This window comes from Haliotis cracherodii, unplaced genomic scaffold (genome assembly GCF_022045235.1).
Source record: "Haliotis cracherodii isolate W230 unplaced genomic scaffold, xgHalCrac1.p SCAF_2, whole genome shotgun sequence".
In the NCBI taxonomy this organism is placed as follows: domain Eukaryota; kingdom Metazoa; phylum Mollusca; class Gastropoda; order Lepetellida; family Haliotidae; genus Haliotis; species Haliotis cracherodii.
The window spans coordinates 68,019,391-68,091,479 of NW_027266275.1; the positions used below are offsets into that span (position 1 = coordinate 68,019,391).

Consider the following 72,089-nt stretch of genomic DNA (forward strand, 5'->3'; position numbering starts at 1 on the left):
CTACAACGTATAGCAGCAACGTATGGCCACGTATGAGAATGTTTGCCAAAACGCCGGCAACGCTGAAACGCGCTATGGATAAGTTAGGTGTAAGTTGTATACGTTAAAGGCACGCTGGTATACGTTGACTACGCCAGACATACGCTGGCAGTACGCTTTTATACGCTGTCATAAGTTATGTAAAAGTCAGTGATACGCTACTAATACGTTAGACATGCATTACATATACGATAAACTCTCGTTATGTATACGCTATTGATACGCCAAAATCATGTTTTTTCTATGAAAGCGCGACGTATGACAGCGTGCACACGCTAGATACAAGTTACTCTGAAACGTTGACGTATTGCAGGGCATTACCGCTCTGGATTTCTTTCGTCAAGTCTGCCATTGTATCGTTCTGTGTATTTGATAGTGACCTCACTCGTGATCACTCGTGTCATTCCGGGACAAGCCGAATACGGAAAGGGGCGAGTGATGACGAAATAAGTGGATAGTTCATCTCCGAGAGGCCTCTGAAGTCTAGTTATAGGTCCCGAGTTCCGATCGCACGGCCCCACGAAAATAGGATTCGTGTCGTCGGATTCAGAGGCCTTTGGTGTTGCTCATGCTATCGACCATTGTTTTTTTCTGACCGGGGCTGCTATGATTTATTGTAAAATGGTTGACAACAGCGTTGAACGTCATTCACGCCCTTTGAATGTCACACAATTTGCAAAACTGTACATGTTGATAAATGATCATCCTGTGATTGTCAGATGACGGACATCAGATAGCAGATGACAGACATAAGCTATGTCATGACTAGTGCATATGAATCCGTGTATGACGTGTTATCTATCAGCGTGGTCACGTGGTCAGTATGAGGAAAAAACACTGCGAGAAAGGTCAGGGATGGGTGAGGTGAAATGAAGTTTAATGTCGCGTTCACGATTATTATGGCGACGTGCATGTAAGAGTTTGTGTGCATTGTGTACCAGTCCGTACTAATGCCGGTTTAAAGGCATTAGCCGATTGAGAAACAGTGCCGCAGTTTATCCCCTTAATGCCGAGCGCCAGTCAGGGTAACAACACATACAGTAAACTATGGTTATAACGAACTCAAAGAGACTACTAATTTTAGTTCGATATAACCGTAGTTCGTTATAAGCATATATACAGCATAACAACAGCAAATAGTCGGGACCGAAAAAGTAAGTTCGTTATATCCGTCAGTTCGTTATAAGCGTGTTCGTTATAACCGTAGTTTACTGTACTATCATTTAACTTCTTTTGGTATGGAGTTGGTCAGGTACCCTAATGGTTAAAGCGTTCGCTCGTCACGCTGAAGACCCGGGTTTGTGATTCACATGGGTACAATGTGTGAAGCCCATTTCTGGTGTCCCCCGTCGTGATATTGCTGTAATATTGCTTAAAGCGGCGTAAACCATACTCACTCACTCTTTAGGTATGACGCGGCACAGGATCGAACCACCGACCATCCGCTCTCTGAGCACTATGAGAAGAGCCAGTCACACAAGTGGCGAAAACTACGTTAACTTAGCAACAGTCGACTAGTGAGTAAATAAGTTACAATGTGTTACCTGGCTGATGACGTAACACTGTACCCAGTCGGCGAGGATATGTGTTCATGCTATCAACCACCGGTGTTGCTGGTCCAGTTCGATCACACACACACACACACACACACACACACACACACACACACACACACACACACACACACACACACACACACACACACACACACACACACACACACACACACACACACACACACACACACACACACATATATATATATATATATATATATATATATATATATATATATATATATACATACATACATACATACATACATGTGTGTGTATATTATGCTGAATAAAATGCAGCATTTACTGCGGCAGGATAATCTAGCATACAATTCAGAAATCAACACTTGGTATTAGAGGATGTATCCATTTCCCTCAAATCGATGTCAATTTGTGATTGACGAACTGCACCGAGCAGGGACAGCCAGGCATACATACATACATACATACATACATACATACATACATACATACATACATACATACATACATACATACATACATACATACATACATACATACATACATACATACATACATACATACATACATACATATTGCTGATATTGCTGATATTGCTGGAATATTGCTAAAAGCGACGTAAAACAATACTCACTCAATGCATACATTTTCAAGGGGGGGGGGGTCGAATCCCATGACAGCCTCACCCCACCTACTACCACTACCACTACCACTTAACCACTGTAAATCGACATGAGAAATGGGTTAGTTTGGGTGTAAGGTCAATTTGAACAACACTTCATGTGGGAGTACAGCTCCAAATGACGCAGGTGGAAGTAGTTTTTACCATTTTGATGAAAGCCAGGAGCATTGGCACTGTGCTGACACCTGAGCGCTAGCTAGCTTGTATCAGGGAGATTTACGTCATCATTAACTGCTGGTGGTTGTGGACAATACTTGCCAATATTACAAAATTGCTAAGAAACCCTGAGAGGTAAAATATGGTTTATAAGCACGTGGGTTATGATTGGCTATCACGTGTGTGACGGGAAACCCCTGGACAATGCCTTCTTCAGATAAGAGTGCACGATGTGGAATTAACGCTACTTTGAACAATATCTCAGTTGTATCACAGCCTGGTATCACAAAACAAGAGGAAATGTCACAGTTGGATAGATCAAGTACTGGTACAGAACTGACAAACCAACTGTTACCATGGGATGATCTTGGTATTCCCATAAAACGCAACTCCTGTGAAAGTAAGCAACGCTGTAGTTTGTGTACGTCATAAATACAAGACACACAACGTAACTAATCTTCTAAACTTGCTTTCCCATTCGTGACCAACTCGTATTATTCCGGGACAAGTCGAATAGCAAGTTACGGAGAGGGGGCGAGTGGGGACAAATGTTGCGGAGTTTATCGTGTTGCCTCTCTCTCTCTCTCTCTCTCTCTCTCTCTCTCTCTCTCTCTCTCTCTCTCTCTCTCTCTCTCTCTCTCTTCTCTCTCTCTCTCTCTCCTTGCCCCCCCTCTCTCTTAATACCTCCCTCCCTCTCGCTCTTTTTCCTCTCCTACCGCCCTCTCCATCCATCCATCTCTCTCTCTCTCTCTCTCTCTCTCTCTCTCTCTCTCTCTCTCTCTCTCTCCTCTCTCTCTCTCTCTCTCTCTCTCTCTCTCTTCCTTCCCCTCCCCACCCACCCCCACCCGTATCTCTCTTTCCGGGTCGGGTTCAGTATGCTGTGTATAGTGGACGTGGTATGTCAGTGGGCTAGCACTTTAAAACCAGCTTTAGTCCGAACACACACAACACACACGCACATACATACATGAATGTATGAGCAAGCATCCACGCCGTGGGGCCACGATGACATCCAATCAACAAAGTCACCAAATCTGACCAACCGATACACTTTCGTCGTCGTCTGTGATGTGATAAAAATAGTTCACTGTGGATCTACTCTACGCCGGCAGTCCAGCATGACCCACCAACAACCTCCAAACACATATAAATACAAATCTTTACAAAATAACACTTTACACACACGCCAGAACACATATCTTCAAAAACACACTTAAACACGGCTCCCACACACTTATTACATTTTACATACACACAAGTCCACAAAAATAACCATTACTTATTTGTAAATATTCTTCCCTAAAGCAAAATCTATTTTCGAAAAAACCTGATAACACACAACAAAAATTACGTCATTTACCAGCGGTATATAATCAAATCATTACCCTGAAGAGAAACACGAAGTGGGTTTTCTAGATTGACTTCACCTAATTCAAAAATAGATAGACATACTCGTCAAATTTATGTATTTCCCAGCCTGTTTAATTAAAGTTTGAAATTCTCGTTTAAATTTCCATCGACAAATCTCTACCTTGACATTCAGCTAATCTTAAAAATATTTAATTTTAATCCCCATAATAAAGTCATTTCCGTGACTGGCATGCAGGGTGTAAATAGAGGAAAGCGAGAGTTAAACAAGTTCTCGGGATTTTATTTCCGGAAACAAAAGCCTGCGGTTTGTGGTCTAAACAATGCGCGTCATATTTAGCCGTCGGGGATTTCCCTGTTGGTCGGGGCAGTTCGAGACGTACAGCCCCGCGTGATGTCATCAAGTTAAGAAAACAAAACAGGTTAAATTAACTGTCTATAACTACCGTCATCGAAGATAAACGACTAATTAGCCAACTGACTCTGAAATTGAGCACCGCTTATACACGGTTTGTCCCACGACAGTACACAACCTGGAAAAAAGTTATCGGGATAGGTGGCCTATGACGCATGCGCAGCCCAGGGCAAAGTAACGGTTCACCTAAGGATTCCCCGGTTTGCTGGATTGAGTGACACAGCGTGTGGTTTTGCGAACAGTGACACACAGGGCCTTATAGCTGTCTGTCAAGATCCTCGCCTTGGAATTTGCGGATTTAACACATGTTCAATTGGACGTCGAAATCGGACCTTCATATAGTAAGTAGTCTCTTACACCGATTATTCTCGTATATTTGTTTCTGTTGTTACATTTCTCTCCTTTCGTCCAACCTGATTAATGTGGTCAGCCTGACTTCACGACAGTGATTTTAACACTGTCACGATTTTCTAAAATCGTGCGAGAATCTCAAACAGCGTTTGGTATGTAATTACAAGAACGTTAACTTGATGATGAAGTGTTTTCGTTTGACCTTATTTCGATGTCAAAGCTGAACATTGTGTTCGTTTACATACATTATAGCCGTCGCTGAGAAAAACAGTGTATATCAACACTAACTTCTCAGCTGATTATTAAAAACATGTCAATTGCCTTTGAAATGTACAACGTTTGCGTGGTGTGTACTGTGAAGGGAGGGATTTATATTTATAGGTAGAAGTTAATCTCGTTTGCGATGGATTGTTCTTAAACAAACCATGTTTAAATATTTTAATCGGCTTCACGGGGTAAGATAACGCCGGGACAGTAGTCACATGTAAACACAACACAGGTGTTTGCTCATCCCAATACCTCTTCATAGATGTAGATTTCACTGGAACGGATTTCACTTAATGTGTACACATCGCGGCTTACTGTCTATTTCAGCTGTGATGGACGGCTTAATGCGACAAGGGGTATCAACATTAGACAACAGTGCTTACAACTTCGTTAATATCCAAGGAAACATGGTCTGATTAAGGGACAGTGGTGATTGTGTGTGAATTTAAAAGCTATTCTTGTCAATTTCTTCATCTGACATGTATACCTGACTTGCCGGCTGTAGATGTGTTCCGAATTACATAGGTTTTCGTTACGAAAATAACATGTGATATGAATCAAACGCTGTCAACAGTTTGTCATTATAATGGATTATATGATCTTCTCTGAAATACATCGATGTGGAGACATTGTTTACATATTTGTAATATGGATTATTTCTTCCTGAGGTTGTAATCTGCACAATATATCTGCAATAAGTATTTAATATGTTCTTCCCTGGATATTTACCTTGTATTTACCCATGATATTACTCGGGAGATTATTCATAATCTTGTCGGCGCGAGGTTTAGGAGCTCACACTAGCATGAGCCACCGCAGACAAAACTGACACTGATTGATAGCTGTATCGTCATAGACAATGGCCGTACGTCGAATATGAAATCTACAACTCATCCTCACCAGGAGCATCCGTGTCCATGCCATACGTTATAAAGCCCTCGGTGATGAAATCATATAGAGACGAATCTCCTTGAAACACGATGGTGTGGGAATGTATATACCACAGACACATGCGGCTACTCGCAACGTACAGTTATGTCTATAGTAATTTACTGAAGAGAGCGAGGTGAATTGTCCGACAAAGGGTGTCTAAGAACTTAAGGAGATTGAAGTAGGGTAGATCCATTGAATACCCCGAGAAGAGGCTTGCTAAGGGCATTTCCGTGCTGTTGTAAGTCGACTGCGTTGTAGTTCCTGTCGTAATGGTGGGACTATATATAGCTTAATATGATGCCTGTAATGTAAACATGTCCCATTTCGTGATGTCACTGGTTTAAATATAGAAGATAAACAACTAAACTCGGGTATGGGCTGAAATCCCATCTCAGGTGTGTTTGACTTCGTGTCTTGGATTTTCACTGTAATGACAGAGGTTATCAAGTGTACACCACCTAGTTTTGAAATACAGATGTAACCAATTTGTAATTGTTAACAAAGCCTAACATCCCGTTTCGCCATGTAGAAATTGATTAGGTCACTGAAATAGACACTAAGACGTGCCGAGAACCCGTGCATCCTGGATAAAGTGTAAACTGTTTGTTTTCGTAAACACCGTGCGCTCTGTACCTACAATAGCGGAGGCCCACAACGCAACACACTGAGTCAAAGTCATAAGAATGTATTCAATTTGTATGAAAGCAAGTCTTTCACAATCCCGGATATTCTCAACAAATAGACCTATTCTCCACCCAATCGAGAAATTTCATGAAATTCAATCGAGTATGTCACATATCTCAATATCAAAGTGAACTTCAATCGTTGTTGATTGCTCTGAAATGTAGTACAAGATTACACCGCAGATGTACATTTCAAGGTCTCTGCGTGTGTCACAACAAGTCAATCTCTGTCGAGATGCACGTTGAGATACCTGCGGTTACCGGTAAGGGTAACACCTGCATGTTAGAAGCAACCTCATTGCAATTTAAGAAATGCCCTGACTCCTGAAGAATTTGACTCCCTTAATTTTCTTTTTAAAAAAGGTATATCATCTCCAGTCACATTGGCAAGTTACCTCAGTACAGCGCAGATTTATATATGTTTTACACGCTGGGTAAAGAAACACTAAAGCAAAACATTTAATTGGAAGCATGGGGTGAACTGGATTTTTATGCATGTAATGTAACCTGTCTGTTCAAATAAGATCATTACTCAGAGTTTGTCAATGTTACCAGAACACGTGTTCAATAATATGGGTACCCTCTAACACTACATGTACTCGATTGGAACGGCATATATAGACAACATATTTGCTTGTTATAATAGCATATATGAGCCGTGAATATACACTAACTATTTATATTATATCCTGTTGTATAAGCCTATGTAATTTGAAGTATATGTAAATACGGTCGTATACAATTCTAAATATCTCCCCTTGCTATTCGAGCATATAGGTAATATACATTCATGTTAAGGGCTGAAGTATTCAGTTTCTTGAAAACCTACTTGAACTGTATATGGTTTATAGTATATATACACCTCCCGGTAATATAACGTGTGAAATAGACATTTAATTGACAGCCATGTACAACGGTAGCAACCATGGCGTGTGAACCACTTTTAACATTGTATTGCACACGAGATAAAGTAGGTCATGTTGTTTTTATGTGTATCGGTCAAATTGCACGTGCATGTGTTATATTCGGTAGTCTCTCCCTGACCCCCCGACCTGACAATTGTTGGAATGATTGTTTAATCTTGTCGTTTCGTCTAAATTCCGTGTTAACTGTCATCCCGAAACAGCTCATTCCATCACGAACGCACAACACACGTATCTGATTGTTACGCCTAAGACGCTAATTTGTAAACACTATCGCTCGTGGTTATTTTTGTTCAGACTTGGACTAGCGGCTGATTCATTTCAAAGATGTGTCAATTTCGTGTAGTGAAATGTTTGTTTATTGCACGAGCAATGTGATTTAATTTCATGAAATAAACAAATGTTCATGACGTTTCACAGGAAATGTGAAAAATACCTTTGTGATCCTCTGAAATGTTTACATCACCGGTCGATTTACAGTAGAAGTAGGAAAAAACCCAAAGCGATGTTATTAGAACATGTAGACACATACGAAATAAATCACAACACTAAAACCCCCGAAATGCATTAATTCAGACTTGGGCAGTCATATTTATTCCCATTTAATCAAAATCCTGAAAAATAAAACGAATTCCTAATTCCATCTTGTCACTGCGTCAGTTCTATACGGCGTTAGGTAAAGTGCTAATCCCGTGCCCCTTAAATAAACACTGAAGCATTACTCACCCCTCTATGAGGTATATATATTCCCTTAAAACAAACTTAGCATCAGTCTATTAGGATAACTACCAGTTTCAAAGTTTATTACATGTTGTAAATCTTGCCCATCAAAGCGGGTGTGTACTTAGTTTCGGCAGTTTTACAATAACAATTAGTAAACAGCCTAATCGCTTTAATGGATTAACCTACTAAAGATTATCTAACAACAAAGAAATTTAGCCTATAACCATGATACTTAATCATAGCATCTCGTGCGTCAATTTCACACCAACAGACCAGACAATAAAGGAAGTACAGCTAAGCTGAGCCAGAATTTCTAATCTCGACAATTTCTGTGTCTTTTTTTCTCAAATATTTCTCAGCATCCCATTTGGAATTTCAGCACTTCGTGTCACTGTCATCACGTGATTCCCTATCACGTGACTAGATCTCCATGTACATGTTTATTTCCGACAACTTAAATTTTTCTTTGGTAGTTTACGCTCACAGGCAGATTGCCCAAACCTGCCCCGCGGTTGACTTAATTACTCTGGGTAAATGCACGGGCAACTCAGCTTATATCTGCTGTAGTTCACTGATATGTACGTTGGAATTGATGAGGCGAAACGCATCTCTGTTCTCCTCAAAGCAATAAACATATAAATATGTCAGAGGATAGCTTCGCAGGTAACCACCCAGCGACCGTAGGTCATACAGTGTGCATGGGTAGTGGAAGTTAGGGCTACATTGACCTGGGGCTATATAGGGGAAGTTCTCAGGAGACGCCGGTTTTACAGTCTATGTGTTTTTCTGAACATTTGCCTAACGGTAACGATGTATTTCGTAATATATCAGGAACATTATTCAAAGTTTGCTGTCATTATGATGTTATAAGGATAATGCCACGTGTTGGAATCAAATATTTCTGTCTAAAGTAGTCATAAACTGCTAACGTGCTTGAATGTGCCTTTGAAATATTTAGATTGTGATATGTAATATACCACTCGAAGAAAGTTAAAGAACACCTGTTTTTTTCATATGACGATAGTTAATCTGACATAACCTTAGATAACGCCCGATTTGTTCATATGATTATTGTTAATCTTCCATTGGTTTGACAGAATAACTATAGCCATAGGACAAAATAGGATGTTCTTTATCTTGTTTTGGAGTAGTTTATTTTGTATATTTGCGTTCAGATGCGCATTGTCACCTAACGACGCTAGCTGGTACACAGATAGGTATATATGATCAGTGTATGTCTCACACGTGGGTTAGTGAGTATGGTTTTAAGCCGCTTTTAGCAATATTCCTGCAATATCACGTCGGGGGACACCAGAAATGGGCTTCACACACTGTACCCATGTGGGCAAACGAACCCGGGTCTTCGGCGTTACGAGCGAACGCTGTAACCACTAGGCTACCCCACCATCCCCCGTCTCAGACGGGTAGGATGGATCTACGTTAAACGATGCTCGGATCAGATGGTTACATGGCTGAAAATGTCTCACCTTGTCCCGAATCGGTGTTCATGCTGACGACCACTGGTTTGGCTCGTCCTGTCTTGATTATTAACAGGCGGTATAGCGTGAACAGTGCTGTCTCAGTTGTGACACTACATTCAATCACACTTACATATACAGTTAGCACTGGTGATCCAGTACTGTTTGTTTGTTTGTTGTTTAACGCCGCACTCAGCAGTATTCCAGCTACATGACGGCGGTCTGTAAATAATCGAGTCTGGACCAGACAATCCAGTGATTGACATCATAAGCGTCGACCCACGCAATTGGGATACGGTGACATGCATCAACCAAGTCAGCGAGCCTTACCACCCGATCCCGTTAGTCTGATCCAGTACTGATGTACTTGTATTCCATTTATGGAATAATCGCGACTTCAGTGCCAAATTTAATTTTTTGGGGTTCCGATTTGAATTTTTCAAAGTTATTCATTTGCACATTTATCTACCCCGGTCATTACAAGGTTGTATGGGATATTTAACACGTCACTTTCAACAATGAGTTAACATGCCAGCACAACGGATGTGTGTAATTATATTTGAAGAGATTACTGTGCTAACGACTTCTGTGAACATCGATTTAATAACACACACCCAGGCTTAATAGTCACTGCAGCACCTTTTTAATTTTTGTTGTTGTTGTTAAGGTTGATTATTCCTATGTGTGACATTATCTAATCTTGTAAAGTAAACAGACAGGATGTTCGCAGATACATAAACACATTTTATTGGTCCCAACGTCGAAAACACCCAATGTTAAAACGAACATACAACCAACGAAATATACCATACGGGAACTGCATCTGTGATCTAGTGGATAGAGCGGGTGCCCAGAGAGCGGAAGGTCGGTGGTTCGATCCCCGACCGCGTCCCACCAAAAGACGTACTTGTTGTTACCCTGCCTGGCTCTCGGCATGATGGGGATGAATCAAAGACTGGTGGGCTCGGTATCTATGTGGGCTAGCACAATAAAACCGTCTTTTGTCCGGACAAGTGTAGATTTACACCCACGTGCATGCACGTCGGCATATTAAAGTGCAATACTCACCTCACCAACCTCAGAAATTATGTACCATGACATGTACCCCTAGCATGGGTTGCTGAACGCCTGTTCTACCCCGGATTGCTTGAATATTCCTAAAAGTGTCGTAAAACCACACTCACTCATGACCCGTCCAAATCCACTTCAACACCCATAAGATCATGGAGCAGAACACGCGTACCCTTCTCGATAACACCTGGTGTCATTGCTAATTTTCAGTTATCCATTCATATACTTTTCTTAACTATTTTGCCTTTTACGGCCTATGGAATTTCGGCACATAATGGAGATTCATTATTCTTTGCCGTTGAAACACCCACAGCCTTCTAAGGCAACATTCATCAACCCAACCCAATCCAAGCGCCCATGAGTTTGCAAAGTCATTTACGTGTTTACATATGTGTAAGGCACAGAGTACAGAAATATACCTAATCAATCATAGTAATTTCACTGAACACCCCTGAGAGATAGATACGAGTCAGGTCCCCAGCTCACGACTCGTCAGATCGGATGTCCGGTGTCATGGTTTTCTGCTTGTCACCAAAACAGTGTATATTTCACCCATGAAAACAAGCATGTATATTTCATGCTGCCGTGTATATTTCACGAATGAAAGATCAAGCACGTTCATGTATATTTCATGTTAGAAGTTAGAAGTTAGATAATATCTGTATGTGAACAGAATTTGTGTTCTCCATTACAAAATGGTTCGCGGCTTCGAAATTCGATTATAGGTATTCGCTGTTGTTTAGCTTGAAGTTTCTGTTCGACATTGCATTGCTGACTGAGAAAATATACCCAAGTACATGTCTTCAAGAAAGTAATTGATGTACTGTAGATTTCAGAATAAAAACGTCCGTTACTAATCAATGTTAAACCGGTACACATCATTGTCTCCGTGGTCAGTGGATAGAGCGTCTGCCCGGAGAGGGAAGGCCTGTGGTTCGATCCTCGGGCGCGTCAATGGTTCTTGTTGTTACCCTGCCTGGCGCTCAGGATAAAACAAGAACTGGTCGTCTCTGAGTCAGTGTACTGTCTGAGTGGGGTATTCGTGTTGAACTGCGGCGTGGTATCTCAGTCGGCTGGCACAAAGAAATCAGCCGAGCCGATCTTGTTTCTAGCCCTTCAATGCCGAGCGCCAGACAGAGTAACAAATACAATCTTTTAATGTCACGGGGATCGAACCCGCACCTTCCGCTCTCCCGGCAGACGCTCTACCACAAGACCACGGAGGCGTACGATGTATATTTGAATACCATAGTGAACGTGTTGATGCCAACACCGAATAAAATGTCAAATTAACAAAGGTATACCAACTTGTTTCAGAAGAGAATTTACCCCATCGTGTCAAACTTCCAAAACTATTTCAATTAATGCACACTATACCGGTAATTTGGTAAAGATTATCATGCCAGCTATATAATTATACCACAGTGTAGGTTTCAGGGTGCAACAATTTGACATGGGCAACTACAGTGTGACGTAAGACGTGGTTTAATTATTGACACAACCAATGAAATCTTCCCGAGTTTATTGCAAGCGGTGGTATTTGCGGAAAACCCACTCCTCACCTCGCATATCCCCAGGTCGGTGTTGGCCCGGGGCGTGTGCAGTTGTCATGCTATGTGTGTCGCTCGCGATGAAGTGTACACGTTTCCAATTCATAAAATACACGACCGTCTCGCTTATCTCGGGGACCTGGTCAAGAAAATGCACTGGAATTATGTTGAAAGAACCTCATGTGCCATGTTATTGGCGATCATTATCATATCTAAATGATTAATTATTTTAGGAAGGACAATGATCAATTCGTCAACTGCATGCTTAATTCTGCAGAGGGGAGTATATTTGTAAGTTAAAAGAGGGTTTACAGGCAAGACATTCCTCAGTTTTAAGGTATTGGCGACGAAACTAATATTTGGTAATGACCAATTAAATTTGACAAAGGATCATACGGGCAGCGGGTCAATTTACAGGATTGTTAAGCTGGTATTGTGGAAAGTTTCAATTAAGGCATTTGCTGTCGTGACGATGGTGAGGATTTTTATCAAATTTCTATAGAAAAAAACCATTACGTTTGTGCTACTCTGTGTGGCGTGCATGCCAAACCCATATGTACGTTGGCGAAGAACTCCGTCTTTCGTGAAATAGAGTGTAAGGTTCTCGATGATAAAATGTGGAAATTGTTTGGTTTCTCGGCTTCGAAGGTGGTTTTACCCCCCACCCTATTGTTCAACTTGGCGTCCACCTTCGCCGGTTTGTGGCTAATATGTCTTGCGGAGTTTGTTGATATATCCGGAACTTAAGTTACATGTTCAGAGGCTTCAGACATATATTGTTACTTGACTTTATTTGGCCATATATATCTAACTACTATATATACACTATGTACATGATTGCTTGGCGTGTACGTTATAAATACAAACAACAAAATAACTACGATGTTATGAATAATCTTCTTTACGAGCGAGGTACTTTAATCAGGGTTGATATAGATTAGGCCTCTCCCCAGGTAATTCTCTCTCAGCTACTCACCTCCTCCATTCTTCTAACCCCCCCCCCCCCCCCAGACACACCCTCAACCGTCGCTCCCCACTCTCCTGAATCCATCCCTCTATCTTTCTATCCCTCCCCCACCCTACCCCTCTTTCTATTCCTCCTTCCCCCACCCACCACTTTCTCTCCCTCCTTCCCGCACCCCCAACCTTTCTCCCTCAATCGTTCCCTCTCTCTCGCTCTCTCCCTCTCGTCTGTCTCCCACCCTCCCTCCCTCCCCCTCGCTCTCTCTCTCATCGCTCCTTCCCGCTCCCTCTCTCCCGCTCTCTCTCTCCTCCTTCTGTCTCCCTCTATCCCTCCCCTCTCTCTATTCCTCCCTCTCCCTCACTCCCTCCCTACTCTCACTCTCCTTGCCACCCCCTCTCTCTCTTAATCCCCTCTCCCTTTCTCTTCCTCCCCTCCTTCCTCCCTCTACACCCCCCCTCCCTCTCCCCCCCCCCCCCCCCCCCCCCCCCTCTCTCGTACAGGTAACTTATCACCACCAGGTTTGTTTGTTGGGCTGTCCCAGGCGCTGACGTTAGCCACAGCTCCATGACATTTTCTGTAGTATACAACAAACAGAACAAAAGTCAATAACCTTAAAAAAATAATTGTCTGTGTAATTATAAATGGCAAAAAAGCAGATATTTGATTTGGGTTTAGTCCACCAGTTATGTAAATAGCATTTTGACATTTCCGCGTTTAGACATTTTTTTACATCTCCGACCGACCAGCACGCCGGGAATACGTAGGACATACCCCTCGGTATGCTCTGAAAGTCGTCATATCATATAGGCCCACAGCGGGCTATCGGATTTAAGAAGTCGTAGGAATGAAAACCCCCACCTTTCCTGGTGTGGACACTCTTCCTGGAGACTGTTTGCTACATTCTGACAGCGTTTGAGCAGATTAGAGCCATGCTTCGTGTTAACTTCGTATTTCACGGCAAATTGACATTGTGCAGTCGCCCTGTTTGTTCAATGAGTGCTGAAAGAGGTAGTCGAAGGTTTTGTCCCGGCTTAGCCAATCTAATGATGGTTTTGGCGTCATTGGCATACAGTGACGTCACCCGCGACGTTCCTGTGTCAACAACAGTGGTTTTTGTACAATATCTTAGTTGTATCAGGTATAATATTGTCATTATATACTGAAAACGAGTTTATTCGATCTGTCGCCTAGTTTTAGGTCATAACAAAATACACTTTTACCTTATTGACGGATTGGTTAATATTGACCGCAGCCTCACATTAGAATCACAATCAAAGCAATTCCCGTTAAAATACATACATGTTCTCCCATCATTTGTGTTATTCGAACAATAATATTGTCATTATATAGAGAAAACGAATTTATTCGATCTGTCGCCTACTTTTAGGTCATTATGAAAAAAGATTAAACATTTACCTTATTGACGTATTGGTAATATTGACAGTAGCCTCACATGAGAATCACAATCAAAACAATTCCCGTTAAAATGCATACATGTTCTCCCATCATTTGTGTTATTCGAATTCGTAGATCACGTTGATCTATCAATACCACGGTCATAAGCACGACATATTGTTATAGTCTTCATTCCTGTCCCGGTGTGACTGACCGTATTCTACCACGATTTAATCTCTAAAGGTACCCCCTTGTTTGTAAAATACATTTGTTCATCTTTTCTCTAACACCTGGTATCATCACTATTTGATACTGATTCACAGACACATGATTGTTATATAGGAATCGCACAATAGACTTTGTTTTTAATAAAACATATTATGATAATGGAAATGTTTTTGTCACCGTTTCTTACATCAATATATAATTACATTTAGTCTGTCATACAGACCCTGAAACAAATATATCCAATACAGCCCATGCGAGTCTATAATGTTTGGCAAGTCTAGATTACAGCAGTATCTGAAAATGTAGAAAGTCTCTGGGATCCTTTTTATTATATTTTATAACTACAATTTAACAACTGTTTTTTGGGGTAAAATATGTTCATTTCAGAGACTAGATGTTAGTCAAGGTTAATGTTATGTGTCTATATTTATTAGCGTGTTCAGGGCTCATATCAGTTAGTTTATAGCGTGGACCATGCATAGCTAACACGGCAACTGATTGATGAGCCCGGTAAATCTTCATTCACAGCCCGGCACAGCGGATGTCTGCCGACGGGAGATACGTGGGAAGACATGAGTACGATATCTGTCGTGCTTGATACGCAGTGCTTAGGTTGCTCAACACTTCCACTAAGAAATCTGATGTTTAGATGCGTGGGTGCGTATTCACAGCCCTTTAGCAACGTTGTAAAGCGGTACATGTATTTCAGACTATGCCAATACAGGCGATACACCTGTCGGTGTCAGTTTTACAGCTAACCCCCCAAACGCGAATAGTTAAATATGAATTTATTCTTTGAAATTCTATTAATAGTGTCACAGATGTTATAAACACTTTAGATATTTGTAAGACAAAGATAATATGAATAAATATAACCCTTTCCATAATCATGAGAAATCTGTGCTAAAAGCAGATTCCGCTGTCCGATTCCGACTATATCACTGTCACTCCGATTGCACCCGTCACAAACACATGCAAAGGCAAATCAAATGTTTACATGGAAAACAACCCATGTGGTCAAAATAGGGAATTGCATCTGACATAATTTTTAATTTGAAGCGTCACATTTGGAAATGCCTATCACATGTCTCCCAACTTTATTAAAGATTTTCTGTGGCACTGAATGTTGTATAAGCAACGCCCTTTAGTTTTGTTTCGGATCAGTTCTTAAGATGCTGATCCATGAAGCCATACTCATAATTTCAAGAAGCCGAATTTGACAAATGCAACGTGATCAGTGTAGACATTGATGTGTTACGTGGGCTTTTATACTGAGTGAGTGAGTTGGGCCCAACGCCGCTTTTAACAATATTCCAGTTATATCACGGCGAGTCAGCTTAATGTGGGAGGAAAGCCCGAAGTGATGCAGGTCTCAGACGTTTACCACTTCGGTGAAACCCACGAGCACCTAGACAAACCTAGAAGCATAATCGGGGCGAACCGGGATTCGAACCCACAATCATAGGTTTCTGGTGTGCCTAAGGGACGCAACTCTGCACAGCGAATCGCGGCGCCTTAGACGACTGGGCCACCCGTCCCCCCTCTTTTATACTGACAAAAAATAGTTAGGGATCATGAATGTTGAATGTTGTAGTGAAGACTCAACCGACAATTTCATAAAAAATATTCATATTCCCTAACTTATTTTGTTCGGTATTGTTCAGTCCCTCCGTTACAACATAAACTGTAATAAATGGTAACGTCAAACGGGAAAATCCCGGCAATGAGGAAAGAGCCTGGTAATATTCCCCGGACACACTAAACCAGCCCTCTCACCATGTTTACAGTAAATCCTATCAAATGTAGAATAATACAGTAGTCATATTTCCTCAAGTTGAGCCATTACCGCGGCAGCCATTGTCCCGGTACAAACCGGTCGCCTCGGGAGACCAGTAGATTGACACCACGTGACAAGGTGTCTTCTTTCAGGTCCGCTCGACCGTAGCCACGGGGAACATTTCCGCTTCCGGTTGCTCTTCGTGATCCCAATCGATACTGAATTGATGCATAAATTCATTCAGCTTTTATGTTGATAACAATTGACGTAAAACCTCCAACATCAACCTTTATTTGGCTCAAAATGACTTTTTATCGAACTTTGTTTCTTAAAGTGAAGATTCACTCTATCGTGATGAGTGTCTTTTATGATCGCATCCTGAATGGGCAGTTCACAATGGAGGCGAGAATGCTGCAATATCTATAGTGGGGAAATTTGTAACATCACATAAACATATCGGTTTGCAATACGTGAAAAACAACCAGTCTGAAAGGGCGCACTCAGTCGTGAACTCCATCACATCAATGTGAGCCACAGGACATTGGTGGGGCAATGAAATAAACAGAGGTAATAGGTCCTGGTGGCTGCATGAAGTCAACGAGTCGAACCACATTTAATATGTATGCAACTCAAAAGAAGTTTAGGAACATCCGATGCTTTCACATTGCTATAGACTTGCACACGTCTCTGAGGCAATATTTATTAGTTTAAATTAGTTAAATTAGTTAAAGTTCAATATTATGTAAATTATAAGAACAATTTGTCCCTTTAAGAGAATGGAATACTGTCCACATATCAAGACTTGCCTATTAGGAGGGTAGAATTACTACACTTCAATTGATTGTTCTTTCAGTAAAGCCTTGGAGCAAGGCTTACATAATACAGATATTCTGGCATTGCAAGCATGGCAGATTAACTACAGTTATATGAAAGAAACGGATGTTCTTTAACTTCTTTTGACGGGTGTTCTTTAACTTCTTTTGAGTAGTATGCACCTTTTTTCCGAGAAACTTATAAAGTCTTTCTTCCTTTTTGCTCTCAAAATAACTAGTTGATGAAACAGGTGACATACAGTAAGAAACAAAACAAACACCCTCTCAACTGCGACTGTGACACGAACAAGGCTGTACGACCCAGATTGATTATATATGCCTTCCCTGATCTCGAATTATTGCACATTTCGAAGTATCACATATCTCGAAGTATTAAATATCTGGAAGACTTTCATGTCTATAAATAAGCACATCACGAAGTTTTCCGATCTGGTTGCCAAATGTAGAGCTCTATATTTTTCATTTTGCCATGCAACGTCTATGAAACCGAATGCGTTATTCTCATGTGACACATCTTGATCGAGGGGAAGATTATTTTGAGCACTAATGCAGCAGTACTATACATTATCTCGAAAATGTCTGTGTGAGTAAATACGGTAGCTGAAAAAAGATACCGCTGTGTTTTTCATTTGAAATGTCATTGGAAACGCGTCAACGAGGATTCAAAGAAGATAGGCATTATCGACATTCCATTATCCTTAGGTAATTCATATGAAATTCCGTCTAAAGATTTGGCATGTGGGTGTCATATTGCATTTGACAGGTCTTGTCACAGCTAGCGCTTCGTTAATAGCGTTCAATTCCAAATCCAATTTTTTTCAATAAAATAATTCGCTTTTGTTCCGAAAGGAAAAATGCATCCGTTCGATATCAGACTGAATGCCTCTGGAATGTATTTTTTATTTAACTCAACGTCTTGTATAATATAATCCTTTGAAAACAGCTGACTAACCAAAATAATCAGGTTTATGAGCAGCCATAAACGATTTCATAAAGGTCTTTTCTGACATCAATGTGGACTTTTAAAGCAAGTGTAAAGGGGCAGTATTAAATTCAGATATCACGATATACTATAATGATACCTCGTTGTATTCTCCTTTGCATGGCTACAATCTACAATTAACCGTTACCGGTCCACAGGCGTTATATAACGACTTTTATGCTCTCGTTAAGCTTCGTTCAATTATCGCGTTATTGCGGACAATCATCCCCAAAATAGACGAGGCACTCCGTGGGGTCACGGTATAACTCACAATCTTTCAATTCTCGCGAGACTCCAAGGGTGTGACGTCGCGTAGTGCAAAGGCGAGAGTTGAATTCCGTTGCGGATTCGATATTTTTGTAATTCATTTCGCTCAGTAACTTGCGTTGTCTCAGTGGGTATCAGTTTCATGCCGCGAGACCAGCACTGATCACGCTCAGCTGGAGGAAGTGATGAGATGATCGTCCACCAGCCTTCACAAATGAAATTAATACATATCTACTCGCTGGTCCTCGTGCAACAGATGTCCAATCAATTTCAATAAAGGGATACATTTCTTTCGAATACAATTCTTTTGCAAACATGTGACCAATTAGATACATTTGCAGTAAATAAGACGCATGGATTTGACTTCTTTAAGTTATATTTCTTTCTAATCAATTTAAACTTCGATGCAATAATGATGTGGCAATTTGTTTAGCACACCACACAATTTAGACCAATAATCATCACAGTGCCAGCATAAACGAATATAGAACACTCGGTTACCACATAAACTTGTTTGAACGTATCTGTGACTGATCTAATATGTCAGAGTGAGTGAGTGATTTGGGTTTAACGCCGCTTTTAACAGTATCCCAGTCATATCACGGCGTGTCAGCTTAATGTGGGAGGAAACCCCGGAGTGATGCAGGTCTTAGGCGTTTACCACTTCGGTGAAACCCACGAGCACGGCTATGGTGCTGACAAACCTAGAAACATAATCGGGGCAAACCGGGATTCGAACCCGCAATCATAGGTTTCTGGCGTGCCCAAGGGACGCAACTCTGAACAGCGAACCGCGGCGTCTTAGACGACTGGGCCACCCGGGATAAATGTCACTCCCGGCAGATTTGATTCATATCAGTCAGGGCCGACATTGTTTGTCTGGGAACTAAGGTTGATCACAAAATCAATAGTCAACATCTACCCTAATAGACCCAGATACATTTGAACATATAGACTGGAACCAGGTGTCTCATAGTAAAACAGTTCGTAAAACACAGTTCATCTTACAACCTTGAAAAACACATGAATACAATGATAATTTATTTATTAAAAGTGTATGTACTAATTAAACTGAAACAAGTAACAGTCATGGGTCGTGTTTAAGCGTATTTGCACCGCAGTCCGCCATGACATGACAGTAGAAGACCTAGGAGATTACCTTGTTTAATTCCATACGGAAGTCAAGTGCATTGACCCCTGTAAGGTCACCGAGAACAAGTTCTCTTGTCCCTGTAACGGTATATAAAGACATTGCTTCGCGTCGCCAGGTGATCCCGGGTTCTGTTTCCGAGTGACCCTGTGACCCAAGGATTGGTATATTTTTCCATTTGCTAATTGAAACTGATGATAACAAGTCAAGGTACCCCTCTCGTCTCATTCCGCCACCTGCGGATATACGCGACACCCAAACATCAAACATATTCTTCCGCGAAATCAAATACATTTCATCATCTGAGTGGATGGTGGCTTAATTCGTCTGTTTATTCTTCTCCTATTCCCCTCACCGGACAAACTGAGATAGGCACAGGGAGACATTTACTTCTAAAACTTGGTGTACATATTTGAAATTGACTCTGAATTCTAAAGAAAACCTTTGTAATTAAACAGTTTAATAATATATTTATGTAAGCACCACACACAGGTGGCCTCACAAGATTGTTCTGTCTCCCCGTCAGGTGTCAGCTGAGGCATGTTATTTGTCAATGGCTTGTTAATTTCTTGAATCTGACCCTGTCATTTGCGAGGGCAACTTGATTGACATGAGAGTTCGTCATACCTCGGTCCTGTTGAACTACGGTACTGTTTTACATAGCTGAACAGCTTTGCCTCGCACTGTGACAGTTTTCATGAGACAAATATAATATTTATGTCTACCCTCTGGCTAGTTGCACCACGTGAAATGTAAACCGATCAACGTTGTGATGTCAATTTCAATCAATTGCACTAATCCCGACGCTTATTTCACGAAGTCTGGTGCCTCCTCGTCAGTCCTTCTGAAGATCGATAGCTTATTATTTGTCAGTTGTATTTAAATATTGTCATTAGTTTAAAGTTTTAATGCGTCAATATTCTCGGAACTAAACTATCGGGCAAAATAAAGTATCACTTAAAAATTGGATTTAACCCAAAACATTTATACGTTATGAAACGGTACTAGGCTTAAAACAATCGCCGAAACGCTACAAATATAACATCCATTACAAACTATGATACCTATATCAAATACATGACCATCGAATAACCATTTTTTGTTTGTTTCATTGTTGACCACCATCAACCATAGGTGTGTACGTTCGTTTGCCAGGCAGTTTATGAATGTGCTTTATGTGCACAGTGCACGTGGGTCCTATTGCATTATATGTGATTTTTATTCGACAACATTTTGCGTCAACAATCCGTCATGTCTACATTTGTCTTTAGTGTGTACTGTGTGGTGAAAATGAAGCACAAACGCCTACGTGCATGTCAATGATGTAATTATTATTGGGGGCACGGGTGGCCCAGTCGTCTAAGGCGCCGCGATTCGCTGTGCAGAGTTGCGTCCCTTGGGCACGCCAGAAACCTATGATTGTGGTTTCGAATCCCGTTACGCCCCGATTATGTTTCTAGGTTTGTCAGCACCATACCCGTGCTCTTGGGTTTCACCGAAGTGGTAAACGTCTGAGACCTGCATCACTTTGGGCTTTCCTCCCACATTAAGCTTACACGCAGTGATATAACTGGAATACTGTTAAAAGCGGCGTTAAACCAAACTCACACACTCACTCACAGTTATTATTATTAGGGTCAAAATCGGCGTCGAAACAGGTCGTATTTTGTTCTGCAGAGTTATCCCTTAGCTGTGCTGGCCGTGGGATCGACTCCCACGTTGCGGAAACCCATGGGTAAGGGTAATTTCTATCAAATCAAGGGTCATAATTAGAACATACCTGGGATTCGAACACAAGACAAATGGATCCGACCCACCAAAGATCACAACGCTGCACATGGATTGCCACCCGTGGCCGCTTACTTAAGTCGAGAAAGGACACAGGTGGCCAAGGCCTATAAGGCTGCAGTTTGCTGTGCAGAGTTGTGTCCCTTTGGCACGCCAGAAACCTTGACTGAGGGTTCGAATCCCAGTTCGCCACGATCACGATAATGTTCTAGGTTTGTCAGCATCATACCTGTGGGTTTCACCAAAGTGGTAAACGTCTGAGACCTGCATCACTTCGGGCTTTCCTCCCACATTAAGCTGACACGCCGTGATAGAACTGAAATACTGTTAAAAGCGACGTTAAACCCAACTCTCCTACTTCAGCTTGGAATATCGAAACAATGGCCTAGAAGTCCAATTATTTGTTCAAACGGGGGCAGCGCGCATAACACCGCATCATAAACTCTTAAATATTCAGTGACAGTCGCCCATGCCATAAATACAACATTTAACGTCATATTTTATAACTTACAATTATCATATAAAACGACATTTTATTCCATAAACAGCTTGGCTTATCAAGCAACACTCGCCACAGACTAGCGATAAACACTCCACAAGTAGAATATGCCATGCGACGCAGGTTATGTTTATTGTAAATAAGTATAATGTCATCTCTAATAGCCTTTGCGCAAATCAAAGGTTCTTCACTCGTTTCATGAGCTTCATGTAATATGCACCCCGTAAGCTCGGAGACTGTATTTAAGAAATCTCTTTGCTATGGATCCAGATTTATCTGGTGTCGGATTCCAGTCGTCGTGAATATCTGTTATGATGTTTCTACTTTCTGAATCAATTAGCGTCTTACTGTTGTTCCTAAAATATCGCATTCCCAGACTAATGAAAGGTTTTTGCTTCTGTCAAGAGTGAATTGTCTTTTATCGCCGCTGTGAACGGTATTCCAGTTATATCACGGCGTGTTAGCTTAATGTCTCAGACTTTATCACATTGGTGAAACCCACGAGCACAGGTATGGTGCTGACAAACCTAGAAACATAATCTGGGCTAACCGGGATTAAAACCAATAATAATAGGTTTCTGGCATACACAAGGGACGAAACCCTGCACAGTTTGTTTGTTTGTTTGTTTGTTTGTTGTTTAACGCCGCACTCAGCAATATTCCAGCTATATGACGGCGGTCTGTAAAATAATCGAGTCTGGACCAGACAATCCAGTGATTGACATCATGAGCATCGATCCACGCAATTGGGATCGATGACATGTATCAACCAAGTCAGCGAGCCTGACCACCCGATCCCGTTAGTCGCCTTTTACGACAAGCATAGTCGCCTTTTACGGCAAGTATGGGTTGCTGAAGTCCTATTCTACCCCGGAATCTTCACGGGTCCAACCCTGCACAGCGACTTGCTGCCCCGGAGCTCTTGCTTCAATACAGTTGATGCTGAGGGTGACCTCGTGTAATCGTCCTCATCGCTGCATTTTCTATGTCAACATGTGTTTTAAATCACAATGAGTCTTCATAGGTATTTAGAAGGTTGCATTTCATAATGACAAGGCGTATTATGGATAACATTGAGAGTTTAATTGAGTGAGTGAGTATGGTTTTACGCCGCTTTTAGCAATATTCCAGCAATATCACGGCGGGGAACACCAGAAATGGGCTTCACACATTGTACCCTTGTCGGGATTCGAACCCGGGTCTTGGGCGTGACGAGCGAACGCTTTAACCACTTGGCTACCCGACCGCCCATATGGATAACAACCTCTTTATCGTGCATACACGTCTCAGGACTACTTTTTACCCCTACTTCAGATAACGATATCGTAAGGTGAACAAATTATCTGTTCATTTTCACAATATGGTGGTTATTGTGCTTAAAACAAAATACTCGTATTTATTTAACGGCTTTTTGTTTTATTTATGTCTTACGTCATAAACACATTTCTATTAATATGGTTGTGTTTTTGATATTCATTCTTTTAACAAAGGCCGTGAACCGTTATTGTCATACGTGTTTAAGCAAAGGTAAACTTATTAAGCGGTCAATCACTTGGCGATCATGTCGTAATTTCAATGTGCATCTAGCGTGACGGATTATGGTGCTAGGTTAACGTCTCGCCTCCTAGGCCGGGAGATTTAGCAAGTGGGTGTAATTTGTAAACTCAACTAAGCAGTTATAAACATCACGGTTAGTAGACAACTGATCTTTCTTTTACGACACTGCCCGCTGTTTGCGACATCCCGGCACCTCGCGCCACTTTACGACGTCATGTGGATTGTAATTCAACGTTGGGTCAGCGTGACCTGCCTGACTGCCAATAATTTCGTGTCTCTGTTTTATGGTCCCTGCTTGGTGATGAGCTGGACCATTGCTGATCTCCTGCTGGCAAAATAAGACACAATGGGAAATAGCTGTTACACTTGCAAATTAAGACGTCTTTAATCCTCTCCCGTAACGGTTAAAGTGTGAAATTTGGACAATTACGACATCTTCAAAGCAAACTTTCCGTCGTCAATATTTCATGGCTTTAATGCACCGACCAAGTCTTTGAATGACGTGGGTATACATTGCAGTGTATCAATGATTTCAATCTCAGTAAATTGATAGTGCATTTATGTACGACGCAATCTTTGTTCCTTTAGTGTGGGACGCTGCGCCTCTTTTAAAAAGCACTCCATGGGAAGTTAATGATCATTAAGTGAGATGCCCTTGGATGTTGATGTATCATTTAATCCAGTCATGCTTGAATTGAGTATACAATTACGCACTGTTGCTAAAAGTAAAGAACTCGCGCCCTGGGTAATTCTGGCTATACACCCCCACTTTGCAGAACCAATCAGTGCCATTCTCTGACAGAGCTTTGATGAACACGTTCACGGCTGATAATCTCATAGTCCCCACCACGCTAAATTTCAAAAGATTGTATCGAAGTTTTTTCTAAAGTTTTCTGTAGACCAAGGAATTAAAAGAGATTAGGCGTCAGTAAAAGATACGGCGATTGCTTGTACGACAAACACTGGAAATTGTGTAAATCTTTTTCTCGAGAACTTCGTTAACGTTTGAGCGGGGTTCGAGTCTTATCCCTGCTACCTGTCTCAAATCCCGTGTGTCAATGCGTGAAGAGGGACTCAAATCTCGGCAAATACACCATATTTATTTTTGGGTCGCACTAACGATATGAAAGGGAGGTAATCAGATCGTATTTGGCAAAATACATCATGTCACGATAGAAAGCATCGAATGGATTATCAAATACACTACACCTCATTTTTACGCCCTGGTGTTACAAATACTAGTTCAATTGCATTTGCTTTTTTCGAGAGAGCGTTATTTCGGGGCACGAGGGGATCGTGTCATTATGGAGTTTATGAACATGTCTAGACACGAGCGATATCCAAACTTGGGTTAATGTATAATTTAAAGAGCGCTATGTGCAGTTATTATCTGCATATTAACAGCGGGACAATAATTAAACTTTACGGTAATTTGTGATCCTATTATACGTACTATTCTCAGAAGTCGAATAATGGTCTTATTATGTGGACTTTTAAATCCCATTATGTGATTTAACAGATTATTGATATCAAATGTGCACTTCATGTACCTACTGACATAGAAACGTTCGTTGATTTATGCCACAGTAAATATTATTTCATATAGGATGAAATCCTAGTGGGTGTAAACTATACCGTCGCAAAATACTTCTTTCCCAGGGATAAGAAAATATCGATAAATGTATTACACATTTACTCTTTATCCAAGAAATATATATATAATATATACTACTCAAAAGAACTTAAACTACACCCGATTCATTTACCGTCCCAAAGTTAACCCATTCACTGTCTGACCAATTAACTATAGTATGAAAGAATCGGATGCTCTCTCTCTCTCTCTCTCTCTCTCTCTCTCTCTCTCTCTCTCTCTCTCTCTCTCTCTCTCTCTCTCTCTCTCTCTCTCTCTCTCTCTCTCTCTCTCTCTCTCTCTCTCTCTCTCTCCCTTACAGTGCGGGATCAATATTCCTTTCAATGCATCACTGCCAATGTCTCTATCAGTTTGACAGACAGCAGTGATATATATTGACAGGGCAGTTTAAATTTATTGTCGATGTTTGCAGAGGATACTTTACACACGCGTACACTGAGCCTGGTAATTAAACAGTGAGTGTACATCTACAATAATGAACGCATTTCTATCACTCCCTACACCACATCTGCTGATTTTAATGCATACACTGCATACTGGCTATACATTATAAAATTGCCAACGCACCTCGTGAAAACTAAACAGCAAACATAATTTATTGGAATAGTTACATAGCTGACAATAACCAAGATGCGCTGGCTCAATCAGTAAACAAGGCCCGGGATTTATGGGAGCATGACAGTTGTTAATTTCAAATAAGCTTCTCTTATAACCGACACACGAAGCGTGCGACGTTGCTCATCAGTTCCAAATCAGAGTGACCTCCCTTGAGTTGTCACATTTCTTGCAAAGCTCGTGCGTTGTCCACTAACTTGGCTGCAGGTGATATCGATAATGGCTTGTCGTGTATGTCTAGCACATGCGAAGGATGTATTCTGTAACAGTTGTTTGCAGTGTTAAGTTCACAAATCGTATTTGGAAATGTGTGAGAAGCACAACCTGTTTTCAGCTTGTTTCAAGGACAATGGGTGTTATTTACAAACCTAATGGTGAAAGGAGTAGGATTGATGACATTTGTATAGCTCTCGCTAACATTACAGTTAATTGAAGACATTGTTGAGAAAGCATGATATCCTAATCAGTTTTAATTTTAATGTAATGCTTATTATGATTTTCTCACTAAACACTTATTATTTATCATTCCATGTCAATTCATTATCGCTTATTACACGAATTTGAATGTGAATTTCGCTTGGTAAAAATGAATTTGTTTTCAATCAAACATCGTTCGAATCGATTAGAACGGACATGCTGAACAGGGTCAAGAGAGATAGGGAATATTCACAGCGTTGTCAATTTCGGTGTCGGTCGCTGTCACAAATCTGCCGGTCAGCAGAACAGATGATTATTTCATGAGATCGGTCTCTCTGAATTACACCCGTCGAGCTCCTTAGCTTCGACTGGTGTAAATGGAAAAAATATTCCCCTCAGCTAATAGGGAAATTGGATTGATGGCTTCGACTTAAGCCTGATCGGGCTTACTCTAAGTGGGTTGGAGCAGGCAACACGTGTCATGTCCATTTAGATATGGAGCACGGCGGTGAAGCTATTGACATTGGGGTGAATTACAACCCCATTGTCATTGGGGATTACGGAAAGTGTTGATATTTTGTGGATATGATAGCTAAGAGAGAATGACATTGCTGTCTTCCTATCGATATGGTAGGTAAGTATAATCATATAAAAGCTATTATTTGGAATACGAACTATTTGAAATGGATGACACTGAGAGCTATATATCAATTTTCAAATACGATGTGGTTTTTTATTCGGCGGAATACGATTAATCTGTATTGTCCTTAATGAGATTCGCATCATTGTTTGATGGTTCAAGGAGGGCAGAGTGAGTAGTTAGCATCCCCACACACCATCACCATTGCAAAGAATAAACGTTCCATCCACAACTACCCCACCCCTACCCACACAACCACAACAACCAACCTTCCACCCACAACCAAACCCCACAACTACCCTACCCCTACCCACACAACCATAACAACCAACCTTCCATCCACAACCGTACCCCATCCACCATCAACAACCAACGTTCCATCCACAACCAAACCCCACAACTACCCCACCCCTACCCACACAACCATAACAACCAACCTTCCATCCACAACCGTACCCCATCCACCATCAACAACCAACGTTCCATCCACAACCAAACCCCACAACTACCCCACCCCTACCCACACAACCATAACAACCAACCTTCCATCCACAACCGTACCCCATCCACCATCAACAACCAACGTTCCATCCACAACCAAACCCCACAACTACCCCACCCCTACCCACACAACCATAACAACCAACCTTCCATCCACAACCGTACCCCATCCACCATCAACAACCAACGTTCCATCCACAACCAAACCCCACAACTACCCCACCCCTACCCACACAACCATAACAACCAACCTTCCATCCACAACCGTACCCCATCCACCATCAACAACCAACGTTCCATCCACAACCAAACCCCACAACTACCCCACCCCTACCCACACAACCATAACAACCAACCTTCCACCCACAACCGTACCCCATCCACCATCAACAACCAACGTTCCATCCACAACCAAACCCCACAACTACCCCACCCCTACCCACACAACCATAACAACTAACCTTCTATCCACAACCGGACCCCATCCACCCACAACTATCAATTTCCAACCATTACCCCAACCGTACGGAAGCCTTTTAGGGCCATTTGCTTTTTAGTATCTTGAAATTTCAAGATGCATACTAAGTTGAAATTTCAAGATAATCATTTTGAAATTTCAATTCATTATCTTGAAACATAAACTTGGCATCTTGAAATTTCAACTTAGTATCTTGAAATTTCAAGATACTTAGTTGAAATTTCAAGTTGTTAGCTTGAAATTTCAAGATGATTATTTTGAAATTTCAACTTAGTATGTATCTCGAAATTTCAACTTAGTATCTTGAAGTTTCACCATAACATTTTAACTTGTTTGATAGGCATTACTTAGAAGTTGACGGATGACAAGATAGAAACAGTTTTTATGGATAACAGCTTCTTTAATACTATAAAAACACCTTGAAATGTCAAGTTAGTATCTTGGAATTTCAAGAAAAAAAACCCCCAAAACACAAAACAAATGGCTTCCGTAACCATAACCTCAGCTTCTTTTCTTTTCTTCCTTCACTCATGACCAGCACGTGCAAATGCACGTGTCTGTACCTGCTCAGAACGTGTTGTAACTGAGCAACTTCAGACGAATGCGTTTAAGAGAAGCCTAGATTCACACTGTCAGGTTTAATGCACCACTGGTGAATTGACGATAGCGCCATCTATCGTCATTTTCAAAATGAAATGAGGTTTTGTATCAACTTACTTTAACTTTGTCACTCATCATATGGGAAGCATCATCTCAGAAGTCATTATGAAATCGACGGGATACACCGATATTGTTTTTGTATCATGAATTACCTTTCAAGCAGAGAAAGGATGACGCAAAAATTAGGTTTACGGTATGTTGAAATGTTTAAATTCTGAGAAAAGTGTTTCCAAACAACGAATTACCTCGACAACAAAAACTGAGAAATACGTCAACACGGATGTGATTTTAAATAACATCCACTCGGAATAACAATTGATAAGTTTAGAAAAAAGGCCAGTCTTTCCACAATAGAAAAAGATCCTCATGAATACCAAAATATAGTTATGTAAATTTTGACGCTCGACATTTTCATGTTTGTTACATGCCTTGTGCTGAGACGTGTGATGAATCGGCAGGCGACCATGTTGATGCTTTCAAAAACGTCAGATATGTCACAAAGCCAATTAGATTGACACTGCTGCGACCAGAAATGGATAAATACATCCATCATAGCTAATACGTCGTAAGCGTAACAATGAGAATGACTTGTTTGATAAGTAAGGGAAAACAAGAAACTGTACTTCGCGTTTTCCTTTGACAGTTCGAACCGACAGCTTCACAGACCGAAAGCCAATCGCTTGAAAGGGCCAGGGTTCGCTAGTCTCGGTGCGCTATATTCCGGTCCTTTCGACGTCGTTTGTAAAAGCATCACAGCACGGACGCCGTTTTGTCATCGTCGCTCGTAATGCTTAACTGACAGGTTAATCTCAAACACAAAATGATCGACCACCTTCGGGATTTTCCGGTCAATGCACGTGAAGCTGTAGCAGCTATTAATGCTTGTCTCCCAGTCCACCGCGCATGTCAATAAAGCTGTAATTCCTCTTACGTGGACTGCCGTGTGTTTGGCAAAAGCCGCCAATTTCTAATATCTGCCTATTCTATGTAATTATCAATCATTCTGATTTTGACAGCCACGGAAAAGCTGAAAAGGGTTTGCTGATTTCGGCACGGCGGAAATGAACGATTTGATATGCCGGAAGTAACCGAGCTGTCAATAGATAAACGGGCATTTGAATATTTCATGGCAGAAAAAGAACACGTGCAGTTTCACCGCAGAGTTATTATAAAATCACTTTGATTGTACTAATTCTAAAATCCTTCTGAACGTACTAATACCTATCGTTGTTTAATGACCGTAAGTAACTTTATTTTATCGTTGATGCAAGTGATTATATACAATTTGGTACTTCATCAAGCTAAAGGCAATGACAATGACATGCCTGTGTGATTTATCGAGTAGTATTGCTTATGATGACACCCTTAACAAGATCTCGCTCCCAACGCGGGGTCGTTTCTACTAACATGGCCGCTGCGAGAGGAGGCCGACTGTCATTTAGTCGCCCTTCTCAGAGAGGGCCTTTGATGAAGTCACTTGATCATCTTTCCAAGTATCCTTCCTCCCTGAAAAGCACGTCGGAATCAAATCAACTATGCCTAATTTGCCGCCAAAGAATTCTCCGTGCTTTAAACTCCGCCTCATCAAATCAATTGTTGACAATTTCGATGTTTCTCAAACTAGGTCTGCTCTTGTAAGATAATTTACAGAATCGATGTATCACTCCGCGACGGGGACAACGCGACCGAATTACTCCCGCAGCGAACAGGAGTCATTGGGAAAGTTTCAGTCTTTCTATTGAAAAAAGTAACTCGATAACAGCTGCTTTTCGGAATGTCGTAATTGTGTTGAGCGGAGAATAAAACCAAAGCATTTAACCAAGAGCATATTGAACTTTCATATTTCTATGATTGTGTTGTCCTTGCTCATTTCAAGGTATCAAAAGACACCCATAGACACTTTGCGGCATGTCGTAATCTTGTTATATGTGAGGAATTGCATCTCATGATAAATTTAGATAAACCAACAAGCCCATTGAACGCGTTTTTAATTCAATACTTCTCTTATTGAAGCACACTTGTGCATTCGGACAACCGACCGATGAATGCGCAGTCCTTTGGTTCCGATATTGGCTGAGGCAATGATAGTGGGAAATATTTTATTGAAGACCAGATTTTCTGTTCTTCTAAATATCACCCGTCCATTCCTTTCGCATACCGAACTATTTTGTTTGATCCGCTAACGTCATTCCGGTGAGCCAAATAAATACAATATAAAGTAAGAGAAATACGCCCACACTATGTTAGTATCGGCCCATTCATTTTAACGCCCTAACTGCTTGTGTAGGCGTAAATTGTTGTGTCTTTATTGAGAAAAAATATCAATATTTACATATCGCTTCCTCGCATTGGCGTCTTCCGACTATCTTGCTTAGCGGTAACGTCAAAGAACGGAAGCATTAACCCACGTCGTGAAATTACGAGTCTTCTGTAGATAACTATCTCGCTGTTGACAAATGCTGCTTAGCAAACTAGAATTATCTTCATTTGGTGTGCAGGGCAACACGGGAACGCACGCTGTCATGTCTGTTACATACACCTCTATGACTTGATAACCAAATGGAGTTTTCTCATGACGTTGTTAGTTTCCCGCCCGCCCAGGAGGGGGCGCGCCGACAACTTCCGCCATTTATTGACCGGCTCGCTGGCTCAACTCCAATAATTAATCTTCGCTTGTAATTGCTCTGCTATTTGGACCATATTTGGACACTGAACGGGGTTGACTCCCTTGAAGGGCAATTATCGCAGCACCACGTGGCTTTACGACGAGAGATATTTGACTAAAAAGGAAAATAGCGGTATTTCAAATCAGCGCTTGATCTAGCACCAGCTGCGTGAATCTGACCCCTCCCCCGCGCCCCCGGGCGTTGCATGTCAGGCAGTGGACACTCCTGGACACTGTCCACCCCGAGGGACGACCAGCGCGCGTCAGTTACACCGCTTCTAATTTATTGTCGATCGATAGCCATCAACCGAAACAATAGGTCAGCGAAAAGCATAGGTCTTGGCTAAATATCCCCACCACGTGTTGCGATAAATACACGTTTGTGCGGAGATTTGAAGGATATTGTCAGATACATGTATAGATGCTAGATCGAGGGCGTGGTGCTTTGATGATGGTAGATGAGATAAAATGATTATTCCATGGTCATATTCAGTTATTAATGAGGTAAATATGTCTGTCTAGACTGTCATTCAGCTGATTTATTCATATATTCATCAGTAATCGATTAAATTGATGTCGTCTTTCCGCCTAAGTTGTCAAATTCGATACCCAGAACCATGGTATCAACAGTATTGTCAGTCCACACCTGGTATAACCAACCAATCGAGCAGTGTTTACGAGCGTTGGTATTGTGGCGAAATATCGGATGTAACGAACTTGTAATAACTAACGTTATCGTAGCGAAGCATCGGTTATATCGAACGTTATGCAAAGGTCCTTGAACATCGATATATCCGGACTGAAGTCTGATCATGGCAGTATCACCGTATTTGGTCTGCACAGCCTTGACGTAGAAAATTTCTCATTACTACATGGATTGCATCATGTGACGAGACGTGATAACCATTTGGACTACCGTCCTCAACATTAGATTTCCAAAGTACACATAAACCCCAGTTTGTACTCACTGCTGTGCTAATATACTTGCCTGGCGTTACTCCGTAAAAAAAGAGCACTCGATGTATGACGTCAATATGAAATAAACACGTTTCAATACCTCTCAAATTAAATCCCATATGGATAAAGATTTGGAATCATTCTTAAAATTCGAGTTAAGCGGTAGGGTGTAATCAATTATGTTTGACCCGATTTCAAATCACAGGATATTAAAGAGTTAGGATGTTATTATGAAGTTGTTTCGTACGCGCCCGGAGAGCCCCTTTAAGTGATATCCCTAAAGGGCCATCCAGTACGCCACTCGAAAGACACTATAATACACTATATTTCTCGTTTGAACGACAAACCTGGAACACGATCACACCAAAGGCAGTTGAGTAACAATAAACAGTCACTGTTTTTGTGTGCTCGTAAAGAAGTGACAGAAAGCTTTTAAATGACCATTAGTTGTAATGCTTACGTTATATTGCATTTTCATAATACGTGAGTGTGGATTTACGCCGCTTTTAGCAATATGCGTCGGAGAACACCAGAAATAGGCTTCACACATTGTACCCATGTGAGGAATCGAACCCGGTACTTCTGCGTGACGAGCGAACGCTTTACCTCTACACTACCCTATCTCCCTTTCATTATGAATTACGATGACAGTCGATATAATGCATGTCTATAAATAAATGATTGTGAACTAGATAAAACGTCATATTGTGCCAATTGCGTTGATTTTTTTCGCATAAGAGCTTGTCTTGAGCTTGACATATATAATATCGAGAACCCTAATGTTAAAATAATAAATCCAGTATTTCCATTGTAAACTTACAAATTTAATTATTCACATAATCAAGATAAAATAATTACCCTCGGAAAATGAAAGACTCCGTTGGTCATGTCCTTGTTCAACTAAATGTTGATTTTAGATTATAACAGTATCTGTCATCCGTCACCTTTCATCTATAACATCTAGACAGTAAAATGAGTGACATCATATCTTGTTAATATCGACAAGCACCTGTTGTACCAGCTGCTGCGTTCGCTTCACGAATCTCCCTGTCAGCCAGCATCTATCACTGTGTGCCTGGCTGTCCCTGCTCTGTACAGTTCGTCAATCACAAATTGACATCGATTTGAGGGAAATGGATACATCCTCTAATACCAAGTGTTGATTTCTGAATTGTATGCTAGATTATCCTGCCGCAGTAAATGCTGCATTTTATATAGCATAATATACACACACATGTTTGTATGTATGTATGTATGTATGTATGTATGTATGTATGTATGTATGTATGTATGTATGTATGTATGTATGTGCGCGCGTGTGCGTGCGTGCGTGCGTTAGCGTTAGTGTGTGTGTGTTAGTGTGTGTGTGTGTGTGTTCTCTGGGCTCCTTTTTATTACATTTTTATTAAGATAATTTAACAACTATTTTATTCTATACTATATGTTCATTTCAGAGACAATATGTTAGTCTAGGTGTGCAACCCGGTTCTCTTTCGAGTGTTTACGGTAATTGTCCCAGCTCTCTGTATGTGTTTTACGGTATTCACCTAACTCTGTGTGATTTACGGCATGCAGTCCAATTCTCTTTATGTGTTTTACGGTAAGCACTCACTTCTCTTTGTGAGTTTTACGGTATGCAATTACACCAGTTTTGAACGAAATCTGGACAGTGTCAGTTTTAGAATTTTGTGCAATTGTGTTTCACCTATCACGTTTATTTAACATGGGGTTAGATAGTTAATCATGTACAGTGTGGATTTCAGAGTAATTAAAGTAGCAATAGATGAGATATTGAAGTTACACTTAGATTTTAATTCAAATTTTGATAAAGACAGATTAAAAAATGAAGCGACAGTGTATTTCTAGACGTGAGATTATTAGTTCGATAAATCTAGTACGGCGTGTGCTGTTACGGGAGTGATTGTGTTTATGTCTCCCATTAACAACGTGGAGGACTCGTGTGTTATTTCTGTGGTGTGTTTGCTTGTAGACCCGAATAACAGATCCATTTTCTGTTACGGAGACCTTATACCACGACAATACGAAAGACGAAATCACTTGTCGAGGAGAAGATCACTCATCGAATAAGTCAGTATCGATCGATTGGACAGCGTGGGAGGGGAGGGGGGAGAATGGGGGAGTGATGTCACAACTCTCCATCCTCCCCAGCATAATCTCTGTCTGAAAAGTCCCAACGGCCAAATTACTGTGAATGAAGCTGGCGAGTGATTCCGTTTCGATTTAGCTCAGCGCTCACTCCCGCGTGCAGCTTATGATAAACATTAGTGGGAGGGGGAGATTCGCTGGCTGTGGCTACGTCATAAGCAATGTGATTGGCTCATTCGGGCTGTATTGTTGAGAGTGAGGCAACCTGTTGTTTCACTCCAAAATGGTCCTTCTCAATCGGTGTGACATAATTCCCGTTCTAACGTAGCTAACTCGAGCTGCTACCAGCCTTACTGATTTGACGTCACAGCGAACGGGACATGCGATTGGCTTATCGAAGCAGAGAGATCGATTATTAAAATAACACGGGCAAAAGCCGCGTATTAACGGGATATGTGAGTGGCGTTGAATCTGAGGCTTACACTGCTGTGAACGCAGCGAAGACAAGGCTGTGCGAACCATCACTAGTAACTCTGGCTTACCCACACATCCGGAATACCAAGCGCTGGTCGAGGATATTGAGCGGACATTTGACTTTCATAAACCAGAGGTAAGCTATACCGTTGCCTGACAAGCGACATGTGGCTTGTCAAAGCACAATGCACATGAGTTCTCTAAGCAAATAACACGTTGATATGAACATGATTTATTGTCAACACAGGTCAACACTCACGTATTATGTTACAATTCGTCTACAAGACGTTACTGTTATCTATATTGAGAGTTCATCGCCCATATCTTATTTTCTTAAATATGCATTAATCTTAAGTGAAAAACATCACTCCATTCATATGTTTAAGTGTCTGGAGTAAAATTTGCCTACTCATGACTTTTACGTTTTTTTAAGCTAACATAAAGCAAAGGGATGTCAAAACGAATGGCCCCCGTGTCATGGTTTACTTTTCATACGCTTGTTCAACCTCCTTCATGAAACATACCCGTCTATGGCTATCGATGTGTAATTGACAAAGTATTAGTGTGTTATTAACATGGAGCTGAGTGCATTGAAGTGAAATACACACATATACACGACTCCATGCAGCGTGTCTGTGATTCGATGACACACTTTATTCCTGAACAGGCACCACTGCCCCAGGCTAGTGACACAAGATCGTACAGGGTTCATTACAAGCCGGTCATAGACATGCTTGTCAGTCATTGGCATGCTATGTACAACCCTTGTGATGCTATTGCACCGTGTTATAGAAAAAAAGCATATCAAATCTCCAAAACATATCATGTTTCTGTGATTTCGTTTCTGGATACTGAGTGAGATGCTTTCGGTTGAAGAAATTCGCGCTGCGTGGATCTTGGCACGCACTGAATATATTGCCTTTGACAGGTGCTATGTCCAATCGTCAAAACTGGCAGCCACTGGATTAACCTTGCTATAAATACAATATAACAGCTTCTGTCTCTTAGAGTGTATTAAAGATGTATTGATCAAGTTCGCGAGGAAGGCTCCGGTCTGTTTTATGAGACGAATGTCACATTTATAGCAACATATCCCGTACTGTGAATATGTGCATCTCGTTAAGGCACGGAGCCACTATGTCAGTGTAAACTCGCGTGATACAATGAAATTGTATATTAGACGTACATGCTATAGTTATGGTAATAGAAGGCATATTAAACACAAGAATTCCTTGACATTGTCAGACGTTATTATAATGAAACGCATAATCCAGTGTCTAATGTCAGGATTGCTTCCTGTTTGAATGGCGTATGCATTCATGGTTTGACTCGCATTAGGAATGTATGTCCATTGTGTAACGAGAAAGCACGAACGTGGCGAGTACCGTAGGACAGGTGAAAATGTAGGATGCTCCTGTAACAGCGAATATCTTGACTTATGTGTTACATACCGATCCACGAGACAATTGGAGGTGAAGCACTGAATTCAGGTTGATGAATTGTTTGTATCAAACCCTAGACAAAGCCCGCATACATGCAGCTCGACTCCCCATCACACAAGCTCAAGTAGTCAACCTGTCAGTTACCGTTATAACGTGTATGTGTGTCTGTATGCAGCTGTAGGGAGGTCGGTTAGCCTAGTGGTTAAAGCGTTCGCTCGTCACGCCGAAGACCCTGGTTCGAATCCCAACACGGGTACAATGTGTGAAGCCCATTTCTGGTGTCCCCCGCCGTTATATTGCTGAAAATTGCTAAAGCGGCGTAAAACCATACTCACTCACTCCTACAGCTCTACCCTCCTATCATACACTCGCTCAAGCAGTCAACCTGCCAGTTACCGTTATACCATGTATATGTACCACCAATGGTCCTACAGCTCTATCCTCCCACCACACACACGCTCGAGCAGTCAACCTGCCAGTTACCGTTATACCATGTATATGTACCACCAATGGTCCTACAGCTCTATCCTCCCACCACACACACGCTCGAGCAGTCAACCTGCCAGTTACCGTTATACCATGTATATGTACCACCAATGGTCCTAAAGCTCTATCCTCCCACCACACACACGCTCGAGCAGTCAACCTGCCAGTTACCGTTATACCATGTATATGTACCACCAATGGTCCTACAGCTCTACCCTCCCACCACACACACGCTCGAGCAGTCAACCTGCCAGTTACCGTTATACCATGTATATGTACCACCAATGGTCCTACAGCTCAACCCTCCCATCACACACACGCTCGAGCAGTCAACCTGCCAGTTACCGTTATACCAAGGCATGTATATGTACCACCTATCGTCCTACAGCTCTACCCTCCCACCACACACACGCTCGAGCAGTCAACCTGCCAGTTACCGTTATACCATGTATATGTACCACCAATGGTCCTACAGCTCTACCCTCCCACCACACACACGCTCGAGCAGTCAACCTGCCAGTTACCGTTATACCATGTATATGTACCACCAATGGTCCTACAGCTCAACCCTCCCATCACACACACGCTCAAGTAGTCAACCTGTCTAATACTGTTATACGCACGCGTGTGATCGCAGATTAAACTGGAAACTGTAGCTCTGGTTTGACATTAATTCTTGCTTCAGCTATTGCACAGGACATTGATACATTGGTAGCAGACTTATTATTTCAATATATCGGACAGCAACCCTCTATGTGAGTATACCTTGGCGTAGAATTGCCGTTGGTTCTTAATTGTTATTGATCAGGTATTTTTCACCATCCCTATCGATTCCAAAGCTGCCCAGCGTTTTATGACCAAGGATTCCACTGATTATCTGTCAAAATTCCGCAGCTTGTTTGTCGAAATGATCCCAGTCCAGCCTACTCGAGTCTCCTGTCAAATCCGCACTGGTGTTGTTTACATCGAAATTGATCAGGCCGTTATCACAGAACCCCCATGGGTTAAGCATAGAAATATGAAATGTGATTGCAATGGGCAACGCTTTGTTTCATCAATCTGATACATGGGGGAGGGAGTAGAGTGGTTACAATCACCAGGTTGTAAAGCAACAGCAGTGACAACACACACATGCACGACTTGCATGAAATGTTGTCTATGGACGCACCTGTCATCCATATTCGCAATGAAGATACACTGTCTGATTAACATGGGCATGGTATAACGAACACTGCATAACGACTTACGAATATATTACACATTTGCTCGGAGATGGATTTACGATCGCGAGCCATATTAATTTCTAGATGTAATATATTGTTGCCTAATCTATCAAGGCTGAAGTACAGCTTGACATTACAGTAACGATTTAGAAATTTCGCTAAATGCTGAATCAGCAATTTATCAGATCAGCTTTCGTGGCTAATCAGCTTCATCTAAGTTTTTAGTTCTTTGGTGGTTATTTTTATACATATGTTTCATATATTCACGGGTTCTCTGCTTTAGAGATCGATGATGCAATAGAAGTGATTGTACACGCAAGAGCAGTCGTACCAGACTTGAAGCTCTGGTTGCAATGACCTGGCACGGGCTGCTTGAATACCACATGACAAGAATGATTTAACTACAGAACAAATTAACTCCTCACAGCTGCCCGACATGAACACTTAACTCTGTTCTCCCACATTCAACTCGTGCAATTTTGGTCGTTAGTGATAATTACACTCTGATATGAATATCCAACGTAACCTTCGGATATACCACATGAAGGTCAAACAATGACTATATTATTGTGTATAACACTACTTTCAGCCGCGTGCATATAATTATGGATTTCACGATTGGAAATAATGCTTCATGTTAATCAGCATTATTAAACCATAGTGAGTAATACGAGAACAATGTTTTCAGGAGTAGTTGAAATGGAATATGTGATATTATATTAATCAAATATGTATATGTATATACCAGTACGGCATATTAATATTACACTGATTCAATCGAGCTTTTGTAATTAACATTGGTTTCCGCAATAGTATATTCATGAAACATTTCGGCCAATCCTTGAGAGCTTTGTTTGAGAGATATAAATAGGTGACTCTTTATACAGTTTTATAACATTGAGCTGTTTCAGAGATCGAAATCAATAACACACTAATGGACAGCTTTGAGGCTATTTACAAGCCATACGGCTGAGCTGAGGTTGTTAAGTTTCAAAAACACACCGATTACTCCCTCTTTCGTCATAGTTGAAGCCCATTCTAATGTCAGCTTCCAAACCATCCATCCTTCGCGTGTCAGCCCGACAGGCGTGACACAAATCGCTTGAAAATTCATAGACCAGCAAAAGCATCTCAATTGTCAATTTCATGTTGATTTCATCTGTTAACGAATTAGGCTAGTATGAGAAACTGCATGTGTAAATGTATGTCTCCCTGACCTACATAAGTTAGAACATGAGCTGTTGTAATCGCTAGCAATCGTTTTCTCGCTTCTCCGGTGTCAAGGAACAGTTTTTGCTAACGCTGTGACAATTCCCAAGAAGTTTAGTCACGTTTTTGCGGAACCTATACGAAGTATATTGCAGCTCATTTCAAAGAAAAACTAAAACCATTCTAAGATTGTTTACCTTCGCTCCTCAAAACATTTGACGGATGTTGTGCAAACGTTAAAATATAGCATCCTGACCTAGCTACATGCTTGTCAAAAAGTGTTTATTAAACGAGTCGCACATGTGGTCGCTTGGGAATGTTGGAAGCAAGAATTTTGTTTCTTGAGAACAGCCAATGGTATTTTAGATTCTTAAAATGACATTCCATGAAATCTATACCAAAATTAGGGCAGTGTGACCAGCTAACACTGACACATATGTAATATTGATCGACATTCGGCTAGTTGCAATATACAAGATACCACACGTGTCGATATCAGTTGTATAGGTCATGAAATTGTCTGCTCATCTTGAACTGACAGCAAATGACGCGTACATAATTCTGGGATCTTCCAATACAGCGCACCTGCGCTCAGCACACAAGCGTATATGTCCCGTTATATACTAAGGGCTTAACGGTGTTTCGCTCGCTTTGGGGCAGCATGTCATTGTTTGCGCTGGTGCTTCGACAAGTGTTTGTTTTCCACCGACTGTTCTGTGGCCGAGCCTCATTTGATGGACGGGTTGTAATGTACAATATTTCCTACAGCTGTCGAAAATTCACAGTGAGGAAGATTGACAAGATAAATGCTAGCCATGACAGCTGGGGACGTCATTTCTAGAATGTGTGGGCAAAACACCCTTTTATGTTTGGATTAACTGGACATATTTTGGTCTATGGGTCATCAATTTGCTCTGTTTGTATTAACTGGACATATTTTGGTCTATGGGTCATCAATTTACTTATTTTGAAATTAAAGGTAGTTCCCTTTTGAGATGTATGGTGTCATGTTTTAATAAAATAATTATTGTGTTTCAGTATTGTTATGGAAAAAAAATTAAATTCTGACGATATAAGTGTCTGGCCAAATGTTTTTTGACGACATGCACGACACTGGCTCTTGTTTGCAATAAACAAGGTGATATACAGCTGCTATCTTATCGATGTCATATGCAAAGTTTGTACGTTTAGGTTTCACATAAAATGGAAAAAAATATCATCTCTTGTAAAGGGTTTTGTACAACTATGTTACCATGTCTGTATACACGTATGTGTGACGTATGCCTGGCAAGAACACGTGATTGACGTATATGCTACACGTTGTATGCTTGTATTTACATATTTCTGCATGTCGGTGCAAACATGCACACTTACCATCCCAGTACTGCCAGTTTGCAACCTATCTGGATCTGTTGCCTAAGCGTGATAAGGTAAAGGTCATATCCGAGTGCATCAAGACATGCTAATTGTCTGTCAAACACTGCATTTTGACAAGGGAGCAGACAGGTTGAATTCGTGTCATCTGCAATGAACAATGTTGATGTTTGACGTCGACGTGATGACGAATTCAGTTACACCGACGTCGTTGCAGAGTAAAAGGCGGGACCTTCGTCATGACCTTGCTTTCAATATTTACTGTTAACGAATATGGACGAATATGTATTGATAACGAATCTGGACAAATATGTATTGATAACGAATCTGGACGAATATCTATTGATAACGAATCTGGACGAATATGTATTGATAGCGAATCTGGACGAATATGTGTTAATAACGAATCTGGACGAATATGTATTGATAACGATTTTTTACGAATATTTAGTGATAACGAATCTGGACCAATATGTATTGATAACGAATGTGAACGAATATTTAATGACAACGAATCTGGACGAATATGTAATAATAACCAGTATGGACGAATATGTATTGATAACGAATCTGGACGAATATTTATTGATAACGAATGCGATTATGGCCATGGACTGGCTGAAATGTACAGTCAATGATTGACTGAGACATTGACAACCTGACCGCACTAGCAGATGAAATATCAGCTCGGACAGCTGAAATGTACAAGACAATAGAATGAGCCATTGACAATCTGACCATACCAACTGACCGAGGCATAAGATCGGACTGCAGAAATATACAAGCTAGCAGCATGAACCGCTTATTATCTGACTATGTTCACTGGAAAAGAGATATCGGACTTCTGAATCTTCCGTGTCATCACTGGTTGCCAAGACAACATGTAATGATGCAAAGGCCAAGATGAACTAGCTTCTAAAAAACGTAACTCTTGTAATACATAATAATGTTCGACCTACACACAGTGCTGATATTTACAACCTATAATTCGTAGGTTTCTAGGTTCATGATATACAGTATATGCCCGTTAAGATCCGGTTATTGGTCTTCAGCAACCCATGCTTGCTGTAACGGGCAACGATGCTTGTCGAAGGAAGCGACTAACGGGAGTGGTCAGACTCGCTGACTTGGTTGAAGCATGTCATCGTTTCCCAATTGCATGGATCGATGTTCATGATATCAATCACTGGATTGTCTGGACCAGACTCGATGATTTAAAGACACCCGTCATAAAGCTGGAATAACAACAAACAAACAAACAAAAACATTGAAATGTACAAGTAAATGACACAAACACGTATCTTACACTTAAATGAGCAAATGAGTTTACTGAATTTTCATTTGCATGGTTTTATATTGACATTCGGCAAATCAAGTGAAAGTCTGTCACATCCTAGGTATGACACGTCTGTTGACAAGGAATCTATTTCCCTGTCTGCAACGTACAACCATGTACATTACACGTTTACTTTGCACTATCACCTCCGCACGCGGTGACAGATCTACTATTACACGACTTCTCCCCAACGCTGCACCATGTGTGCCAGGTCACAGGGGTGTCATGCTATATCAGTCACTGACTTGCTTGCCCCGTTTACCTCAATGTCTAAAGTTAATATAGTTTCAACCCTCAGGACATTCTACATAGTGACATACTTTTTATGATCATTACAGAAGTTTTGAAGCGGCGCCTGCACACATATGGTGCTGCAGAAGTGGAAATTGATAACTATTTCCCTTGTTATGTCTGACGGGCATTCAGGATTTAGATTTTTTCCACAAATTTCCTTTCTTTTTTAACAGCATCGATATCTTTATAATAGTTTCAAGATCACATATACCCGTGTGTTTTAATAAGATGTTTGATGTTATGAACATTTTTATATCTAACAATATATTTACATCTAGTCTCTGCAATGAATTTATTTTACAGAAAACAACAGTTGTTAAATTATAGTTATAAAATATAAAATGGAGCCCAGAGACCTTCTTTATTTTAAGACACTGCAGTCATCTAGACTTGCCAAACATTATAGACTTGCATGGGCTGTATTGGATATATTCGTTTCAGGATCTCTACGGCAGACTAATCTAACAATATAATTATATATATCAATTGAAGCAAAATGGCTGTAGTAAAAGAAAGGGGAGTTTCGAAATATTAACAGTAATAGTTTTCTCATTTTGAAGTAAAATTATCCATCCTCTAAATACCACAGTGCAGCTTGTAATAGCACTCGGAGACTGAAATCAACACGCATGTCAATTCCACTTTTGCGATCGACAACAAATATATATAGCTGTCACTCAGCCTACGAGCCAGATCAATTCTGAGCGTACAGGTGGGAACTCTATTACTAAGTCCGTGCAGTAGGTGCGAGACCAAGCTGAGAGCGAACAGGTGTATATTGGCTCTACCTACATACGGGCATATTTCATTAATCTACCTATCTGTCAACAAGGCTGTCGCTCTGGAAAGGTAACGTATATCCCTTCATTGCTTCTGCATTGAAACATTACGCGATCTCGCTTGCTATCTGCATTGTATATTGCTGCCAGTCAAGGGGCAGTCATTCGCCATCTGTATACAGTTGTGTGGTGTTTTGTTTTACATCTAGTTGTACATAAGGGTTATAAATTATATTTAAAAATATTATGCTTGTATTTCCGATGATAAGTCAATGTATATATTCATAAAAAGCGAAATAAAGAAAGTAAGGAAAGGGATAGCAAGGATATGTAGAATATACGTCTAAAATGACCAATGATATTTAGGATTTTAATAAAAACAATTATTCAATGGTTATGGTGACACTTTGTAATTGTTATTCCACACCATTTGCACCTCATGATTTGAATAAATCCATAATTAATTATCATAACACAAATTCATAAAAGTACAATTTTGATTCGAATGGCCATGTCCAAAATTCATCTTGCGTCACAATATCTTGACAATCTGACATCAATCGATACTGAAACTCAAGCGGGAAGAACAATATAAAATCACAAACAAAGATAAGAAGATAAGTTTCGAGAGGTCCTGCTGCTCTAACGATATTCACACGCTCACAATGTATAAGAAACAGCGTTCATGTACTACTAGTATGTAGGTCATTACTTTGTGGAGTACAAGCTGTTGTATTTGAGAATTGTATTAATGCAACCTCTTTGTCTTCTCCTAAATGTTCGTACCCTGGTTGGGTCTATATTATAAACTCAAACACGTATAGAATGCTTTGCTATGCTGTCGCATGTCTCTCTTTACAAACCATTGTTATAAGAAGAACTAGTAAATACTACGGAATCGGAACGACATACATATTTGACAACATGTAAACAGCCTATAAAGTTTGATCTGTAAGACACACAAATATAAACATGATTGCCGCAAATAATATTGTTTGAACAGGACAAATCGCAGTGGTATTCTATGGCCTATATCACACTGACCCACATTTGTCGATGGTCACTGGTCCTGTTTTATGGTGGCGAATCCCGACAGTTATTCGTTCACGATTAGTCAGTTATCAAAACATATTAGCTGTAATCATATGTAGTAAATACAATAAGTATTCATGGTGATATGTGCAATTACCTTTATTATAGTTCTGACAGAGAACAATATACATGTAGGTCACGTTGGAAGCAATTATTTTAAGCCTTATGGTATTCAAAACTATTCGATTCAAAATTAAGAATCAGATTCTCGCTATGAATGAATGTATTTGCGTTAATAGAAGGGTCGCGATGATGAACGGAATACATGGTGACCCTACACGCTAACCTATTCAACATCCCTGGAACCCAGATGTGAACAGTGAAACCCCGTTAATACGGACAATACTGGTCTGCATTAACGATTCACGATCACATATCAATGTTCCATCCTTTTACATGGCCGTTCCCAACAGTACTTCTTGAAGAAGTGGTGTCCTAACTAAGATGGTCCGGAATGTCGAGGTTCAGTAATACCTTCACGATTCATGTAGTTCCGCTCGTGGCAATTACCATGGAATATCTTCGAGTCCTCAACATAGAGTAAGTGAGTGAGTATGGTTTTACGCCGCTTTTAGCAATATTCCAGCAATATCACGGCGGGGGACACCAAAAATGAGCTTCACACATTGTACCCATGTCGGGAATCGAACCCGGGTCTTCGGCGTGACAAGCGAACGCTTTAACCACTAGGCTACCCGACCGCCCCCCTCAACATAGAACGAACTGTTCTAACCAGTTCTAATCAGTGGGCCCAATTGGTAGGCCACAACACCAATGCAAACCCTCCCCAAAGAAGGTCTAAAAGCGATGATAAAATCGTCGTTTATTTTTAGAGTTGCGTCCTTCTATTTTGGATGATCGGTGGTAATCTGATTTTGGCAAAATTATTGACAGCCGGTTCTCTTAAGTCTGCCGACCTGGGGTGACCTCGATAAAGGCGAACACCGCTAAAGGGTGCGGTTTGCTAATGGGTCAACTTCTCGATGCTACAAAGTATGAATGCTATTCGCTTATCCTCTTCTGTCGATGCCGTAAGGCGTGCTTCAGCTAATGGATTCCGTCTGCAACGATGGTTCCTGGAGCTGTATAAATACGGTATGAGTTGCCCGAAGGAATCACTATACTTGTTCAGGGCTCATCATCGTCCTCATTGAACATCGTTGACGCCCCAGCCATTAACAAAAGGTGCGAGATCCTATTTTAAGCGTTTAAGGATTGCTCTGACATTGGACTGTTTTATGCACACACTTAAATTTTGCTAGATTGTTTTAAAACTGCAAATGTGTTGAAAAAAAGTTGAAAATATATGTCGTCATCTATTGACGCACACCACCAATACTTACTCCCAGCTTGAGTACACACAGGTGTGACCTCGTCGGAGATAGCGACAGCGTCAACAGTAACGTGACGGCACCCCGGGAGCAGCGAAGCGTTCCTTATAGTATTGAATCCTTGCATTATTTGTGTTACATCATCAATGATTTGTGACTTTCGCGAACACCTGGTGTCATCACTGATTCCACTGATCCATCCATATAATTTTCACCGTTATTTCGTCTTTTGCGCCCAGTGGATCTGTTTCGTCGGATAGTCAAGACTTGTTATTCTCTGGTTGACCTCATGCATTTCATAAACTGAAAGGGGACATTTCCTACTTGCTTTACGACCAAAATCTTCGCACGTGACAAATGCAATTGTACAAAATATTTAAATTATTTTTTTAAACATTTTTTTTAACTGAAAATATACATATCTGACTCAATAGCTTAGTCTGTTCTGATGATCAAAGCGGTGTTCAACCCATCTCACTCACTACCAGTGTGATGAGTGATATGAACTGATAACCCCATGTGACCCCTTATCTGTGTAAATGTTAGAACGGCCGAAATGAGTCATTGAATTATTAATCAATAATTGTTATTAGTGTCTTGGTGTTATTAGTGTCTGTTTGTTATTAGTGTCAACCTGAAATATGAAACTGGATTACAAAGTCGTAAAAACATTTATTATTCTGTATGGGGCAACGAAGCTGAAAGTTTGAGTTTGTGCAAACGCTTGTGGTAGCAGGGCAGTGACAGTCATTCACATTTGTGACGGACTAAGTAGATTTAAGGCAATCCAATGTTTGCAAATATGTAACCAGGTACATATTTGCGTTGACATAATGATGTTTGAACTGCATTACGTAAAACGCTTTGACATTTAACAACTGTTACCGAAACGTAAGGTACGAGTTGATTCGCACAAATGCTGAAATTAACGTTTCAAGCATTCCATTATCTCGCATGCTTAATCATTCTAGCGATATGTATTGATGGATGGATGGATGGACGTTAGGATGGATAAACAGAGAGGCGTATGAATGGGTGATAGATGTGTGTGTGTGTGTGTGTGTGTGTGTGTGTGTGTGTGTGTGTGTGTGTGTGTGTGTGATGGTGTGTGATGGATTAATTGAAAAACAGAATGTGAGCATAGATAGGTGGATAGAAAGATAAGTGGACAGATTGTAATAACAGGTAGATGGATAGATGGTGGATGCATTATTTGAGGATGGATTAATGGATGCGGGATTATAGATACACAGATACGCTAGACCAGAGGCAGTATGTAACAACCGCGTGTGTGTATTCTCAGCGAATCACTTTCCCGGCTTCAAATACCACGCCATTCTTAGCTGGAGATGACATGTGTATTTCAAGTTAGACGTTCTCAATTTGATTTGATTCTGATCGGTGGCCAATTACCATTCATCACGAATGTAAACTACTCACAGTGAAATGTCAAGGTTCAGGCTAAACTTGACATTCCTCCCTATTCCCCTTGGTGGTATTGTAGAGAGATTACTGAGGCCTTGTCCACGAACTAACAGCTTATTTGGGGAGAAATACCCTAGATGTTGAATTAAGACAAATTAAAGTCGTTGACTGAATGGAAATAGAGCTTGTTCCACAGAGGATCGATCGCAGCTGAGGGAGGACTTTTCTTACACCATTCGTCAAATCAAAATGGAACTGTTTGTTTCATTATCAGGGTTCACGATGGTGTTTGCCATACGCCCTCAGTGTCTTACGTCATAGTAATGCTTCCTTATAGCTTATTGTATTCGTAGTTTGTTTTGTTTTCTATATTCATTGTTTCACGTCGCACTCAGCAATATTCCAGCTATATGGCGGCGATCTGTAAATAATCGAGCCTGTACCAGACATTCCAGTGATTGATATCATGAGCATTAATGTATTCAATTATGATGCAATTGTTCTAGTAGTATCTCATGAAGGCTATCGCTATGGGAAAGACTAGACTCTGATTATATAGGTCGTGTTTCTGTTAATTGATGTCTGTTTACACTATGTTATTGGTAATGGGGATGCATGTAATTTATATGCTGATGAAAGTTCAGAAAGAACGATTGAAGACTCTTTGCAGTGTCTATGACCAAGTATTTAAGTCGTGGTTTAATAAGCTACGTATAAGACAATATGTATGTCAGATGTAACACGGACATGTTCACAACAGACGCGTATAACATGTTACGGATGTCCACAGGAAAAAACACACGTGTTACGTACAATACGTATGTTCACAGTAACAGACGCGTATAACATGTTACGTATGTCAACAGGAAAAACACGTATTACGTGCAATACGTATGTTCACAGTAACTGACGCGTATAACATGTTACGTATGTCAACAGAAAAAACGCGTATTACGTGCAATACGTATGTTCACAGTAACAGACGCGTATAACATGATACGTATGTCCACAGGAAAAACACGTATAACGTGCAATACGTATGTTCACAGTAACAGATGCGTATAACATGATACGTATGTCAGATGTAAGACGCACATCTAACATTATACGTATGTTCACAACAGACGCGTATAACATGATACGTATGTCCACAGGAAAAAAACACGTGTTACGTGCAATACGTATGTTTACAATAACAAACACGTATAACATAACGTGTATAAAGTAATGCGTATGTCTACAGTAAGAAATATGTTTACGAATACGCGCAAATGCGTCTGACGTAATACATACGTTTATGGTAACAAACGTAATGCGTATTTCCAACGTAACACGTGTATATCAACTCATGGCCTCAGAAAGCGTTACACGCGTGGTTCCCGTTGCACTTAATTCTACGCTTTCATCAACATTGACAGACACATGTAACGTAGCATCTCCTCACAAGTAACCCCTACCATTCCCATACTAATTACATTCACCACAAGCAGAGGTTAGTGGTGTGTCGAGCCGGTAGCGTTTCTAGCACCACAATCTTGCATTAATATCTAGTCCACATTAGCAGCGCTTGATTAAGAAGTCTGTTCAAACACAAATGTCAAAGGTATTCTCTATGGCTTGCTTGATAAATACCAGCCCGCTACACAGTGTAAAAAGTGCCTCAACGCCAACGGCTGATCTCTAAGCTATTTCCACAGCAGGAACCAATGCATTGACATCTTTTCATTGGCAACATCAAAGGGCAGTTATTATTTGAATATTCCAAAACGACTTTTAAATCCTATCAACCTGCTCGCTGAATTTTTATGGAGCCGGCTCCCGATTAATTGCCCGATACGCCAAGGTTAAAATAACAGAGCTTTCAGTCATTGCTGATCACCATTGCGATGGAATCAGGAAGGAGGCAGCTTTCCATGGGTCATTTAAAAATAGAGCCGAAGTATTAATAACCTCATTGGGATTGTTTATCTGATGCGTTTTGATGAATCTTAGGGCCGCTGATGTGTCTGTGATTGTGAATAACAAATTTAAAAATATAATATGAACTGGATTTTAATGATGATTGAGGAAACTGTTTGTGAGAGTTCTATGCCTGTTCTGCCATGCGTGATGAGGGAGTAGACCTCGACAATGTGTCTAATGTTCTTCGACATAACAACAGTGCTATTGTAGTAAGTTCAAGTAAATGATTTGACGAAAATAAACTGTTTTCATAAATCTCTGAATGGATCTGTTCTCCGTATCTGAGCACACGCAGCGATGATAACGTACGTTACGGTAATTTCAAAATCTTTGTAGTTTCGACAGTACTAAGGTCGATGTAGGGGATTATCTATTCTGATTATGTTTCTTATCAGCTGGTGCGGTCTGTTCTCATTTCGATATCACCCACCGGAACGCAGCTATCAGATGAACATGGTATAGATCTACACGCTGTATTGAAGCATCATACCCATCCGCTATGGCTTGCACTGTTAACGTATCCGATTTTCATGACGTCAAACCTAACAGAAAATACTGTAATAATTTAAGCCTTTCCTCCATGGTCAACACGGGTCTTCCAGCGCAAAGTCGATCGGTCAGTGTGTCCAAGTCGATGGTCAGTCCAGACACTTGGTGGCATTTGCCTGGAGAGCTATGTCCATTCACAGAGTGGTCTGGTGTAACAGACGAACACCTTCACGTAGGCGGTGACATTTAAACCCTCTGCTGCATCGCTTTATATTCGTTGTGATCGATTTGTTTTCCCCAATCCCTATACTTGAAGCAAATAGATCAGAATCAGCTCCCTCTCAAAGAACCCAGCTGCGTTACATTGTTTTTAAGGCAAGGGATCCTGCTATGTCGTGTTAGGCATGTAGCTTGCATTGTGTAACTCAAAGGCCAGACTTGACTGACGACAAATGTCATCGAAATTGAACAGGCGGTATTTCAGTAACGCTTTGGTGTTTTATTGTAACTGGCCATAATGTTAGAGTATGCATGATTTCATGTCTCATGAGTACATAGTTCTCTCAACGATCGATGGGATGCATGATGGTATGTCTCAAGGGTACATATTTGTTTCAACAAGACGTATGCTTCCACGTTACATTGGTAAATTTCTCCCAACAATCATGCTATGCAAGATTTTATGTAAAACGTTAACATAATTATGTTTCTCAACGAACGAATGCCGTGTATGTTTTCACGTATCATTGGTGCGTGTTTCTCAAAGATCGATCGTATGCCAAACAAAACTGTATGTCTAATGTTGATATTTCCTTCAATAAATTGGGAGGGGGGGGGGGGGGGGGGGGGGTTGTTGTCTAGTGGATAAGGCGTTCGCTAGACCCGGGTTCGATTCCCCACATGCGTAGAATGTCTGAAGCCCATTTTTGATGTCCCCCGCCGCGATATTGCTGGAGTATTGCTAAAAAAACGTAAAGCCATACTCACTCACTCAATGAACGGATGGCATAATTAGACTCATACCTGATTGGTGAATAAATCTATGTCTCTTTGAATGGACACTATGCATGATGTACCGTATTGGTAAATATTCCTTCAACCGGTGACGCTTGTGAATGACATACATGAGTGATTGATAGTTTTCTTACCACACGGGTGTATATTTCACTCAATTGACGTTTGTAGCGTAGTTCATCAATGCCATAGCAGTAGTATATTTCACATGAATAACTATTAGCACTACTTATGTTACACCGCTAGCATGTTAATTACAAGACCCAGACACTATGTGTCAGTCATCAGCTATCAAGTTGAGGCGCATTGTACATACGGGAAGACTACTAATGTCTTCATAATTACATTTAATTTCTAATTACTCTTGGCTTGTACATATCAGCGAAATGCAATGGTTGCAGTTGCCGAGAGAGCAGATCCTGAATAACAATGTCATGATAAAAAAGCCACTACAATTTTAGCTGGAAATTGCATGTATTTCATTTCCAAGCGCTACGAGCAAGGACATTTGAAAGACCAATGGCGACTTATAAATATGTTTGTGAGTGTGAACACGAGATGCGTCATTAAAAATAAGACTTTGTGAACACATGCCTGGGGCACTGAATTGTTAGAAAGTTTTTGGTGAACAAAAACTCAGAACTAATTCAAAATGTAATGAGCTGCTTGCCGGCCTCATGACATTTCCAATTATGTGGACCTTGGTTGGAGAACCAAATTAACTCTGGTTGGAGTGCGAAAACGTTCACGTGCCTTTGGATTTTAAAGCGCCATACTTCTTTAATATGAAATATATCGCTTAGAAGCTATAGAAACTGCGACATTGCTTCCCTTGGCTGCTATCAGAGGATTTTTTAAATCTTTATCTTTTACAGTTATGCAACTCCTTTAATTATGACAAATGGTGGCATTGTTTTCTTGCTACCTTGTTCAGATTCAACCTTGACTTTCCCCGTTTGTCGTGGTGACGTTTTATTAAATGATAGGTTATAATTATATTCATGACAACTTGTGTATGGTTCATCGTATGAAGGTTGCTATCAATGCCTTGTTATGGTGTATGTGTGACCTACTTTAGAAACGGATGTCATGTGATCTGTATGACGTATTCTCACTACGATTTCTTATCATTGCAGGTTATGCGTTCTCGAGCGGAGGAAATGAGTAGGAACATAGAATTAGGCATGTCGGACGATATAGCGAGTGAAGATTCTCTGTGGGGCATCACAAGCTTAAAGAACCAGGACTTTGACATGCGTAAACGGGGCACAAAGAGAGACAACCCAAGTTCGCCATCAGATTCCGGAAGTTCCACCAATGAGGAGATCGCTGAGAAGAAGCCGAGGAACACACGCAAAGCAGCGCGGAGGAAAAAGGGAGTTAGTGCCCGCGAAAGAAACCTGCGTCGTCTTGAGAGTAATGAACGGGAAAGGATGAGGATGCACAGTCTCAATGACGCATTCGGAGAACTTCGGGAGGTCATCCCCCACGTTCGTCTTGACCGGAAACTGTCGAAAATCGAGACGCTGACTTTAGCGAAGAATTACATCAAGGCTCTTACTAATGTGATTTGTGAAATGCGTGGAGAAAATCGCCCGTTCACATTCGAGGAGACGGGGGTTGAGAGTAAGTTTAACGATCTTGAATATGAGGATGATGACGACAACATGAGTAGTGTTAATAGTGCATCCGGTAAAACACGTTCATGTAACGAGCTGGACACTGAACCCATGCAGGGTATGGACGGAGATGTTGATGTCTCAGACAATGGCAATTCGCATGAACTACAGGAAGACGATGAGCTAGAAAACGTCCACTTCCCTGTCACAGAAGTTTAAACTTTCATCATCAAAGTGATTGGCCAGTGCCATCGGCCGAACTAGCTCATCCAACATTGTGACTCTTCCAAATAAATCCTTTTTCAAATCTGCTGGAGTACCTTTTTGTGAAAATCAAATGAGATCATCACGTGCAGGAGACAAATTACAAGGGAGCTTCACGGTCCACAAGATAGCTAACAGGAGCATCGCGTTGTGGCGCGAGAGCATCATGTTGGTGAAAATCAAACGGAGCAATACCTTACCTAGACTCTATCGTGTTACTCGTGACATAGAATACACAGTATAAAGGTAAGAGCTGCCAGATGAGCTGCAAGATGAGCTGCTGTGTGGGCAGCCATCACAACGTGGACTCAATTCAAAATGGACAAAGCCTTTATTTTGAAAAAGAAGATCATTGTTCAGATTATTTTTCAAATACGCTAGTGTACATATATCTATGGATATTGTTTTGACCAATTGTTATTTTCAGATAAGACGATTGTAAGTATTCTTTTTGTCTGTCTGGGAAAGGGCCACAGTAATATTAGAGGATATGTGCATTGGCATTGCCTTTCAAAATGCATGCATTTCATTCATTGTTTGTAGCTTACGCTTTTCATAATAGAATTTTAATCATAAAATCTCCTGTCATTCCATCGGTATGTTCACCTCGTTTTGAAATGCCTGGGTCATAATTGACAAAAGAAGTCATTTATTTTTTCAGCATATTTTCAGATTACATTTCAGTGTATAAGAGTGGGTTAGGATCCAATGTTGTGTATATTTGAAACTGACAACTGTTGTACATTTCAATACTCATGTTTGTAAGATAATTATTAGATTACCTTGTAGTATTGCCATCATCATAACCACTGTCGTTCTAACTCTTCGACTCTCGTTCTTTCAGCAATGAGTACATGTTCATAAATACAGGTCATATAACTTATTTCCATTATAAAATAATGTATACGACACTGACATAAGGGAGTTAACTCTGCTCACCTCATCTGGTGCCCCTATAACATCGTTATCTTTGAACTTGGTGTCTATTCCAATCAGATGAATATATTTATTGAATCTATTCTTTTACTCAATAAAACGAAACTATTTTGTTAAAGTGTTGTCTTAGAGTCGTTGTATAAGGCCACAAGAAATTCATTTTCTTTATGGTTTGTTAAATGAGGAATGGTTTTAATATAATTATTCCCAAGATTTTTTATGTTTTCTCATATGATATGTTAATGTCCCATAAACTAATAGTTGATCTACATGGATCATCAATGATTCGATAATACTGGGCTTAAGGCTTTGTCTTTGTGCTGTGATTTGTTTTAGTCGTGCATATTTTTACATCTCTATATTTGGCTAATTCAGTTGCTCAAAATACGAATACCTGGTCAGAAATTAACTACCAAAAAGGGGATGGCGAGATTTAAAAAATAACTGATGTATTTGTTGTGGCCTAATCAATTGTTTCAAACCTTTAACGTCCTGCATTACAACAAGACACTTGTAATAGTAGTTTTGGTTCACCTTTGGATCATGAAACAATGGTGGCATCTCCTCGTGGTGCACTGACGAATCACATTCCAAAAAGCTCCGAAATCATTAAGGTCACAAAATCAATAGAATATAATCTGATGCTCCATAACGAGTTCTTGCTGGAGACTGTAGTCAATTTCGACGCTGAGTCTGGTCACGCTGTTTTTTTAACTCTCTTCCATTTTCTCAGCATCAGACACCAGCCTTCATACAAGCCGGAACGCCACTTCTCTCAATAAGTTATTATGAAGTTCTAGAACCACATTTCTGAAATTGATATATGCTTTAAACAATGTCGATGTGTATGAAGCCAAAAGATTTTAAGTTTTCAAGCTTCTTAATACATATTGATTTGATAAAACCAGCCAAGTTATTTACTTTGATGATCAAGTTTTTAAAATGTTCTTTGAAAAGAAACCTATGTCTCAATATCCGTTCGAAGCTAATCTGATATAGCCTTTTATCTCAGCCGTGGAACACTTTCAGGATTATTATTCAGTCTTCCCCACGCTGTGATAACGAAGTAAACTGTCGTTTCCAATCACGTCTCTCGATACTGGAACAATTTTTTTATTCAAGATCATTAGTTTCAGTTTCTTAAAGAAGAAAGAGACAGTGTTTCAGGATGAAAGATGAAAAACAATCGTTCAATCCATAGCAATAAGAAATTATTCTGATTTGGGTTTCAATAATTTTATTATACTCTTTCGAACGAAGGCTTTAATCAATATGATTTATTATTAGTTTTCTTCCCACTACTATATTCCCACAGGCTTACATCTTATCGTATTGTGACAAATTACCGGGTTTTTGCAGCCACGAACTATGTTCACCGTCCTCAAACATCCCCAAGGCCACAGAATCTCATAACACATTTATGATTCATATTAAGACAAGATTATGTCCCTTTTATTATTAGACTTGTCGTGTCTGAAGACGTTCCGGCGTTTTAATAGACTTTCATAGGTACAAGCTTAGTCGTGTTTCTAAGGCCTACGTGTGACTCTTCGAGGACTATATTTACATGCTATTACCCATACGACAACTTCCACTTCTTTACTTAGCCATTGTACGTCAGACGTAAAGACGTAAATTCTACTCGGTTGGTCGACGTCGTCGCGGGGTCCTAAACGGCTTAAAAACTGCGGCAGATGCGAATTTATTGACTCCAACTGCCAGACCTTTGCCCGAACACACACGGTCCTCAATATTGTGCTTGTTGATAAGACCCAAAACAATTTTCATAGCGACTCGTAAGCCGGTGAAGGATACTCATGATGAACGGCATGGCTCGATGATCGAACGTGTTGTCCAAACGCGACCTACTCGAATGAAGCATGCAAATTTACGCTTATTAAGAACTCCACTCAGCGACTCTCGTTTAATATGCTCAGTGAGTCCTCGAAAGGAAGGGAAATTTGCTTTAACAAATCCTACGCAAAATTCAATATCGGATCGATAGAGTTATTACAGATAGACATGCAATAAGGTGCCTTGTAATTCAGTGAAAGCGACCTTTTCTCTCACTCATCCGCTACACGACAATGCTGAGCGTGTCTCGTTCGTTAAGAAGCCGATATGCTTCCCTTCTACTATAAATACCCGTCTTGTGATTTATGGCGTTATTGTCAGTAATTGCATGATTAACAAAAACCATACATAATTCTTGAGATGAAAGGCACTCCATCAGCATGGCGACGAATTACGAATTCACTTTACCATGTTGGTGTATTGGCGACCAAATCGTTTACGATCTGACAACGAACTTGTAGCGCCGTTTATAGGATTTGCAACGTTGGATCCATCCCGCCACCGTCTACCTTCTGACGTAAAACGCCAAGCCTACTCGTGTCCGAGATGGGTCAGGTTACATCAATGTTTGCATGAAGCGCGGGGACTGGGGGTCATGACTTTGTCCGCTAGAGATTGTCATGGGACATCATTGTCCGTGCAGCATGCCGTGTGTTTATTCTAGTTCTCGGTGTCTATTGCGTAAAGACCATTGATTCCACCAGCGCCGCGGTTACCATTCTTGTAATGATTTTATGCCCTGGCATGATTAGATTTCATAAAAACCATCAAGAGAAATTAGATCTATTGAACCAAACACTTTCGGCCAATGGAATTTATTCCTTGGGAATATAATTCAGTTTTAGCATAAAGGTCAATATTCAGAACTTAAGCATAATCAGTAATATATTGAGCTTACCAGTTTGTACCAGTGTTCATATCCCACGTAAGCATTATTTACCACGTCCAATTCAGAAATTGAGGCGTTATTCAAGAATATTCCTTCGAAATGAATGACTTACCGTTATTTAATAGATGTCGAAGACTTCTAATTTTTTTCAAAAGATTTCCCCAAAGACTTGAAGTAATTCACTTCCCAACAGTACCTATGCGCTATAATAGAATATTCTGCAAGGCTCCTTTGACGTCTAGCGTCCAGCATGGTCAATATCAATTAGTTCAGTGACCACGCATACCCAGAGAAGCTGATGACCACACTACAGTTCTTGACCACTAGTGGCCATCCTAATTCTATAGCATCGCTGTCATAAGGTCTAGCTGGCGTTGTTGGATGACGGGCAGTTTCCTTCATATTGATTGTCTGCTAGTTATGTATGGCAGATCCCTACGAGCTCCGTTATGGGACAAATACACATGCCATCTGGCTCAGTCGCAATACGTTTAATCGAGATATTCGCTTAATGTTTTGGCTTGTAATAAAGCAGTGTTTCTCGTTTTGACTATTAAAAACCGTGCGTGGGCCGTAGCCTGTTTAATCACAGTAGCCCTGCTAAATCTTTATAGTCGGTATACATAAAGAGACTTAAATGTCGTCACCCAACCCTAAAATGTTAGTTCAAGTGGACATGAAGGTTTCGATTTGTAGTCCCCAAAACACGATGACGTAAATCTTCATCAGCAAACTCAGGGACATTTTGCAAATGGCTACGCTGTTTATTTTTCTTGTAAAATAAATAAAATTTGTTATCCGATCCACTTTTGTGAACTTTCCTGTTTGATTGCAGTTTGATAGACATTCACCCGAAACCGACCTGTTTTTTATTATCTGGAAACACTTTTTGAAGTGTCTGTTTCTATTTTAGGCACCGACAAACTGGCACTTAAACCATTAATGTTTTTCCCAAGAATTCGGAGATGTCCCATCGCGCTGTTATTTATGTTTCTTGAATTTAAAAAATCTAAAAGTGAGTTAAGCAGTAATTGACTGGGGAAAAGACATCTTCCCCCTATAGGAAAGCTCTTTCTCCTCGAGCTAGCGTAAAGTTCAATTATTAGTTTAACGTGTTAGTAAGCGCTCTCCTTTATGTCAAGTATGAACACGTGGGTGCCGCATCACAAATCGATGGATAAATAGTTGATCTTAAGCAAGGCCCAACCTTCCGACCCACTGGGTAAATATTACTGTGTGGGGGTTGCGAAATTGACATAGCTCCTTTCAATTTTTGTTCCACTCAACCGAATTTGACCCCCCACCCCCCACCCCCCCACCCCCCCACCCCCTTCATTGTGTATATCGTGTTTCACCAGTGAAGAGAATTATCTGAAATGAATATGAATCATTATTGCCGGTTTTAATTACATACCAACTCTTTGTCGTATGAAGGCTTAACAAATACGACAAAGGATTCCTACAGTACTAGCATAGAATAATATTTCTGGCGTAACGTTCGTTGACAATTGTGACGTATTATTAACGAGAAAGATACATTTTCCTAGGGCTATTAAAAACAACGTGACCATTGTCTCCTATCAGTGCTATGTATCAGTCTAATGCCGTTGTCATAGAAATGGATTAGAATAACTTCTAATAACGATCTGTTTCGAATAACAATTTATTTTCCGCACGTTATTGTCTAAATCAGTAATATCTTAGAAATACGTTGTCCAACCCACTATAGAGTACAGTCGCAGAAACAACGTGTGAATGAACTGCAAGGATAATTTAAGCAGTGAAGTGTTCATGCTGCATTGACTAGGACCATGTTTACAGAAGGAATGCTGAATACAAAATTACTTCTACATTGTGCAATACCAAGGCCTTTAATGAAATAACATGATTGATATCATAATGGTGCCAACATGAATATGTCATTTCATATTCATAACTTCCGATGTTGATGCATCAATTATGGAATAGGAAGTGGCTGCAGCTAATGCTAAAACCTGTGTTTATTTCCGAATACACTGCTGTGCCGCGATAGGCAGCGACATACTTGGTTGTTATTTACATCAACTTTGCTCTAATTATGCACCGGCTAAATTAGTGCAATTTGTCCAGCTAGTTCTACATAACATTCCCAAATGTCACTTTACGTATTGGAAAATCCATTATTTGGCAATGCTGCTTACAATGCTGCGTGGGCGAGTTTGTGTTTTGGCAAACTGATGATTGCCAATGTATAATTTTGAATGGCCGTATATTTTGACCTGTTAATACTTTAAGCGCTAATCTGAGAAGAGGTCGAATTTGATTTGTGTCATTTGTATAAAACCGGTCATATTTTTTTTATCATGTATGACCTCTGATATTTCACGACTATTTATTTATGTTTATATGTTGAAATAATACTGCCCACGCGATTGTTATTGTCAGAGCTGAAACGCATTAACGTCAAATGACGCCGGATGAGACTGTTAACCCTTGATATATGTGATTAGGATACTTTGAGCTGATGATGGTTAAGTGATGGAATCATGAAAAATGTTATCTTTACAGTTCTCTTTAAAATTATTGATGTTTTTCAAAGATTAAAAAAAGAGAAGAGTGAGCTCAGTACGATGTACACAAAACACGGACACCACAATGTACTAAATTCCCCATCCCCTGTACCCCGTCACTCTTGTTACCCCACTGACAGAGGCACCCATCCTCTCGTCACGCAGTTTTCATCCCACACAAACTCCACGCTAACCCTACGTGAAGATGTTTATCACATTTTTTTCATATATTTGTTCTGTACAATAGCTGTTTTTGAAACTGCGATATATCGGTTCTGTATCATTTTTATAGTCAGTGTCGTATACATTTCCCTGTACATCCTGACACCCCCATATTTAATATTGGTCACTCCTGTTCTTTGATGTTAATACTGCCATTATTAAAATATGGGGAGGATGTCTAATGTCACCTCCCATTACTGTGCCTGAAATTGATTTCTTTTATTGACACTTGTTTTGTTTGAAGATATTTAAGATACATTATATTTTCTTGTTGTACATTGCAGTCATGCTGATATTGATATGTTTCCGATAAGAGGTATATTTCATTGATTTCGTGGTTAATTTCAATCATCCATTTGTACATGTTTATCAGCGTCATCTGATATCCATTCAAATATTTAAAGCGACTTACATTGAAGTTGGATTACATCGGTGAAATATTCCTCTGTTTCTAAAGAACTACAAGAAAAGAGCAAATCTGACCAAAACAGCGCGACACATTCCAAAAGAACGCCTGTGTAATTGACATTATTTTGTGCATTGACATGAATGTGTGATATTTAAGAACTATTTTTGTACGATTCAAAGAAGGTGCAAACAGTCTTCCGATTGGCTGTAGATCACGTGTGCAATTCATTCATCTACGCATGCGCTCCTCACACCATCAGTTAACTCAACTTCGGGACTTTCCGGACTGTGCGCAATCATCAATTAGCATATTGAATATTTTTCGCGGCAAGCAACTTTATTTTGATAAACAAATTAATCAATGATGCTGAATATTGAAAATATTTTTAGCTTGACGTGACGGAATCATCCGGAAACACCCGAAGTTGATAATAGGTCAGTCATGAACGATTACACATGTCAAATTCGCATTATATGATAGTCGTTGTATGAGAGCGTGAATGGAAGATTAACTTTGACCCGTAATCCCTACGAGATAAACAGGGAAGGTGAGGCAAGAGTGTATTGCCAGAGAACGAGCAAATGTTTATCAAAATAATTCTCCCAGGCCAAAAAGCCATTGCTTTGAATATCGTGACTACAATCATTGAAACGTTATGCCGCACCTGTTATTGAAATCTCAGTGGTATTGAAGCCTTTTTAACCTTGAGATTTCTTCTCAGAACTAGGTCAGTATTTCAAATGAGAAATATCCTCAAACCGCAATCTTTGATCAGGAGACCAATCAATTGTTGGCGTTGGTATATTTACAATGCCACTATGTGATTGTAAACAGTTCTTTGTTTCCCTTTGTGTAAGTAAATACCTTTAGGACAAGTGCACGAACTAATAAAATAATTACAAACCGTATACCCGAATACGTTCTGATTAAACCCTTTCTGGCATTTTCGTTTGACGTCCAGCACAAGCTGACATTAACAAAGGTTAAATTTTAGCGAACCATGATTTAAAATAATATATTTAAATTATATGTACGGAGGTCAAGAATATTGATATGTATCAAAAGAGTGAATGAATTCTGGTTTGATGTTTGTTTTGTGCATAAGTTGATAATACCTGGTGTGAATGTTGTTTGATAGAAACCGTGTACATTGCAAATACGCTAAAATATTTCATGTCCGTTAGAATGTGTAAATGCGACTCTTGTCAGATATAGATTCCAGTGTTGTTAATATCTTACTTCCATCATCAATGCATCCCCTATCACTGTTATAAATCTCGTCTAATTGTTTATTGAGTGATCTAGGAGTGTATTTTCCGGAGCCCGACTACATCCGTGTCGTTGTTCCCTGTTACGCTACTTGCGAGATAAACACATCTGGCTAAGAAAAGGCGATATTTATTGAATTTTCATAATATATATCTATATACATATGAATATACATACAAACTTAATTTCATAATAAAATTCCTTAAGATTTTACATGCGTGTTGTGTTTTGTGTTATTCTTTGTTTAGTGAGCAAGTGAGTGAGTATGGTTTTACGCCGCTTTTAGCAATATTCCAGCAATACCACGGCGGGGGACACAAGAAATGGGCTTCACACATTGTACCCATGTCGGGAATCGAACCCGGGTCTTCGGCGTGACAAGCGAATGCTTTAACCACTAGGCTACCCGACCGCCCCACTCTTTCTTGAACATTGGTAATATGAAGACATCGATAGGACTCGAGCTTTTTATATCACTATTCGGTTTTAGTTGGTCATGTGGTGTGATGGTGAAAAATATCTATCCCACACGAACACTAGAGATGACTAGAGAATGACTCTATGTACTTCTAGTTTCAAGAAACGAGTTTCAGAAGCTCCGTGTCTCCCTAATGCAAAACGTTTTTGCACTTGCTGTGCAATACAGATTAACGTCATTTGGATATTTTAAGCGTCTTGATGACGTTTTACTCATACATGTGAGTTTTGCGCCGTTGTTTTCAATATGCCCTATATCACGGCGGGGGACACCTGTTATGTGTCCATGGGATATTTCATCTCATCAGGATTGTGACGTCATCACTTTACAACGTTGCATTATAGCAGTCAATGTCATACAAATAAGCGTTCGTTGTTTCGGGTCAGTATATTGAGGTCAAGCTCTTTTTTAGCCAATCATATTTGACGTAAGGTGAATGGAATCTTTATCACACCAGGATTTTATAATATTCTATTAACACGTTTATGTGTAACATTACAGATGAAAAACATCTTAATGCTTTCTGAAACAAAAAACGTTGGAAAAAAATCCCGTTTGCACTACACAACCTCATTAGAGCTGAAATATCGTGGGTGTGTATTCATAGTTATCGCTTCCATTACACGCTCCTAGGCTTCCCGTGACTGCAATTCGAAACTTCATGTCTCTATTATAGTCTATGTTTCCATTCTATTTTGCAATCGTCTGTCCTTATATCCGAGATCATGGCGCCTAGTGACTTCTCAACAGACACCAACACATGTTTCTTTTAGACAACCATTGAGCTTCTAAAATTGCATTCTATATCGTGAGGGAATTTGATATATGCCTTAAGAACAATGCGTGATGTAGAAGGTGTCGTTCTTCCGTAAGGAATTATTGCACTGAGACATCTTTGTAGGAAGTCACATTGACCGGTGTAATGATATCGTTTTGTAGGAAGTCAAATTGACTGTTGTACTGAGATCGCTTTGTAGGACGGCACATTGACTGTTGTGCAAAGAAAGCTTTGTAGGACGGCACATTGACAGTTGCACAGATATTGTTTTTGGGGACGGCACATTGACTGTTGTTACTAAGAAAGCTTTGTAGGACGGCACATTGACAGTTGCACAGAGATTGTTTTGGGGAGACGGCACATTGACTGTTGTTACTAAGAAAGCTTTGTAGAACGGCACATTGATAGTTGCACAGAGATTGTTTTGGGGCACGGCACATTGACTGTTGCACAGAGATTGTTTTGGGGGACGGCACATTGACTGTTGCACAGAGATTGTTTTGTAGGAACGCAGATTGACTGTTGTACTAAGATAGCTTAGTAGGACGGCACATTGACTGTTGCACAGAGATTGCTCTATTGAAAAAGCATTGACTGTTTTGAAGACGACGACGCTATTCCAACTGTTGTGCTATGATGATTTGTGGAACGGCGCCATGAGCGTTATATGTCACGCAAGATGGATGTGGTAGTGTCTGAAAGGTTTCAAGGTCGAAAAGACAATTTAGCAAAATGACCACACACGACACCAATAAAGAAAGAACATATACATTTTACACCATTCATCACATTCCTTGATAAAACACGAACCGTTGTATATCAGACTTACGTTTGTAGAAATAATGTAGACATTTGCTAATTTACGGAACATCTTTATTTGGTGTGGTAATGTTCTTGAGTAATGTTCTCTGGCCACCGGTCAAGCAAAGGATACAAGCTCAGTTTGTCAAGGGCACAGCCCCGGTTTATCTGTGTGATCCAGGGGTAAAAACTGTCCTCCAAGACCCCTACGTCAGATGTTACTTACTTGAGGTCCCTACAGGGCAGCTCAGTACATTCGGGCATCGTATATGATGCTGCTGCTGAGTCGAATTCGCTTCCTGTAGATTTAAGATCACTTTCTAAATCAGTTTCTAATCAGTTCAAGAAACAGCTAAAGACATACCTGGCCCGCTACAAAAATAAATATATAAGTATACAGACTGTACATACTAAGTATGTAAGCGCTTTGAGCACTCTTAAGTGTGGAGGTTAGGGCTACATAAGTTGCCGTATTATTTATAATAGTGTTATAATAAATGGGGATTTACGTCGCGTGTAAAATTATTGCTGTTATTGCCAACCAGTTCTTGCATTATTCCCTTAATGCCGATCAAATGGGGATCGAACCACCGACCCTCCGCTCTCCAGTCAGACGCTCTATCCACTGGACCTCGGAGGCGATTTTGATTTGGCGTATTGTTTATCATGACTGGTTGATTCAAAGATACATGAAACGCACGATGTGGTAAATGGTGTTGTTTGTAAATAAAGCAAAGTCAATTGAAGATTGCAATGTCTCCATGAGTGATGCGCTAAGATCGTTTTATGGTCGGCGATTGAATTGTACAAAGATCGCTTGAACGAACATTATGATATATGCAGATTTCATATTTCTGTCGAGATCGACACATTCTATGGTTTAAGAATAAATCTATGTTTAAAGATCAAGGTACCGTTGTACAAAGCGATCTTTGCGCTAAGGGGATCGTAACTCCAATACTTTAACACAGACTTAAGACAGTCGTAGCGCTAAGGTTGTTTTGTACAAACGGCGCCCTGTCCATGAATTACGCACTGATGGTTTGATCGTTTTACAAATAGGTTTGGACAGGATTATAACACGTTAATGTCGTGACGATACTGATATGTTATCGCGTAAATCAGCACACCTTCCAAAAATCATACACTTTGGTTCACGATTTAGAGAAACGTACACTCATGAAACACTATTAATAACACTGACAATCCCGTGCCAGTGCCTCAATATACCGTGTCCACATTTCATATCTTGTGGGTCAAAGTATGCATGTGAAGCAATGGCTGTTTGATAGAGAAATCACAGATGCATTCATTTTTAAACTTGTACCTGGTACCCATCTGTGTTCTACAAGAGCTCTTTTGATTGAAGCCACTACAACAATACCGCTCAGTTTTACCGCCCATTGCAAATAAAAGTGATAATGTACTTATATCCAGAGTTGCGTCCCTTGACAATGCCAGGGTCTGCTGGCGATTGGTTGGAATCTGTCCGACGTTTATCAGCATACTTCCCGTTCTTGTGAGTTTCGCGTTGCCCTATATAAAAGTGAAACACTAAGATAGAACTGAATGACCCCAAAACAATTTTACACGCCATTCACTCACAATGCATGAAGGTGTTATAACTAGTGCAGGATATTTGGATATGAGTGTTCTGGAAAGACAAAACTGTAACATGTTATATCACGTGAGGGGTTTGGTGCCAAAATGAACAAATTGCATTGCATACAATTTACAAAGTGAGTGGGTGAGTGAGGGAGTGGATGAGTGGTAGAGTGAGTGGGTCAATGATCGAGCGAGCGAGCCAGTAAACGAGCGTGAGAGTGAGTGAGTCAATGAGAACCTTGTCAATGGTTGAGCGAGCGAGAGAGCCAGTAAACGAGCGTGAGAGTGAGTGAGTCAATGAGAACCTTGTCAATGGTTGAGCGAGCGAGAGAGCCAGTAAACGAGCGTGAGAGTGAGTGAGGCAATGAGAACCTTGTCAATGGTTGAGCGAGCGAGCGAGCCAGTAAACGAGCGTGAGAGTGAGTGAGTCAATGAGAACCTTGTCAATGGTTGAGCGAGCGAGAGAGCCAGTAAACGAGCATGAGAGTGAGTGAGTCAATGAGAACCTTGTCAATGGTTGAGCGAGCGAGAGAGCCAGTAAACGAGCATGAGAGTGAGTGAGTCAATGAGAACCTTGTCAATGGTTGAGCGAGCGAGAGAGCCAGTAAACGAGCGTGGGAGTGAGAGCGCGAGTGAGTCAATGAGAACGTGTCAATGGTTGAGCGAGCCAGCTAGTAAGTAAACAAGCGAGTGAGGAGAGAGTGAGTGAGTCAATAGAGAACGTGTCAGTGGTTGAGCGAGCGAGCCAGTAAACGAGCATGAGAGTGAGTGAGTCAATGAGAACGTGTCAATGGTTGAGCGAGCAGGCCAGTAAACAAGCGAGTGCGAGAGAGTGAGTGAGTCAATGAGAACATGTCAATGTTTGAGCGAGCAGGCCAGTAAACAAGCGAGTGCGAGAGAGTGAGTGAGTCAATGAGAACCTTGTCAATGGTTGAGCGAGCAGGCCAGTAAACAAGCGAGTGCGAGAGAGTGAGGGAGTCAATGAGAACATGTCAATGTTTGAGCGAGTGAGCCAGTAAACAAGCGAGTGCGAGAGAGTGAGGGATTCAATGAGAACATGTCAATGTTTGAGCGAGTGAGCCAGTAAACAAGCGAGTGCGAGAGAGTGAGGGATTCAATGAGAACATGTCAATGTTTGAGCGAGTGAGCCAGTAAACAAGCGAGTGCGAGAGAGTGAGAGAGTCAATAGAGAACGTGTCAATGGTTGAGCGAGCAAGCCAGTAAACAAGCGAGTGCGAGAGAGTGAGTGAGTCAATGAGACGCGCGTGTCAATTGTTGAGCGAGCGAGCCAGTGAGAGCGACAGTTACGTTGCTGACAAATCTTGTAACATAACCCGGAGGACATCTGGGATTTCAACGCATGACCTGGTTTCTGTTGCAGTGAAACCCCATTGATCCGAACACCTGCGTTCTCACTGAACGGTTTAACGACTCATGGTTCAGAAGAAATGTACACTTGTACACATGGTAGTGTTCCCTACAGTATTTGTTGGGAAGGTGGGATGTCCGGTTTAACGAGGTTCTGGCTTACGACGTTTCACTATACTTAAACACCTAGTACTACTACAAGAGAGGCTCGTCTCCGACAACATGCAATGCATATAATTGAGATTGACAGTCTCCTACACGATGCTAAACGTCATTGTCCCAGTGGAGAGTACGAGCCTCCCTTGCAGCGGCAGATAGCGTCGGCCTTGTACAGCTAGTCAGAGTAGGGTTGACTTAGGTTGTCGTTATCTCTTATCAATAGGATTGACATAATTGATAACCTTTGACCGCGAGGGCACGAAAGCGAATCTATAACAAGAACATTATCCAGCACTACGGTCATTGGGACACGAAGTTGGTCATCCACTCCATATGTAGTCTTGTATGGGCATCGGGGCGGTATTATCATATCATCAGTACATTTAAAGGGTCGCATTGACATCCACTCCGTATGAGTCTTGTATGGGCATCGGGGCGGTATTATCATATCATCAGTACATTTGGAAGGGTTGCATTGACATCCACTCCATATGAGTCTTGTATGGGCATCGGGGCGGTATTATCATATCATCAGCACATTTGGAAGGGTCGCATTGACATCCACTCCATATGAGTCTTGTATGGGCATCGGGGCGGTATTATCATATCATCAGTACATTTGGAAGGGTTGCATTGTAGATTTACGCTGGCCCGGTGAATCGTTTACTCACGACCCCCAAGATTAACCCTCTGATTTTGGGATTGTGATAAAATGGTCAATAGTGCCGTCTATCAGGAGACACGGCTCTGGTGGGGATTATGTGTGAAATCCGGAACTGTCCTCATCGAGTGATCGATTATCATGGTTTGAGGCAGAATAAAATTACCTCATCGCCGCACGAGATTTGGTATAATTACGTGACATCAGATAGTAGAATTACCTTCTGGAATCTTGTTTTCTGCTCCAAGTCATTTCCGATGACGTCTAAAATCAATTACAAGCCATTTCTTTCGATTCCCACTCCTAAACTTTGATCAGATCGACCACCTCTCCTGATATCAACATCCTAAATTGACATGCCATTCACAATAGGTCTTCTGAAGAATGAGAGCGACCACAAAAACATCTGCGAAGGAATATTAACAATGATGCTTTTCTTTTTTTGTCAATATCCTTTGAAAGGAAAAAGAATCTTTGCGAATGAGAGGAAAGAAAACCAGCTAATTACAACAGGACGCTTCTATTTCAAAGTTCATTGGATAATTGACAGGCTGTAACGAGAAGGTGTTTGTTTTGATGAATTGAAATCAAAATTAGTACAAGAAAACCGATTTTCTGTCTAAGAATCTGGACTTTAAATGGTTTCAAAGAAAATGTCTTTAGTAATCTAGTTTTTCCACCCCTTGGTTTCCATCGTTAACCCGTTCGGGTGTATGTACGTCAGTAGCATATATAACGTCTTCTACACTAGAAAATGGGAGTACATTTGCGTAGACCTGGAGTTCAGCGAAGATCTGAAATCAAAACAAATCCTATCTGAGCTCGTTGTTCTGTTTGACAAAATATGAAACCATGTTTCTTTATATTGTCATACGCCTCTGATCCATGACAGGATCCGCTGATGACCGGTTCGAATCCCAGATTCTCCTGATGTCAGCACCATACTTGTGCTCGTAGGGTTCACAAAATTGGTGACATCATCACTTCTGACCCTCCCCTCATTCACCTTAACGCCATGTGACATAACGTCAATGCTGTTTAAAGGGACGTTAAACACAATGCACTCACTCATATTTGTTTACATACCCCCCTCTTTTTGCAGCCATTCCTTCTTTGGTCGTGTTAGGATCCATCGGTCGTGGATTGGAATCCCAAAATAAGGAAAAAGCTAATACATGTAATGATTTTATCAAGAGGTCACTTGTCAAGATGAAGATCTTTTAAAGTTTTGCAAGAAAGGCGACACCACCACGTGCCTTTAACCTTTAAATCCAAACCTTATGTACGACGAGGGGACATGCTTCATTATAGAAATACTAAAAAACATTATCCAGCTCGAAATATGATTTTGTTCCATTAATTTGTTGGGTTGTTTTTTTTTGTTAACAAAATTTAAGAAAACTGAGGAGCAAAGGAAACTATACCTCTGAGTTGATTTTATCATGTTTGATTTTCAATTGGAAAAATCTTAAATAAGCGATGTTATATCCAAAGATGAACTGTACTGGCGCTTTGTCAGCACTCAAAGATTAATTGTACATGGTTTTATTTTTTAAAATATAATTTTATTTGAAAAACAAAAATCGAATAATGCACGACTGCTGATTATATCTTTGAAAATCAGTAAATTTACCTTTTTCGACACAAAATTTATATTTTAACAAAATATGTGGTAGCAAATGGATTTCTTACCCGAGTCTTTATTGACTTTATTGACTTTATTTACACAAAATTACCCAGCAACAGATTACGTTTCACAAACTGTTGCAGGAATAAAAAGACACAATCACATTTGATAACAATTTCTTTCCATTCAGTGACATAAATGACAAACTCGGTATACTTTCTTTTGCCCCTCAGTTTACAGTGTAAGTTAGACAAACTTTCGTTGTCCTGCAGTGTGATTAGTTCACTTCTGTGACGAAACAATCTGTCAACGAAAATAAAATTCGTACATTTTGCATGACGTTACGTGTGCCACAAATCACACGAATGAGTGAGTGAGTGAGAGAGTGAGCGAGTGGGTTGGGTGCCAGCGTGACAGATTAACGTGGGAGGAAAGCGCAATTGGTATGCATGTCACAGCTCTCGAGAGAGGAAAATAAAGTATAAAAGAACTGAGCTGTATATATATATATATATATATATATATGGATAAACAAACAATACATATATATACATCTACATCTACATATGTATGTATGTATGTATGTATGTATGTATGTATGTATGTATGTATGTATGTATGTATGTATGTATGTATGTATGTATGTATGTATAAATATGTATATATATAGTACCATGGGTCGATGGCCTACATCTGTACTGAATAAAGAATAACGTATTGAAACCAGGTTAGCAATCAGCCAATACAGAATACACCTCTTCGAGATGTCCCCATCCTTTAAATGAGCTCATAACTGACAGGTCATACATTTGTCTTAACGCCATGTTTGTTTTATGGGACCATTGATAGCATATAACTCCTACACGTTGTACCAAGATAGGAACTCGCATGTTGTAAAATAGAAAAATATCCACTGTGTAAACCCCCCTGGACTGAAATAGTTATGTTCGATCGGCAGAAACCGGCTCGTCCCTATGAATCTACAGAAATAGAGCACTAAACGTAGCAATAGATGAGGCCGCTTGCTACGAGACTGGGAACCCAGTCTAGAAAAGAAATCAGCAAATGGAAGTATGTTTTTTTACAACTTCATGTTGATGCTATCCCAACAGAAAGAATGGCAACAGTTTAAACATTGCTTTGAGAGGTCATGCTTTATGTTGTGTTGTGTTGCTCTATGTTTTTCACACAGAGTCGCTGAAAATCGTGAACGCCATTTCACCTCATCTCATTCACATTTGACAGATTTGGCAATCGTTAAATACTTTGAGTGTAATATCCTACTGTTGATATCAGTGGTGGGGTTAATGCATTTTACCAATGCTGAGGCAAATGCTGAGATCAATGCTTAGACCAATGCTGAGGTCAATGCTGAGATTACTTTTAAGACATAATTCTGAGCCTAATGTTGAGACCAATGCTAAGATCATTGCTGAGACCAATGCTAAGATCAATGCTAAGATCAATGCTGAGATCAATGCTGAGGTCAATGCTGAAATCACTTCTTAGACATAATTCTGAGCCTAATGCTGAGACCAATGCTAAGATCAATGCTAAGACCAATGCTAAGATCAATGCTGAGGCCAATGCTGAGGCCAATGCTGAGACCAATTCTAAGATCAATGATATGATCAATGCTAAGACCAATGCTAAGACCAATGCTAAGACCAATGCTAAGATCAATGCCCAGACCAATGCCCAGGTCAATGTTGAGGCCAATGTAGAGATCAAAGTTAAGACATAATTCTGAGACTACTGTTAAGACCAATGCTAAGATCAATGAGGGGGCCATTGGTAATACCAATGGTGAGACCAATGCGACCACAAATGCTGAGATGAATACATAAATCAATGCTAAGATCAACTGCGAGACCAATGGTCAGACCAATACTAAGACCAATGTTTAAACCAGTGGTGATACCAGAGATTTAAGGGCCAGCACATTTAAAAAAACCTGTAGTCCCAGTGGTAAATAACTGTAAGCCCAAACATTTTAGCTGAAGCAGGGACACATGCTCTTGCAACCTATATTACGCAACACAACCAGTCAACCAGAAGTTTTTACTGCTATCACACCGACAGTGACAGATAAAGCCTACATTTATAAGGAAATTATCAGCTTGGAAAACATCTTTGCGACTACGTCATACAGCATTTGAAAGGTCTAATCCTTCCGTTTACAAAATTTGAAAGTTATGTTTATGACATTGCTTAAATAAATAATTATTTGAATAAACTGCAAACTGTCAGCCCGAGAACAAATCTGTCGGCCTCGGGCTTTCGGTCCAATGTTTATTTCGAACACTGCATCCATGTAATAAAATGCTTGACAAACCTCATAAATCGGTTTTAGCTCAGTGACATGGCTGAGTATAAAAATGGCCTTAAATGTTCGTGTCTCTTACAGTTCTAGGAACAGTACAATTAATTGGGTAATGTTGGCTATAAAGCGTCTAATATAGATTACTGTTTATTGTGCAAGCTACTGTTCAGTACAAACAATACACTCACTTTTAATACTGCAACATTACTGTTAAGGAAATAAAACTTTTGGGCATTTTATTGTAACTGTTATATAAACAGAAGACATTACAATTAGATTTACTGATATCCAGACTAGTGTGCCCTGGGGTATTTCCATTCATATCTCTGTCACATAAAAAGAAAAAGTCCAAGTGTAACGGCAGTGTTAATATACTTTAGATAAAATAAAATCTCACAAATCATTACTGTTACAGATGCTGAATACGTCGTTCGGTGTTTTTGTGTTTTTTTTATACAGATCTTGCTCTGTCAAAACAGCTCAAGCAGTAAATTGTCTTTTTATGGCTGACCTGAAACTGACTTCAGGAGTACAACAGAGCGCGGTTTATGAGAACTTCAAAGAGAAATCTCCCACACTATTCGGGAAAACAACTAGATATAACTGCACGTGTATTTCAGGGTTTTTTTTACAGTTTTGTTCCAACATTGCTTTAATACATCGTTTTGTGACTCGTATGATTTTCTTGTTCTATTGGTTTAGCCTTGATACGTCAGTTCAGAAGGTAAGCCATCAAGTGCAGCATTCATTCCCGACTCATTTCATTGGCAACTTATGAAAATAATGATTATTTTACGGGCATATTTTGCAAGTCGAGGCAGTGATTGATGAACAGTGTCTTGTTCCTTGTAAAAAACGTCTTGCGCGGTGTATGTCAGTGGAAAGAAAGAAACACGTCAGAATCAGGTTTCTGTCAGAGTACAACGATATCGAGACTTCAACCTGATCTGACTTTAAACAATAAACATATATTTTTGACTGCGCATGATGGATTTTCACGAAGCTGAAGGAACAGCGGATGGCTCTGTGATAAGAATGGACATGAGGTGAACTGGTATTATATCGAGTTATACTTGGTTATCAAAGGGCTGATGGAACAACATCGGATCGAAGATAAAATGCCATCCCCCACTGTCGAGATCACTGCGGTGCCCCTGGGTTTTATCCAACTGGAATCACATCTACAGCCTATGTAACTGATCAACTGTCAAAAGCGGGGACAAGCTCAACTCACTCACTCGCTCACTCACTCACTCACTCACTCACTCACGCACTAACTCACTCAATCCATTAGTCAGTCACTCATTCATTCTCTCAGACAGTCAGTCATTCACTCATTTTCTCACTCGTTCACTAGCTCACCCCCGTTTCCAACCGTGTCATATTTATTAATTTGTTATAATTTATCAAGGTCTTTATATCGACTTGTTTGAAAGGCATTACTTAGAAGTTGACGGATGACAAGATAGACACAATTTTTATGGATAACAACTTCTTTAATACTGTAAAAAGCGACGTTTAGGTATAGATCCTTATACCGTTGTCAAGCAAGACCCCAGTCCAGACTCCAGTCTTGCTTGTCAACGGTATAAGGATCTATACCGAAACGTCGCTTTTTAAAGTATTAAAGAAGTTGTTATCCATAAAAATTGTGTCTATCTTGTCTTTATATCGGGTGGTTTACCAAGGGCGGGTAACACTAGCTGCATTTCAGAGACATGACTGCATTGAATGTTAGGTTCGTTGATTGACGCTGACCTCACCAATGTTCTTACAAGATCAGGAGGGAAGACGGGAATGTAGCTGTCAGGGGAACCTGTGGGTAAGGTAAACTAGTGGTTGATGTCATGAACACTCTCCCATTCTGTCGAGGTTTATTGCCACCCGGACACATGGGCGCCTTGTCCAATTTTGACGCCTCTAAGACATACAGTAGCGTTGGGGGCGCAAGGTCCACTGAGTCCACGCCTGTAAGAACATGTAATTATTCAAAATACAGTAAACTACGTTTATAACGAACACACTTATAACGAACTGACGG

At 40.5% G+C, this 72,089-nt stretch overlaps 1 protein-coding gene across 2 annotated transcripts; it reads left to right on the forward strand.

The window, feature by feature from the left end:
• The first annotated feature begins 4,453 nt into the window (after positions 1-4,453).
• Positions 4,454-57,109, forward strand: LOC139468405 (class A basic helix-loop-helix protein 15-like). 2 transcript variants are annotated; one of them, XM_071250356.1, is made up of 2 exons: positions 4,454-4,539; positions 51,374-57,109. In XM_071250356.1, the coding sequence occupies exons 1-2, from the start codon at positions 4,504-4,506 to the stop codon at positions 52,073-52,075; spliced, it is 738 nt and encodes a 245-aa protein (XP_071106457.1). In that variant the 5' UTR covers positions 4,454-4,503; the 3' UTR covers positions 52,076-57,109. The 2 variants fall into 2 exon arrangements, with proteins under 2 accessions (XP_071106457.1, XP_071106458.1); XM_071250357.1 differs by lacking the exon at positions 4,454-4,539 and adding an exon at positions 34,620-34,917.
• Positions 57,110-72,089: the final 14,980 nt, after the last annotated feature.

Excerpts from the sequence above, each read along its gene's own strand:
- LOC139468405 (XM_071250356.1), top strand. The coding sequence starts at position 4,504 with ATGTTCAATTGGACGTCGAAATCGGACCTTCATATA. Across the intron at positions 4,540-51,373 it reads CGAAATCGGACCTTCATATA|GTTATGCGTTCTCGAGCGGA; the intron begins GTAAGTAGTCTC and ends TTATCATTGCAG.